This window comes from Lissotriton vulgaris, chromosome 10 (assembly GCF_964263255.1).
Source record: "Lissotriton vulgaris chromosome 10, aLisVul1.2, whole genome shotgun sequence".
Classification (NCBI taxonomy): Eukaryota; Metazoa; Chordata; class Amphibia; order Caudata; family Salamandridae; genus Lissotriton; species Lissotriton vulgaris.
Genome location: NC_141698.1, coordinates 614,634,452 through 614,706,540, shown reverse-complemented (window position 1 = coordinate 614,706,540; position 72,089 = coordinate 614,634,452).

Sequence of the window (72,089 nt, the reverse complement as noted above, 5' to 3'; positions counted from 1 at the left end):
TACCCAAAACCCTAAAACACTACCCCCAGCATGACCCTACACTACGCAAACACTACAACACTACCCAAAACCCTAAAACACTACACCCCAGCATGACCCTACACTACACAAACACTACAACACTACCCAAAACCCTAAAACACTACACCCCAGCATGACCCTACACTACGCAAACACTACAACACTACCCAAAACCCTAAAACACTACCCCCAGCATGACCCTACACTACGCAAACACTACAACACTACCCAAAACCCTAAAACACTACGCCCAGCATGACCCTACACTACGCAAACACTACAACACTACCCTAAACCCTAAAATACTACACCCCAGCATGACCCTACACTACGCAAACACTACAACACTACCCAAAACCCTAAAACACTACCCCCAGCATGACTCTACACTACGCAAACACTACAACACTACCCTGAACCCTAAAACACTACCCCCAGCATGACCCTACACTACGCAAACACTACAACACAACCCTAAACCCTAAAACACTACCCCCAGAATGACCCTACACTAAACAACCACCACAACTCTACACTACACTAACACAACACTACACTACACAACACTACACTACACTACACAATCACTAACCCACGAAAAAATTAACACAAACCCACTTACCTCTCTCGTCATCGTGGTTTTCACAACGCAAATGCATTTACCATACATGCCTTTAAAACGTAATTCTTTGTAAAGGCATGCGCGATAAATGCACATGCGTTTTGAAAAAATGCGGGATAATGGTATGCGAGCTCAATGACCTTGCGGGATAATGGTATGCGGACTGAAAGTCTGCGGGATAAAAAATGCGGGAAAATGGCTGCAAACCATGATTAGCAGCAGACTTCCCTGGTGAGCACTAGCTTTACTACAGTGATCTAATGAGCAACTAGAGTGCTAACATTCAGAATTTATGGCAAATGTGTAACACATCTGAATGCCTTCTTGATAGAACCAAAGTAAACAAGCATTGAAAATGCAATAGATCTCGCCCTCGTTTAAGTTAAAGCCATTCTGTTTGTAATGAGGTGGCTTTTTAGCTTTGCTTTTATTAGTGTTTTTAAAACTTTCATGTAAATAACATGCATATGTATGCATATATGTATATGTATGCATGCATTTATATTTATATAGATATGCAGATTACATATGTTTATATATGTATATTACCTACTGGCGATAGCCAGTGGGTATATATAGTTAGGATTTTTTCTCTATGGGATTTCTGAAAATTCTATGTCTAATAACTTTGGCGTTTGTGGACGGAATTGGCTGAAATTTTCAGGAAAATGGCACATTCTTTTTCTGAGCAGCCCCTGAAAATTTGGTGGGGTTTCGTCAAGGGGGGGCCGAGAACAAAGGGGGGTCCCAAAACGCGTTTTTCCCATTCATTTTTCCATAGGGCGGTTGGACTCACTTTTAGCTCGAACGGCTGAATAGATTTACATTAAACTTGGCAAAATTGTAGATATGGTTTGCCCGACGTGCCTTTGCTATGTCTCAATATATGTGCTCCAGTGGATTTTGAGAAATTAACGTTTAAAAAAATATATATATCTGTGACAGCGCTCCGGTTAGCGCCCCGGTTCGCGTACCTGACGCGTAACGGAACTTTGCGAAGCGAATCTGATTGGCTCTCCGGTGTCTGTCAACATTCTAAACAAACCGGAGCGGCCGCCATCTTGTCTCTCGGTACGATCGAGAGACAAGATGTGGTGAAAAACGAAGGGGGAAATGAAGGAAAGGGGGCAAGGTAGACCACTCCTGACCCCCTAGGATTGATGAGGGGGATATTAAAGTGCCTCGCGGGGCAAAAAATTTTGCGATTTTACGCCGTAGAGGCGCGTCCCGGTACGCGAACCGGGCAGCTCACCGGGCAGCTAACCGGGCAGCTAACCGGGCAGCTAACCGGCAGCGTAGCTGTCAACATTGTAAACAGTCCGGAGCGGCCGCCATCTTGTCTCTCGGTAGGTTCGAGAGACAAGATGTGGTGAAAAAAGAAGGCGGAAATGAAGGAAAGGGGGCAAGGTAAACCCCTCCTGACCCCCTAGGATTTATGAGGGGGATATTAAAGTCCCCCGCGATTTTTCGCGGTAGAGGCGCTTCCCGGTACGCGAACCGGGCAGCTAACCGGCAGCGTAACGGGAGTCCGCCATCTTGTGTTTTTGGAGCGTCCGGTTCGCGTACCGGGTAGCGTCCCGGTAAGCGTAACAAGGGGAAAACCAAGAGAAACAGTAAAAAAAAAATTAAGGGAATAGATTTCCAGCAAACTTGGCAAAATTGTAGGGACTGTTTGTTTGATGTGCCTTTGCAAGGCCTCAAGATATGTGCACGTGTGGATTTTGTCTAATTAAGGTTAAAAAAAATATATATATCTGTAAGCGTGCTCCGGCACGCTTACGTTACGGGTTTTGTTTGCGCTGCAGAACCGATACGTCACGGTTATGCGACGCGTCATGAGGCGTCTCACGTGGCTACGTGATACGTCACGTAATAAAGAATATATTTTACAGCTATAGATATTAGCTTTTAAAAAACCAATGAAATTCACTGAAAAAAACCATAGGTTATAGACCATATATAGTTAGGAATTTGCATTTACAAAACCTTGAAAATTCACTGAAAAAACCATAGGTTAGAGACCATATATAGTTAGCTGGACATTTTATTGACAAAAAACCAATGAAATTCCATATATAGTTAGTTGCACTAACTATATATCGCGCACCCGCAATCCACTGCTGATGATGTCACATATTACATCATTCATGACATGGTCAGTGACATCACTGATGACATCACTGATGACATCTCAAATGACATCACTGATGACATCACTGATGACATCTCAAATGACATCAGTGATGACATCATGACACACCAATACCAGTTACTACATACGCACTCACTGATTCCTACGTCTACACACACATTCACTCATTCACCCATACAATCACTCATACATACAGTCACTCATTATTACACTATCATATGCACTCATACACCTATGCAGACACTCACACACTGCCACTCATCCATGGAGTTACTCACACACCTAGTCAGTCCTGTAAAGAATCAATCACACTTCCATTTCCTCATCTATACAGTTAAACACAGAACACCATACTTCAGTGACATCACTGATGACATCACTGATGACATCTCAAATGACATCACTGATGACATCTCAAATGACATCACTGATGACATCATGACACACCAATACCAGTTACTACATACGCACTCACTGATTCCTACGTCTACACACACATTCACTCATTCACCCATACAATCACTCATACATACAGTCACTCATTATTACAACACTATCATATGCACTCATACACCTAGTCAGTCCTGTGAAGAATCAATCACACTTCGATTTCCTCATCTATACAGTTAAACACAGAACACCATACTTTTCACACATATACTAACACATACTTACTCTCTTATACAATCACTGATACAAGTACACATTGATATGCACAGAGTCACACACCTCCCAGCCAGCCACACACACACTCAGTCTTCCATACATCCACTCATTCTTCAATATGTAAAACATATTTAAACTTTACAAAAACACACAGACACTAGATGATATCATCAGTGATGTCATTTGAGATGTCATCAGTGATGTCATCAGTGATGTCATTTGAGATGTCATCAGTGATGTCATCAGTGATGTCACTGACCATGTCATGAATGATGTAATATGTGACATCATCAGCAGTGGATTGCGGGTGCGCGATATATAGTTAGTGCAACTAACTATATATGGAATTTCATTGGTTTTTTGTCAATAAAATGTCCAGCTAACTATATATGGTCTCTAACCTATGGTTTTTTCAGTGAATTTTCAAGGTTTTGTAAATGCAAATTCCTAACTATATATGGTCTATAACCTATGGTTTTTTTCAGTGAATATATATATATATATATATATATATATATCTCACACGTACAATCCGGCGTAATCCTTCCCAGATTGAACAAAAGGAATCACACAGGAGCCGTGGCCTCTAGTTCAGTGCAGATTTATTGCAGACACAAACGTCCTATGCGTTTCGGAGTGGAACACTCCTTCGTCACGGGCAAACTTTGTGCATTTCATCTTAGTTAATAAAGTAAATCAACATGTCACGTGATACAATAAACATAAACAAAATACCATTTCATATTATAAATCATATGAGTATTTTAGGTTTCTTTAGTTTTTTAAGGTTTTGTAAAGGGAAGATAAATGACTAGCATATCTTGAACATTGTTTTACATGTATAAAGGATACAAATTCATTGTTTACGAGTAGCGCGTTCGAGTGAAATACATTAACTTGCAACAGTTAAGGTCTCCTCTCATTCCTTTACTCCATTTCTTAAATCCCCATTGAATTGTTAATGTTCATAATGCTGGACGACACAGAGATGGTAAAATAAAATAAATTACCGCATTTGTAAATTTAATGTCAGCCGTCCTGGGATTTGAACCCGTCATGTTCAAAAGTGAAACAGTGGTGTCTGAACCAACAGTGCTGCGTGCGTATCTGTATCATTCCACCCCAAAAGGTGCAACTTGTGCTGGGCTGGTTTTGTCAGTGCTTCAATAAAACAGACTTGACAGCCTTTATGGTCAGACTGTATCCGTATTAAATTAAACATAAACGCCCCAGTGGGCATACATTTGTATATAACCATAAAATCATAGTTTACAAGTTATAGCTAGTAACCAGTAGATGCGATTTTAATACGCAAATGCTACTGATAAATCCTTCAATTCAAAAGCAAAACTTTATCAAACATAATCAGTCATTGTTTGATGCTAACCCTTCAATTCTGAAGAAAAGTTCATGCATATGTGCATATATAAATTTAGGCACTGAGGCTACGCACTGTCTACATCATTATTGTAGAATCTATCAAACACTGAGTTTTAATGGAACAAGAGGGTCCCAAGAGGACTCGTTCGCGCTGGTTAACACAGTTCAATAACGCCCTAGTGGGCTAGATCATGGTTAGGAGAATTTGCTGGAGTGCTGCCCATGTGGGCAAACTGTTCAAAGGGTAGCCAATTCATCGCCTCCTCCCCGAGCATCTGTTACCTTAAGGAAAGACAGAATGTCTATTAAAATCTTCATACCGCAACAGAGGTTACTGAAGAAGGCACACAAAATTTCTAAAAAACAGCAAGCAGAAAAAACAGCAGTTTTGCATGGACAATTTGAATCAAACATGCATTTTAGTATAAATGTACTGATAGCTCCTCATCCATATTCAACCCATGGGGCACCATGGTGTTGAATCTAATAATGAATTTGGATTCCAATTTCCTGAGTTCTAATAATCTGTTGCCACCTCTTGTATTAGGAAAAACACAATCAATGGCAGCAAATTTGATAAGGTTGGCATTACTGTTGTGATTCTCCTGAAAGTGCTGGGCTACTGGATATGTTTTATCATTTTTATTGATAGCCCTCAAATGCTCTAACACTCTTTTCTTTCCTGGATGGATGGTGCTCCCTATATAGTACTTAGAACATGGACATTTGAGAATGTACACCACATATTCCGTATTGCAATTTAGATGTTTTTGTATAACCCATGGTGCCTCATTATTGTTACATTTCACTGATTTAATGCTGCTACTGTACTTACAGGCTTTGCATTGGTTACATGTGAAAAAGCCTGTGACTGCATTCTCTTTTTTTGGATTGGGGATCATATTGTTGCACAATTGGTCTCTTAATGATTTGGGTTTTCGAAAAGTAAGAGATGGATAATCTCCTATACAGTCCTTCAAGTCTTTGTCAGTTTTGAGCACTTCCCAAAACTTTTTTAGGCTTCTTCTGACTTCCCATGCATGTATGCTGTAGGTGGTGATAAACCTTACAGTTTCCTTGGGCTTGACTGTTAATTCGGTTTCCGTAGGAAACAGAAGTTCCTGACGATTTAGGGCTTCTACTTTGTTAATGGCCTTTTTCACAGTTTTAGCACTGTAGCCACGTGCTAAGAAACGATCTTGCATAATTGATTTTTCAGTTTCAAATTTACTGATTGTGCTGCAATTTCTGCGAGCCCGTAATAGCTCCCCAAAAGGTATGCTTTGTATAAGGTTATGTGGATGGCAACTATCAGCATGGAGTAGACTGTTGCCAGCCGTAGATTTTCTGAATAAGGAACTCTCTATGGTGTTATTTCTTGTCTCAAGTTTAAGATCCAAAAATTCCATCGTATCTTTGCTAATTTGGTGTGTGAATTGGAGATTCATTTGGTTAGTATTTAGGGTCTCTACAAATTCAATGGCTTGTGTCTCAGTGCCACTCCACACACAAAAGATATCATCTATGTAGCGTAACCAGAGGACGGCATGGTTCTGAAATAGCTCGATCTTGTGGACCACCTGCACCTCCCACCAGCCCAGGTAAAGACCTGCAAAGCTGGGGGCGAAGCAGGTTCCCATTGCCGTCCCCTGGATCTGCCTGTAGATGTTCTTATCGAAAAGGAAAAAATTATTGCTCAAACACATCTCAATCATTTTGAGCAACATCTCTGTATGTTGTAGAAAGCTTGCTGGTCTGCTATGGAGAAAGTGTCTGCACGTTTCCAGGCCTAGAGTTTGCAGAATGCTTGTATAAAGACTGCAAACATCTAGTCCTAACATGAGATACTCTGGGGACCATTCCATGCCAGATATATGCTTAAGGAAGTCACTAGTGTCACGGACATAAGATGGGAGGGATTGTACCAGGGGTTGGAGAAAATAATCTACATATTTTGAAGTGTTCTCCAAAGCACTCCCACATGAAGAAACAATAGGCCTCCCTGGTGGCCGTTGGGCATTTTTGTGCAATTTTGGAAGCAGATATAGTACAGGTAGTTTAGGGTATTTGCATGCTAAATATGAAAATTCATCTAAGCTTATTATGCATTCATCCTTCCATTCAGTAATCTGTTTAGCCACCATAGACATTGCTTGATTATAAATTAATCTAGTGGTCTGACAGTACCTACTGGTATCGGATAGTTGTGAAAGTCCCTCTTGTCTATACATGTCAACAGGCCAAATGACCACATTTCCCCCTTTATCACTCTGCTTGATAACAAAATCATGATTAGATTCCAACATATTCAAAGCTTTGAGTTGATTAGGGTTCAAATTAGTTCTTTGGTATACTTTGTGGTTTTTCAGTTTTTTTAGTTCATTGACCATCCCTTTCTCAAAGCAATTTATTGCATCACAGTTAATTTGAGGCAAAAACACCGATTTAGGTTTAAAAGGAGTTTCAGCCGTCAGATCTACAGGAAAATCTGTATTGACTATTCCTGCCAGTTCCTGAGCCGCTTGAAAAGTCTCAATGTCCTTTATTTGAACATCCAATTGAATACTAGAACGTTCAGTGTCCTGTTTTTTAGGCTTATTAGAAAACCATTTCTTCAGTTTCAACTTTCTTATGTAGTGGAATAAGTCAATTCTACTTTCTGTATAGTTAAATCTAGATGTAGGGCAAAATGATAAGCCTAACATTAAAACATCTAATTCAACATTACTTAGTTTGTAATTAGAAAGATTTACCACGGTTCGCGTCTTCATGTTTTCTTGGCAAACCTGCCCCTTGTTCTTGTTCCCACGGGGCTGTATGATTGTATGGAATAGTTTTGCTTTCTGCCTCCTCTTCCTCCTCTTCCACGACCTCTTGCCGGGCTGTCGCTGATGGTCATTGTGTTTGACTTGTCTATTGTCAGCAACTCGTACTCCTTTAAAAATCGGGCTTTTAATACTTCTGCTTCATTTTCTTGCACATTATTAGTTGTTTCAGAATCACAGCGCATAATTTGTTCTGTTATTTCAGATAATCCACTGCTTGATGTCGCTGGTTCTTCTCCTCCTTCTGCTCCTTGTGTTGTTTTTGCAATTTGTTTGGCTTGGCTAGTCTGTTCGTTTCTCAATTTTTCAAATTTCTTGCCAAAGGTCAGAATCTGGCCGTTTTTATAGTCAATTTCGTCTCTCTCGAATTTAGATAATTTTTTCATTTTGATTTCTTCCTCTAGTTTTCCCAATCTCTTATTCATTTTCTCCATTTCAGTATTGAATTCTTCTTCACTCAATAGCTCTTTCAGCATCACAATTATTTCTTCGCTTTCTAGAGTTAGTTTTGTGCTCTCCTTTTCTGCAAATTTAATTAGTAGCTTCAACATGTTCATGGAGCAAATGTGGTTGTTTTCCATCCACTCCGATATCAGTTCTGGGTCAGGTTGCTGGAGTGTTGGGGTTATAAATATACGCAACCCCCGAGGTATGCGATTGCAATCCACGTAGTGTTGCAAAGCCGTCGCTTCCCACCATTTGGATTGCTCCTTCTTGAGCACTTTCCACAACGTATCCCATAGTTTTCTTTTGTCTTTTATCGCATTGGGGGCGGGAGTGATCTTCTGTCCGCCCTCATCAATGCGTGCCGTTTTATCAAAAAGTTGCATCGCTGCCGCTTTACGCTTGCTGTTTCTGGTGTCCGCCATTATTAATGATTTTGATTGATGAGGGCGGACAGAAGATCACTCCCGCCCCCAATGCGATAAAAGACAAAAGAAAACTATGGGATACATTGTGGAAAGTGCTCAAGAAGGAGCAATCCAAATGGTGGGAAGCGACGGCTTTGCAACACTACGCGGATTGCAATCGCATACCTCGGGGGTTGCGTATATTTATAACCCCAACACTCCAGCAACCTGACCCAGAACTGATATCGGAGTGGATGGAAAACAACCACATTTGCTCCATGAACATGTTGAAGCTACTAATTAAATTTGCAGAAAAGGAGAGCACAAAACTAACTCTAGAAAGCGAAGAAATAATTGTGATGCTGAAAGAGCTATTGAGTGAAGAAGAATTCAATACTGAAATGGAGAAAATGAATAAGAGATTGGGAAAACTAGAGGAAGAAATCAAAATAAAAAAATTATCTAAATTCGAGAGAGACGAAATTGACTATAAAAACGGCCAGATTCTGACCTTTTGCAAGAAATTTGAAAATTGAGAAACGAACAGACTAGCCAAGCCAAACAAATTGCAAAAACAACACAAGGAGCAGAAGGAGGAGAAGAACCAGCGACATCAAGCAGTGGATTATCTGAAATAACAGAACAAATTATGCGCTGTGATTCTGAAACAACTAATAATGTGCAAGAAAATGAAGCAGAAGTATTAAAAGCCCGATTTTTAAAGGAGTACGAATTGCTGACAATAGACAAGTCAAACACAATGACCATCAGCGACAGCCCGGCAAGAGGTCGTGGAAGAGGAGGAAGAGGAGGCAGAAAGCAAAACTATTCCATACAATCAGACAGCCCAGTGGGAACAAGAACAAGGGGCAGGTTTGCCAAGAAAACATGAAGACGCAAACCGTGGTAAATCTTTCTAATTACAAACTAAGTAATGTTGAATTAGAATTTTTAATGTTAGGCTTATCATTTTGCCCTACATCTAGATTTAACTATACAGAAAGTAGAATTGACTTATTCCACTACATAAGAAAGTTGAAACTGAAGAAATGGTTTTCTAATAAGCCTAAAAAACAGGACACTGAACGTTCTAGTATTCAATTGGATGTTCAAATAAAGGACATTGAGACTTTTCAAGCGGCTCAGGAACAGGCAGGAATAGTCAATACAGATTTTCCTGTAGATCTGACGGCTGAAACTCCTTTTAAACCTAAATCGGTGTTTTTGCCTCAAATTAACTGTGATGCAATAAATTGCTTTGAGAAAGGGATGGTCAATGAACTAAAAAAACTGAAAAACCACAAAGTATACCAAAGAACTAATTTAAACCCTAATTAACTCAAAGCTTTGAATATGTTGGAATCTAATCATGATTTTGTTATCAAGCAGAGTGATAAAGGGGGAAATGTGGTCATTTGGCCTGTTGACATGTATAGACAAGAGGGACTTTCACAATTATCCGATACCAGTAGGTACTGTCAGACCACTAGATTAATTTATAATCAAGCAATGTCTATGGTGGCTAAACAGATTACTGAATGGAAGGATGAATGCATAATAAGCTTAGATGAATTTTCCTATTTAGCATGCAAATACCCTAAACTACCTGTACTATATCTGCTTCCAAAATTGCACAAAAATGCCCAACGGCCACCAGGGAGGCCTATTGTTTCTTCATGTGGGAGTGCTTTGGAGAACACTTCAAAATATGTAGATTATTTTCTCCAACCCCTGGTACAATCCCTCCCATCTTATGTCCGTGACACTAGTGACTTCCTTAAGCATATATCTGGCATGGAATGGTCCCCAGAGTATCTCATGTTAGGACTAGATGTTTGCAGTCTTTATACAAGCATTCCGCAAACTCTAGGCCTGGAAACGTGCAGACACTTTCTCCATAGCAGACCAGCAAGCTTTCTACAACATACAGAGATGTTGCTCAAAATGATTGAGATGTGTTTGAGCAATAATTTTTTCCTTTTCGATAAGAACATCTACAGGCAGATCCAGGGGACGGCAATGGGAACCTGCTTCGCCCCCAGCTTTGCAGGTCTTTACCTGGGCTGGTGGGAGGAGCAGGTGGTCCACAAGATCGAGCTATTTCAGAACCATGCCGTCCTCTGGTTACGCTACATAGATGATATCTTTTGTGTGTGGAGTGGCACTGAGACACAAGCCATTGAATTTGTAGAGACCCTAAATACTAACCAAATGAATCTCCAATTCACACACCAAATTAGCAAAGATACCATGGAATTTTTGGATCTTAAACTTGAGACAAGAAATAACACCATAGAGAGTTCCTTATTCAGAAAATCTACGGCTGGCAACAGTCTACTCCATGCTGATAGTTGCCATCCACATAACCTTATACAAAGCATACCTTTTGGGGAGCTATTACGGGCTCGCAGAAATTGCAGCACAATCAGTAAATTTGAAACTGAAAAATCAATTATGCAAGATCGTTTCTTAGCACGTGGCTACAGTGCTAAAACTGTGAAAAAGGCCATTAACAAAGTAGAAGCCCTAAATCGTCAGGAACTTCTGTTTCCTACGGAAACCGAATTAACAGTCAAGCCCAAGGAAACTGTAAGGTTTATCACCACCTACAGCATACATGCATGGGAAGTCAGAAGGAGCCTAAAAAAGTTTTGGGAAGTGCTCAAAACTGACAAAGACTTGAAGGACTGTATAGGAGATTATCCATCTCTTACTTTTCGAAAACCCAAATCATTAAGAGACCAATTGTGCAACAATATGATCCCCAATCCAAAAAAAGAGAATGCAGTAAAAGGCTTTTTCACATGTAACCAATGCAAAGCCTGTAAGTACAGTAGCAGCATTAAATCAGTGAAATGTAACAATAATGAGGCACCATGGGTTATACAAAAACATCTAAATTGCAATACGGAATATGTGGTGTACATTCTCAAATGTCCATGTTCTAAGTACTATATAGGGAGCACCATCCATCCAGGAAAGAAAAGAGTGTTAGAGCATTTGAGGGCTATCAATAAAAATGATAAAACATATCCAGTAGCCCGGCACTTTCAGGAGAATCACAACAGTAATGCCAACCTTATCAAATTTGCTGCCATTGATTGTGTTTTTCCTAATACAAGAGGTGGCAACAGATTATTAGAACTCAGGAAATTGGAATCCAAATTCATTATTAGATTCAACACCATGGTGCCCCATGGGTTGAATATGGATGAGGAGCTATCAGTACATTTATACTAAAATGCATGTTTGATTCAAATTGTCCATGCAAAACTGCTGTTTTTTTCTGCTTGCTGTTTTTTAGAAATTTTGTGTGCCTTCTTCAGTAACCTCTGTTGCGGTATGAAGATTTTAATAGACATTCTGTCTTTCCTTAAGGTAACAGATGCTCGGGGAGGAGGCGATGAATTGGCTACCCTTTGAACAGTTTGCCCACATGGGCAGCACTCCAGCAAATTCTCCTAACCATGATCTAGCCCACTAGGGCGTTATTGAACTGTGTTAACCAGCGCGAACGAGTCCTCGTGGGACCCTCTTGTTCCATTAAAACTCGGTGTTTGATAGATTCTACAATAATGATGTAGACAGTGCGTAGCCTCAGTGCCTAAATTAATATATGCACATATGCATGGACTTTTCTTCAGAATTGAAGGGTTAGCATCAAACAATGACTGATTATGTTTGATAAAGTTTTGCTTTTGAATTGAAGGATTTATCAGTAGCATTTGCGTATTAAAATCGCATCTACTGGTTACTAGCTATAACTTGTAAACTATGATTTTATGGTTATATACAAATGTATGCCCACTGGGGCGTTTATGTTTAATTTAATACGGATACAGTCTGACCATAAAGGCTGTCAAGTCTGTTTTATTGAAGCACTGACAAAACCAGCCCAGCACAAGTTGCACCTTTTGGGGTGGAATGATACAGATACGCACGCAGCACTGTTGGTTCAGACACCACTGTTTCACTTTTGAACATGACGGGTTCAAATCCCAGGACGGCTGACATAAAATTTACAAATGCGGTAATTTATTTTATTTTACCATCTCTGTGTCGTCCAGCATAATGAACATTAACAATTCAATGGGGATTTAAGAAATGGAGTAAAGTAATGAGAGGAGACCTTAACTGTTGCAAGTTAATGTATTTCACTTGAACGCGCTACTCGTAAACAATGAATTTGTATCCTTTATACATGTAAAACAATGTTCAAGATATGCTAGTCATTTATCTTCCCTTTACAAAACCTTAAAAAACTAAAGAAACCTGAAATACTCATATGATTTATAATATGAAATAGTATTTTGTTTATGTTTATTGTATCACGTGACATGTTGATTTACTTTATTAACTAAGATGAAATGCACAAAGTTTGCCCGTGACGAAGGAGTGTTCCACTCCGAAACGCGTAGGACGTTTGTGTCTGCAATAAATCTGCACTGAAATAGAGGCCACGGCTCCTGTGTGATTCCTTTTGTTCAATCTGGGAAGGATTACGCCGGATTGTACGTGTGAGAAATTTGGGGGTGGCTACCCCAGCCGTGAGCCCGCCGGATCAGAGGCTTGGGAACAGCTACAAACTCTGTGATAATATATATATATATATATATATATATATATATATATATATCGATACACGCTCACTTTTTTAGAAGAAAGCAGACGGCACTCCAAGCTGATGGTATTACGTTGTGTTTATTGACATATATGCTTGCCATTGTGGATGTTATACATTCATAAAGGCATGTTCTTTTTCACATATATGCCCTTCTATATATATATATCGATACACGCTCACTTTTTTAGAAGAAAGCAGACGGCACTCCAAGCTGATGGTATTTCGTTGTGTTTATTGACAGACCCCCTACCCCATAAAAAGACAAACGCGTTTCGCCGTGAAACGGCTTCCTCAGTGTCAAAGTGCATAACAAAACACGCCATTTTATCTCCACCTCTTTATTGCCATAAAAAGAGGACTGTGCCAAAACCTAGTTAGAATTGTGGCAGACATCTTATAATGTGCAAATATACGTTATCTTACAGTAATATGCGGAGAATGGCGATAATAAAGTGCTCGTGCAATTAAAAACAACGGGAAAAACCCATGTGATTCTTTCGTGTCATGTATGACTTGTTCGGAAATTAGAAAAGTTTACATATGATCACAGAAATAAGTTCATATATATACACATAGACACGGTGCAAACATTTTTCAAGTAGTCTCAGACTTGTTACAGTGTCAGGAGTTAGCTTATAGTGCATATATTTTGCAAAAATTCACGTAACTCTCTATGTTCTATACAAGAAAAATTAGACATTTGTATGCAGTTTACATTCATGGACATACTATTTATGTGCACCGTGTTTGTTGGATCACTTTTTCTACGTTTTTCTACGTGTTCCGAGCAAGTCATTTTTCTTGTAGCCCTGAATGGGCGTATTTGCTTGTTTTTCTGCTCTTGCCCTGTATGGGCTTAGGCCTCCCTAATCCAAATATATCGATTATATAATCAATCAGACACAGCGTGTGAGGGAGAGTTTTACAGATGATGGTATCTCATTTATGTTTCAGATGTTACATGCTCACTAGTTTACAGTTAGCTCCACTATGGTGTTAATCCAGATGTACCCAAAGTTCTTCATCATTGTTTAAACCTTCCGGCTTCATGGTTTGGAGGTCGATGATATATCTCGACTCCATTGCCCTGAGAGTTCTGATTTTGTCCCCACCTCTCTCCTGCCTTTCCAATTGATCTATCAGGTAAAAGGACAGTCAGTCTCTGTTGCTGTTATGGTGGGTTTCGAAGTGGCGTGCCACCGGGTAATTTTTGTCCCTGTTGGTGATGGCACGCATGTGCTCCAAGATACGCTTTTTTGCTGGATTGATCGTACTTCCAACGTACCTCTTGGAGCACGGACAGACAAGACAATATATCACAAATTCCGAATTGCAATTCAGGAATTTGTTGATGGTTCTTATAGGCCGGGGGTCATTGGGTCTACCCTCATATTTGATCTTCTTCTGACTATATTTGCATGCTTTGCAATGCATGCAGGGGTAGAAACCCTGGATGGGCTTGGATCTGGATTGTTTTGGGGGGTCCCTGTAATGACTCCTAGTTAGGTGGTCACCTAAAGATTGACAACGCCTATAGGTAATCATTGGTCTAGGCGATATTCTGTTCTTTAGGACACTGTCAGTTTTCAGAATATGCCAATTGTTGTTAAAAATCTGGACCAACTCCCTTGATCTCATGTTGTAGGTCGTGATCATTCTTGTCACTGGTTCTGTCTGTATTCTTTTACTCAGGTTTTTGTTCACAAGGAGATCTTTTCTATTTTTAAGTTCCACTTTTTTGGAGGCCTCTAGTAGTGATGATTTTGAATACCCTCGCTCTTGGAATCTAGAGATTGCTGCTTCCTGTGCCTGTACGAAATCGCTGTGTTCTGAGCAATTACGTTTCAGGCGCAGGAGTTCACCATAGGGAATATTTTTAACCATAGATCTGGGGTGGTGACTAGCAGCGTGCAAGACGGCATTTCCTGCCGTCGGCTTGCGGTAGAGTTTGGTTTGAATAGTGCCCCTTGCCGCAAATACCTCGAGGTCTAGATAGTGGACTGATTTATCACTTATCTCACTGGTGAATCTCAAGTTGAGATTGTTGTCGTCTAGTGTTGCCACAAACCTCTCGGCCGAGGGTCTGTCACCCCGCCAGACGACAAACAAATCGTCAATATACCTGGTCCAGACCATAATGTGGTTTAGCCAGTGTTTGTTGGTCCCCCCCCAGGCCACGTGCTTCTCCCACCAGCCTACGAAAAGGTTCGCATAGCTGGGGGCGAAGCACGTGCCCATGGCGGTCCCCCTGATTTGACGATACAATGTACCTGAGAAGAGAGAGATATTATTATAGAGACAAAACTCAGTCATTTTCAATAGCATGCGATTGTGTTGATGAAATTGCATGCTTTTCTTTTTTAGGAACCAATCAATAGCTTGGAGTCCATCTTGGTGCCCAATGCAGGTGTACAAGTTGGCGATATCTAGAGTGACAAGGAGCATATCATTGTCCCAATCAATGTATGTCGTCAATAATCCTAAGGAAGTCCTGAGTGTCTCTTACAAAAGAGGGAAGATCTTTGACATAGGGAGATAGATAGTTATCAATAAATCTGGAGGTTGCTTCTAGGAGGCTTCCGATGGATGAGACGATTGGTCTCCCTGGTGGGTGCTTGATGTCTTTATGCACCTTTGGCAGGTGGTAAAAAGTAGGGATAATTGGATGTTCGCAATGCAGGTACTCATGTTCGCTTTTGCTCAGCATGCCTTCATCCAACCAATCTTTTAACAATCCATGGTATTCTGAGATGCATTTCTCAAAGCCAGTTCTGCTCATCACCTCATAGCATTCTTTGTCCTCTAGTTGTCTTAACGCTTCCAGTTTATATTGTTCCTTGTCAAAAATCACTATGTTTCCTCCCTTGTCTGAGCATTTAATCTCTATCGAATTGTCTTCCTTAAGTGATCTTATGGCTTGCCATTCCATGCTGGAGATATTGGAATTGTTTTTGGTAATTTCCACTTTTCTGGTGGTGAGTTTGTCTAGATCTTGTAGAATTGCATCGTTGAAGACATCAATGGCGTCATGTGTTGCATGCAGTAGGAATATAGATTTTCTTTTTAGGTTGCATGGGTCTCTCTTCTGTGTGATTTCTTCTCTCCTGAGTACTTCACCTGAGCTGGGCAAATCTTCTGTGCCAGCTAAGGAGTGCGTGATTTGAAGGAGAGGTAAGTCATCATCAATGAGATCGTTGGTCATTTCATTGATTGTTCCAGTGTTCATTGCCATTTCTGGTTGGGGGCGGTTAGCAAAGATTTTATCCAATTTTAGTTTCCGTACAAACTTGAAGATGTCAATTCTTGTTTCCACGGGATCAAATTTGGTTGTAGGGCAGAAAGTCAAACCTCTTTTCAGTACTTGTTCCTCATGGGTTTAAAGTTTTCTCTGAGAGAGGTTGATGATGGTATTTTCTTGTTTTATCGTCTCCCCCTCCTGCCCTTGCTCCGGGTAACCATTGGTGTTGTGTTTTGTGCGGCCCCTTCTGCCGCGCCTGGTTTTCCTCCTTTTTTTGTGGCTTTTTTCGCCATCTGGGACTGTGGACGTTGTCGCGTTTCTTGCATTACTTGAAATTCGTCTAAAAAAGGCTCAGTTGAGTTGGGTTCCACGTTTGGTCTTCCATTTGATCTGGTCGACTCATCTTCTGATGTTGAGACCTCTGATTCTGAGGTAACGTTGGTATTAGCTCGTTCGGAACCCTGAGCGAGCCTTTTTCTTGTAGCGTCGAATTTCTTCGCGAAGGTGAGTATTCTACCCATTAGATAATCTTGCTCGTCCCTCTGGAACTTCGTTTGCTTCCTTTTCTTGATTCCGTTTTCATATTCTTTGAGTCGTTTCTGCATGTTAACACGTAGATCGTCAGTGGTCTTCGTGTCTTTTTCTTTTGCAATTAGATCTTCCAATCTTTGCATCTCAGAGAGGGCTTTGTCCCTATCACTCCATGCGTATTTTATGAGCAGTAGTAGCATGCCCTTACTCGAATCAGTTGTATATGCTGCCCAATCTTTTAACAATTGCGGATCCGGGTTTTCGTACGATGGAACGGTGAAAATACGCAAACCTCTGGGGACTGTGTTGCAGTCCACGTATTTTTGGAGTGATGTGGCCTCCCACCATTTCCTTATCTCTCGTTCTTGGATTTTCTCTAATTGGTGAAATAGAGTCTGTAAGTTGCTCATGGATGTTTGTGGCAAGGCCAAAGTCTCTGTTCTTTTTTTCACTGTATTAAGGATTTTAAACACATCATCCGCCTCTCTTTCCCTCTCCGCAATTAAGGACATGTTTTCAAGGGAGTCCGTGGCACCAGCGTTGACCGCTGTGACGATCTCAGCGATTACTTAAAACGGGGTAACAAAAGGTTGTGTGGGGGTCTGTCAGGTTAGCTTATGACGGGACAGAGGTAAAGTTATTGTAAAGCGTATTGCCGGGTACTTGTGCATGCAGCGCTTACCCTCTCCAGACGTCCACAGTAGCCGACGGCGTTCCGTGGTCTCACGGGTTGGGCAGGCTGCAAACAGGGTTCCTCCGTAACTCCTTATATTTCCCGGTTCCGGGATGCGGATCCCATCATGGATTCTTCTTTTACCTCGGGGCAAACGTCCAAATTAGCTTGCTGCACTGAACGGTCACCGCCGTCGCTCCGCCTACGTCCCGGGTGCTGGCGTCTCGCGGTGTTGAGCCGCGTAATACCGATACACGCTCACTTTTTTAGAAGAAAGCAGACGGCACTCCAAGCTGATGGTATTTCGTTGTGTTTATTGACAGACCCCCTACCCCATAAAAAGACAAACGCGTTTCGCCGTGAAACGGCTTCCTCAGTGTCAAAGTGCATAACAAAACACGCCATTTTATCTCCGCCTCTTCATTGCCATAAAAAGAGGACTGTGCCAAAACCTAGTTAGAATTGTGGCAGACATCTTATAATGTGCAAATATACGTTATCTTTCAGTAATATGCGGAGAATGGCGATAATAAAGTGCTCGTGCCCATTACGGGCAGGATTAGTATGCTTTGATTTATCACAGCCTTAATTGTATATACAATTGTTTTGGAACGCCGGGTATATGTTTATATCCATTTTGTTGCCCATCCATGGGCATTATTGAACTTTCTTTCATTGATTTGAATGTTTAATAATGGCGCTCCATTTGTAATGACTCTTTTTGTAATTTTGAGTCAGTCGTTGATTGCGATAATATGCACGTATGGTTAAAACTGTGTCTAAGATGGCGCTTCGGCAAACATAGATGAAGGTTCTTTACCGAAACACGTCTGTTGATGAAGTGTCTGTTTGTTGGTGAAAAATAAATTACCCAAACGACCCCCGTGAGTGCTTTTTTACCGTAGGATGGAAATCCTGAGTCACGGAATTTGGAGCAAGTTTTATTCAGCAGGAATATATATCTATATATATATCTATATATATATATATATATATATATATATATATATATATATATATATATATATATATATATATATATATATATATATATGTATGTATATATATATATATATTTATGGTTTTACTGTTTTTTTCTGGTATCTGTGGAGCCGAGGAGCCGTTGAGAGCTATTTGTGCGTGATTTTAGCGTGAATGGTAATACTGCAGATAATCGTATGATTTTTAGACAATCATGTTTATTGAACCAATTTTGTAAATATGAGATGCATAAGGTTGACTGTTCGATTAATATACAGATTATTATAAGTAAACAACATGTTATAAGATGGCCGCCACCAGTTAATTTAAAGCACTAGGGTGTTGTGTTTAAAAAATGGCAACCAACGCCACAAGATGAGCGTGACCAAGCCGTAATGGCGAAACGCGTCGTGGAACTTTTGTCATCTGCCGAATAAATTCTTTGAAATTGCAGCTCTGGGTGTCCTGTTCTCATCATAATTTTGATGTGTTGTGGAGTGGATATATACAGCCAGCTGGTGGCTGCAACAGGACCGCTCGTGCCAGCACTACTCCAGACCAGCGGTGGTGGGAATATATATATATATATATATATAGATATATATATATATATATTGAAGACACAGTCCTGATGTATCCAATATATATATATATATATTTATATATAATTTACATATATATATATATATATATATATATATATATATATATATATATATATATATATATATATATATATATATATATATATGCATATATATATATATATATATATATATATATATATATATATATATATATATAATCCCCCTTTGTCACAACTCTTAATAGAAATTTCTGAAGTTTGTTTCAAGCTAAGCAATGCTTGATATTTGTCTTGGCCTAGATTGCATGGTGTTCTTGGACATATTTGATGGCTGAAGTTAGTTTCTGATGAACTACCTATTCAAATATCATTAACTCTGGTAGTATTTGGTGTGTTGTAGGTGTACCACTAGACTTTAAACCCAGACCTGAGTGGATCTGTGTGGGTGTAGGGTCTTGCTGAGCAAAGAATGACTTCAGACAGATTTTCCTAAAGAATACCATCAAATATACAAAAAGCTCAAACTTATTAATCCAGAGTGGCGGTCAAATGTCAGACCTCTGGATAGTAAAGAGTAAGTGGCTGGAGTAAGACTGGAGGTACTCAAGTTGAATATGGGGATTTCCTTCTCTCTCTCCAATATTGGGCATTGGGGGTTATTAGGTATTGATTGTGGTTGATCTGTTGATTTCCCCAGTACCTGGGTTGATATTGTTGCCGCCAATTGTCCCTCCACTGCTGTATTATGGGTGGATGCCCGGGTCTGCATCAAACGATCGCTGAGTCACTTTCAAACTTTTACATGAATGGTGGGTTGCTGAATTCGTGAGTATTATGCCCCGATCCCAACCACCTTTGTACACCTTCACCATGACCAGCTGTTGCATGTATAACAGCATGTTTTTGCACTCCAGCAAACCAAAATTGAAGGATAATTTCATATTTCCTTTATTCCAAATAGGGTATAACTGCATGTGGGTGCACAAAAATAATAACAAGTTTTATTTTTGACCTATAGAAATATCGAGCTGTAAATATCGGAGGGACAGAATATCCACATCAAGAATATCAATGACCAGAATATCAACCTGAAGGAAGGAATTATTTTTTTTTTAATATCAAAAATTAGTAGTATTGTTTGCAAAAATATCTTTGTTCATAATATCAATGTTTATATTAGTGTTATGTCTTTGTTCAACCTTGAAACTGGCATGAACTATCGCTTTCTGAATACTAATCAGCACTATCTATTTAGCATTGAGGTACGTGTGGGATTATATACCTAACATCTCCTATACTGTTTGGTAAACAAGGAATAATTTAGAACATTCTATGTTGCCCGGTCCCTATATACAGATATACACCGAGCTCTTATCGCACATACCCTTGTAATAAGATCATTTAATATCTTTCCTGCTTTTGTTTTTGGCACTATACCCATATTGCAAACCTATATTGGAATAATTACATGCAGACTTTACATCAATCTCTGTACCATTGTACAACTTTCGAAAATATTCTTCCCATGAACACCCCATAATGTAAAATAAAGGTAATTCAGGCCACCGTGGTGATCTTTGTATCCCATTGGATAGTTCTTAACTATTTATTTTACTCATGGTCCTTTTCTCTGTTTAAGCTCCATTATAGACAGGGCGCGTTTTCATCAGACCTTAACTTGCACCATGCAAAAAGTGCCCACTCTATATGTGCTCCCTAAAGTACATGAAAACGCTGAAAAACCACCTGGGCGTCCTATTATTGCTGCATGCGGTTCTATTCTTGAGCCTCCTGCAAAATATATAGACACCTTCTTGAAGCCATTTGTGAGTGCCACACAGGCATATGTGAGAGACACTATAGATTTTATCCATAAGATTGAACACTCGGTGTTCGATAGAGGCCACCAGTTAGTGGTCTCCTTTGACATTGAGAGTTTATACACCAATATTCCACAGGATGAGGCGCTGCTGGTAATGGAAATGGTCTTGAACAAAGAGCCATGCCCCATCAGGTCCCTACCAATTTTCTTTTGGAATTGGCTAGAATTTGTTTAAAAAACAGCTTATTTTCTTATAAAAGTGAGCTGTTTTTACAAATAAAAGGCGTAGCAATTAGGTGTTGCTTCGCGAACCTGGTGATGGACCAGTTTAAAAGAAAATATATCTTCGATGAGGCGGCCCCATTTCAACATCATTTGTTGAGGTGGGTACATTTCATCAACAATATATTTCTTATATGGAATGGAAATGAAGATGAGCTCGAGCCGTTCCATTCATGGCTGAACTTGTGTACCCCAGATCTGAATTTCACTAAAACATTTAGTAATGTCAGAATTAACTTCTTGGATTAAAGTAACAGGGACCCCCTGATTCCAAATGGAGTTCCTAGGACAGGACAAATAGAAATGTAGTAAAAAATATTCCTAAACAACCACTAACCTGTCGAGAATCAGATTAAACATAAATCATTGATAAGTCAAAGCCTCAATATACTGACAAACAACACATTTTATATAAAAAAATATATATATATTTATTAGAACTTTTCACAATACACATCATACAGTAAAAAACAAAGTTTAAAATATGGTAGCAGCAAAACATGTGATATGACCACCTCAATTGTTTAAAAACATTTCATACAAGGTATCGAATGGCATAGCACAGTGGTAATCAAGATGTTCTAACAATGAATTTATTGTCGTAATCAATCTCTACGCGCGTTTTGGCGATGGACCGCCTTCTTCAGGAGAACTACTTGATGTTCTTCAATAAAAGCAATATACATTTCAAACTTCTAAAATACAAAATGCAGTATATTGAGGCTAAATTTACAATAGGTGTGAAAAAGGTATACAAAGGACCAGATTCTCGACAGGTTAGTGGTTGCCTTGGAATATTTTTTACTACATTAGAATTAACTTCTTGGACATATGGATTTTTGATAACAATGGTAAACTAGAGGTTAGTCTTTACACCAAACCAACTGATAGGAATACCCTCCTTGAATTTACGAGTGGACACCCGAGGAGCCTCAAAGAAAATTTGCCCTATGGGCAATTATTTTTGGATTTGTCGTAATTGTTCTAATAAGGGCGATTATTTTGATAATGCTGAAATCTTACTTAAGAAACTCTGTGCGAGAGGTTACCCGAGGAAATTAGTGAGGTCCGCCCTTAAAAGAGCTTGGTATACCCCACGCGAAACCTTGCTCACTCCCAAAATCAAAGAGGATGCAACACAAATGACATGTGTCTTGACCTTTAACTTAAAATCTAATAAAGTTAAGCAGATAATCTCGAGAAATTTGAGATTGATTGAACATCTGAACCTCCCAAGACCACTGTTTTCCTTTAAGAAAGGTAGGAATTTGAAACAACATCTTGTCAGAGCCAACAGGGAACCACCGGTTAAAAAAGACACCAGAACTCTGCTGGGTTTGCTGGCAGTGGTTGGACACTTTCAATGTACCAATTGTACTGTTTGTTCAAGCACTTCCGATTGCAAATCAGTTGTAATTAACACCAAGACCCACACTATGCAGTGTTTTTCTAAGTGCAACACCAAAAATGTGGTGCATGGGATGAACTATGGGCATTAATCTAGTTATATACATTACTAGGAGTGGTGAACTTGAAATATGGATGGCTTTCCTGCCACAAAATATATAAAAGGTAGGGTTGTACTCCTGTACATAGTACACTATGGATATTGACATTCAGTATATAATTGTTGTGTATCATTATGAAAATGGTTGAGATGTGGAGATAATCATGCTGAATTCAATTTTGATTACTGTCCACGAGATAGATTTGATTGCAAGTTTTTATTCTATTTCTTATAGGGATTACTGTTGATCATTTAGATATTGTATAGAGTGAGGCATGACTTAAGAATGCAAATCCGGATGTGAACATGCAGTGCTGTAGAACATCTTTATGATCATTCGGTTCTGGAATACCCTGGAGTTCCCAACACTTTAGAATGGCGGTTAGAATACATATGTTGGACGCAGCGATGTGGATACCTGATGAGGACTTGAGTGTTTGGTTGGAGTCCTGGGTAATTCAGTTTGGAGCAACAGTTATTTGGACCCCTAGATGACCAAATATAATATATTTTGTGAGCTTGACCTTAGAAGAATGAGTTGAGTCCGTAGCGGCTAAGTTAATTGCTTGAAAGCGCTACGTTGTATTTATATGAGTATTGTGATCCATAACCGATAGAGATAAATCTTGTAGATTAGCCCCTGTATGACTACATCTACAATAGTTATCCCTGACTCTGTTTTTTTCGCGGTGTGTCCTGAACATTAGTGTTAGTTTCATGTAGGGAGAGACCCTGGTCCTTTTGGTGTGTCAGGTCTTTTTCCCAAGGGGATTATTGCCCAAGTCGAACTAGACTCAGGGGTTTTAAGTCTGTTTTCTATGTTCACTACTAGTGTCCATGACGCAACACCGCGTACGCGTAAGTTCCGGCCGCGGTAGAGGCGTCTTGAGTGTTTTGAGCAGAATGGAGGATTAAGGAGTGATTTACCATTGACAGGAATCTGAGGCGCATGTAAGCGGATGGCGCTGATGGCGTATGGTGGATGGCACTGAGGCACGTTAGTGACATTACGCGTTACAGGCTTGCTGATCGCCCGGAAGATTTTTCAGAGTGGTTGTTGTTTCTTTATAGGAAACGAGAGCCCTGCCTACTTTTAGAGTGAGCGTGTATGGTTTTGCTGACCAGGTGGACCGACGCGATACTACAGGTATGTGTGATGGTCGCCACTTGATTTAATTGATCTACATAGCCATAGGATGGAGCCTTGTTTGTGCATTTCACTATAGGACTCCTGTATTTCTATATTATTTCAGGAGTCGAGTGGCCCTATGGCCGGGTATTTGTGGGCATTTGTGCCTCCGTTATTACCCTGCTGTTCATGAGTTGGAGAGTATTTCTCTCCCTTAAGGTATTGGAGTGTTAACCATCCATTGATTTTGGATTTAATTTTGACTTGGGTGACTTTCCCCTGGTGTGGTGTTCTTTGGCGCACTAGTTATTTATAACCTAGTCTTTGCCGGCACTAACTGACATTTGAGTGAGTGAATGTGAACTTGGTTGCCTGTCTGGCTTCTACCCACTTGGTTTCACCTATGAATACCTGACCTTCTAGGCACTGCATGGTCACTGATGGGATAGTGTAGATATGTTAGAATTCGATGTATAGTTAAGTCTTTTTCCTATTATAATTATAGATATGTTGATACCCTTGTCCTGATGAAGCCTAAAGGAATCACTGGATGAAACGCGACCACAACTGTGTCAATATACTTACGAGGAATCCCATTAGTTTGATCTCTGCTCAAAAAGGAAAGCTCCTATAGAATAATTTGATTAGAGGTGTAATTCCTCTAGCGCAAAGGGGATGACCTCAGAGTGTACCACTCGGACTAAGGAGTGTACATTCTGATTGTTTTGCTCTTATTAGGGTAGTCTGTGTATTTTTTGTACATGTTGTATATATTGTGTATATGTATTGTATCATATATATGAATGTGATTTATATATTTTGTACATATTATGTCTTCACGTGAGGAAACTCTGATTTGATTTGATTGTGCTCAGCCCCATTTGACACGTATATGAGTTAGAATTATGGATTAGTAGACCTTTTCTTAAAAAATATTTGAAACATCAAGGTAATAAATGGTGCCTTGAATGAGAATAAATGTTGGATTGGTCCCTCTGAACCTTCTTTTTCTTTATATACATCCTTAACTGCTAGAGCGTCATTATTCATTGTGGTCATCTACGACATAGAGTTAGGTAACTTGGTCATCTCTACCTTGCCACAATGGTAATTTAGATTCTGGTCTAGCATGGGATACCAACTGCTTTGCATAATCACTATATGTTCACTTATGGTGCATAAATAAGGACATTTTTCTTAGCCTTAAATATAACACAGAGAGTATTACAAAGTTATTATTTATCCCATTCTGTCTATTTTCTTTTGATTCACGTTTTTTTGGGTAAGGGCACTTTGGGATTATTCTGAATAAGTACTCTCATCTTTATATCTCACCATACATGCTTTTGTATGGCATACTATTAGTAAGCACCTCTATTGATCCCACCATACTAAACTTATATAATTAGGGCGATCTTTTTATAGACATCATTATTTGATAATGAATTACTGGCAAAGTAAAAGATAATGTGCATATATATTATTTCTCTCTTCCATCATGTGTTCCATTCAGTAAATGTTGTGACGACCCCTGATGAAGTCATCCAGCCGAAACGCGCGTAGTGTGTTAAGCCACCGCCAGCCTTCTCATTCATTGTGATTGTTCTGGATCTCGCCATTTTTTCATACTGTATAATGTCCACATATACATGTAATGTACAAGGTTAAAAGCAAATTTATAAATGTGAAATGAAACGCTTTTCTTGGACACAATAATGCTGCACAATGTTTGATAATGTATTAATGGTTTTAATAATATACATTTATTACTAAGATATAACTTTTAATAAATGGAATAAAAATTTGAAAATATTTCCTATATCAAAATACATAGGTGTAATGCCTAAGATTTGTAAGCATTGCACATTGTCTTGCATATTGTAATTGTTGCTTTGCCCATATATATTCTCTATTGTGTACACTTGCCTAGGTTTTTTTCTCCTTTATTGTTACCTAATCCCTACGTCTAGCAAGTATATCTTGGATGTCGGGCCCCTTCTTTCAAAACTTATAGACAACACTTATAGGCAACACTGGAAAAATAAAATATGTAGGACTAAAGTTTTCACAGACAACTGAAGATACTCTTAAATTAAATTTTGATTAAATTACCAAGACACTAAATGATAATATTATCCAATGGCATCAACTATTTCTCTGCTGGTGGAGGGGGATAAATTCTAGCAAAATGATGCTCACTTCTATGATATTATATATTATCTCTATGATTCCGATTCACATTCCTGATTACTATTTTAAAAGAATAGACTCCCTTTTATCAAAATTTCTTTGAATAGCTTTATCAATTTTAAAAACAGATAAATTTGAAGATGGCTGTAAATTTAAAAAATATCATCATGCTTTCGCTTTAAAACACTCTGCTCAATAGCTCTCTCTGGACCTCCTTTATGGATATTATTAGAGAAACCGCTTATTTCTACCTTTGGTTTGAAAGAAATTCCTGCTTTCACAACAAATATCTCACAAGGTATTATCACTGCTTGTAACATTTTGGCACCTCTATTGCCATCTACCTATCCTTTGGTTGCTACATTCCAACAACAGTCAATTTGATATGATCGACCCATATGAGATAACAGTTGTTCTGTATATTTAATATTTGTATACTTTTCAATGCTAATCAGATCCTATCCTTTTCTGATCTCCAAATCTAAGAGCTCAATTACCAGCAGCAGACTTCAGACACATGTTTTGGGACTGCCCCACACTTACAGGGTTCAGGAACAGGGTGCATCGGCCACTCACAGCGGTCACCGGTCTCACAACCATGTCCACATGGGAGGCCTGTGCGCTCGGGATCTTCCGCAGGCGGAAAACCGAGAAAACACAATACAGATTCATGTCCCTCACCCTCCTCTTGGCAAAAAGGGGAATAGCCATGTACTGGAGGTCCCCAACAGGACCCCCGGAAGCAGCCGGAAGCAGCCTGGATGGACGCCATGACCAAGTGGGGTAAGGCGGAGGAGGAGACGCTTCGAGAGGAAGAATTGCAGGGAATCCGCAAACACCCCATTTCCCTGGACTGGGCACAATTGATGTATGATTTTGCACAGACGACGAACCCCCCGGAGACACCCATAGTCATACCACCTATGACCCCACAAGCCGACCCGACCCCAGGCACCTCTGAAGCATCACAATAACACCAATCACCCTGGGCCCGCACGAGGTGGTATCCCCACCGAAAGGCTACCCCCCTGTCGTAGTAAGGACCACCACAGGGACCGGAGCCAGATGGTCCCCTCCACCCCGCGCAAACGACCAGACATCCACATTTAACTCACATGAACAGTCAGGGATATGAGCAATCCCATATAAACACAGCTGCACACTTCCCACTCCCCTAAGATCCCTCCCTTCCCTGGTTCGTTCTAACGGTTACATACAGTTTGCTAGTTTACACTGGAGGGAGGCCCCCACCAGGGAATAGTTGGGAAAGCATTTCTAAAACAATGATACAACAACATTAAGGGACACACGTTTAGACACCCCCGCCAGGTGCACCCGCAGAGACAGATAATACCCAGAGCCAGGACGCAGGGTCAGTGTTGCACTACGAAGGGGATGTGGCTCTTCCATATGAAGTGCACAACATGGACGGTGCAGCGACATGTAATGTGTACACGCAGACCAATCACCCCAATAACAGTTGAACAGTACAATACATCTGAATGGCATTGTGACTTGGGAATTATTTGTTCAAGTACCCTTTGTAACATTTCATTACTGCACGGATCTAACAATGTTGTAACGAATGCTAAAGCCCAAAAAAATATTCCAAAAAAAAGAAATCTAAGGGCTCAATTACGAGTTTGGCAGTCTCAGCGCCCTAATGCTGAGATGGCAGTCCCAAGAACACTGCAGCACTTACAATGGCAATCTTATTGACGGGAATATTTTTCCATATGTGTCGATGCAGGTGTGTATTTTTTGACTGCAGTGTATACATATGCATGACACGTGAAAAAATACCTACTACCAGTATTTTCTCATTGCTGAAGTGTGGCCCATATTGTGCCCAGACCAGTCAATGGGTAAATAGTGCAAAAAGGTCTTACCTGGATTTTGGCCAACAGGGTTGTTTTCTTGGGGATCAACTCCTGTGAAGGCAGGCCCTGGAGGAAAGGATCCACGTGGGAGACTGGGGGGAAGAAAAAGAAATGGATGAGTAAGCACCCCAAATCCTTCAATTCTGCCGACTTGAAGTAGGCAGTCTGCTCACTATTTTTTTGCTCGTTGTAAAGACAGCTTGTAATTCAGGTGGCAGTGAACTTCTCTGCACCGCACACTGACAGCTGCCTTTCCAGCTTCCGCCATCGAAGCGGTCTGCGAATGGCTGTCTCGGTGGTGGTGGTGCTCTGGCGGTCTTTTGTTCTGCAAACTGCCAACATCGTATTACGGCAGGCGGACCGCTAATTGTGTGGCAGTGTTTCTGATGTTAACACAACAGCAGTCCTAGGACTGCCAAACTTGCATTCAGATCCTCAATTCTCCTTACCATCTACCTCTAGAACACAATATGAACTTCTTCGTATTTCCCTCACTCCTACATTTCCAAATTACCATACAACAGTAGAGGGTGCGAAGTTAACTAAGTAATAATCTTGTAATAATTATTTATTTATTATTATTACTTTTTTAATTGATTATTAATTTTGTAAATTGTGTAATTGTTATTTCTTTCTGTTATATTTTAGGTGTGGGTTGTTGGGTTTGTAGGGATATAGAGTGGAAAGTTAATTACATAATAACTAATTAATAAATTGCTAAATTAATCATGTAGACATATATGTCTACATAATTTTGTAGACATACATGTGGGAAGTAGTAATTGATTAATAAGCAATTATTAATTGATTATTAATTATTTAATAGATAATTATGTACATTGTGTAGTTATTATATATTTTAAGTTATGTTTTAGGTGCAGCCTGTTGGGTTTGTAGGCGTTTAGGGTAAGGAATTAATTAACTAAATATTATTTTTTAAGTAATTATACACATTAGTTAACATGTGTGATCTATTAATAATTATGTTATATAATAATTGTATGCTGTTATGTGTTTTTAGGGGGATAGGGTGTGAAGTTCCTTTAGTAACGATAAATTAACAAATAATCATTAATTTATTAATAATTATTGTATTTATTGCTTAATATGTTAATTGTGTTATAATTGTTTTGTTATCTTTTACATTTGGGCTTCTAGGTATGTGGTAGTATAGTGTGGGAATTTAATTAAATAATCAATTAATAACATTTTTTATTTGACAATAATGATTTTAAAAAGCAAAATTCTTTAAAAGTATTTATTGTTTTGTTGTGTATATATAATTTTATATTAATAGATTTTTAGATTAATACATGTGTTAAAATATGGCATGTGTTTGGAGTGAACTACTTTCCCTAATGCGGCATAGACTGGAGTGGGAATAGTAACTTTTACCCCTCTTGAGTCCAACGCTTTCCCTACTGTTGCACTGAAGAGTGGGAATAGAAAATTGTACCTCTTCACAAGCCAATGCTTTTTCTACTGTGCACAGACAGGATTGGGAATAGTACATTTTACCCCTCATGAGTCCAATGCTTTCCCTACTGTTGCGCCAACTAGAGTGGGAATAGTAAATCTTACCCTTCCTGAGTCCAATGCTTTCACCTACTGTTGCACAGACTGGAGTGGGGATAGTACATTTTACCCCTCCTGAATCCAATGCTTTGCCTACTGCTGCACTCACTGGAGTGGGAATATTAGATTTTACCCCTCCTGAGTCCAATGCTTTGCCTGCTATTGCACAGGCTGGAGTGGGATTGGTATGTTTTTTTTATGTAATCGTTTTGTTAATATTGTTTACATATACTATTAAAATGTGTCTGTGTATTTAATTTTATACTTTTTATATCTAGAAATGTATGATATTGTAAGATAGTTGTTGAAGAGCTTATTTTTTCTATAGTTTTTATTTTTATTTTTTATATGTGTGTATAAATAAATATATTTCTATCAAAAAGGAGGGAAGAGGATTCAAGGTCCATTCAGTTCCCCTAGTTAGATACTGAATTAATCAAAAGGGAATGGACACTGGTGTCTACTAAACCTTCGGTTAGTCTTTGAGAACCCTCATAGACAGCCTGATTTAGTCAATGCGGTGTATCTTTTATCCGCCCCGTCAGGCGTCATGGCATATTCATAGGGTAGTCAAATAACGTGCGGTATGCCTGCCTCACCCGAGGCTACCTCTGGTCCAGGTAGAAGTGTCCAGAAATACGCAAATCAAATGACCCATCCATATATATATAGATATATGGTGATCTAGTTGCCCGATTACATATATATCGAATTTTTTAACAACAGTGCCAATCTTTTCATTAAAAATTCTTTTTTGGTGACACACTGTTTTTTATATTTTTCCCTTTCCTAATATTTCCCTATATTTTTCCCTTTTCTAATATTTCTGGACACTTCTACCTGGACCAGAGGTAGCCTCGGGTGAGGCAGGCATACCGCAAGTTATTTGACTACCCTATGAATATGCCATGACGCCTGATGGGGCGGATAAAAGATACACCGCATCGACTAAATCAGGCTGTCTATGAGGGTTCTCAAAGACTAACCGAAGGTTTAGTAGACACCAGTGTCCATTCCCTTTTGATTAATTCAGTATAAATAAATATATGCATTAGCTTATTATATTAATAAATTAAAACAATAGAATAACATAATATAAATTAAAATGAATATGTTTTATTATAGTTTGACATTATATTGTGCACATAAACACAAATGCGTGTGTATTTGAATAAGTATATTTTATGCATATCTTTAAATATTATTTAAACATGGGGGCGCTAGGTGGCGCCGGACCAAGATGGTCGCGCTGTAGCGAGGCTCTCGCCTGGTCGAGCCGTTAACAATCCGTCATCTCCTCCTAACCGGCTCTGAACACTCTTTTCTCACCGGGAAAGGCTTCCTTTCACTGAGCGGAACTCTCCGATACCAGGAACTTCCCGATCGGTCCACCGCAACGGAAGAAAACTGCAACGGACCCTGCGGGCGCAACTTTGCGCTCATCTGCGGGCTTGCTCCCCCGCGACGGAGGTCTGCGTGACATCGGGGATTCTGGGCCTGGCGGTGCCTGCAACGTCGGCGCTGGGGGGGGGCGGACGGCCCTGACGATCCATCAAAGGCAGCCCTGAGCGGAGGTGAGAAGACACTCCCCCCCCCCACCCAGATAAGGATTCCTGCCGAGGGCCGCACCTTCCTCCGCCCTCCCTTCACTCACGCTGTGTCGGGACGGGGCGCGCCATTCAACTCGCGGCTGCTGCCGTTGTGACCCTGCCGTGTGTCCAGGCGCCCCTCCCGCACAGCTCAACAACTGACACCTGCTGAACCTGAACGGCCCTCTTGGCCTGCGGACCCCCCATTGGCCTCCAATGCGGACCGAGGCGGGCGCCCCAGCAATCTTTTTGGCGCGAAATCTGCACAGTTAGCATACTCTTCTCCCGCAGCAGAGGCTCCACTGCTGTGCTTTCTGGGGGCTAGAGGGGGACAACACTGGACACCATTGACGCCCTGAGCACCTTCTCATAGCGCATTACGATCGTGGGGTGCTGTGTGGGGCCCACCCGCCGTCACCCGACAGCCGCCATTTTGTGGATCTGAGCAGTGGGGGACCTCGACACGCCTGCTTAACTCCTGCTCTGATACAGGCTTCTGCCATCTAGCTGCCTGCCTGAACACTGCTGGCGACCTTGCCCCCTGGACAGCAGCGCGATCGCGGCGTTTGGACCACAGGGGCGCGCCATGGGCCGGGGCGACGCCAAACAATCGAAGATTCCGTTCGAGGCCCGAAAGTCGACCAAGATGACTCCTGGGCCAGGCGACAGCCCCACTACATCCGCTCCTCCGGACGAGGACTGGAAGTCCCTACTCCTGGGCATGCAGCAAAGCCTCACCAGTATCGACGCAAAAATTGACAATATGAACGCTCGCATGGATGGTATCATGACGAAATTAGATCACCATGACACGCGTCTTAAGGAGGCAGAGGATAGGATCTCCGGGCTGGAGGATGGGGCTACCACCGCCCGTCGCCAGATCTCCCAAATGGACAGACTCCTCAAAGTTATTGCTGACAAGAATGAGGACTTGGAAGCTAGGTCCAGACGGAACAACGTCCGCATCTTAGGCCTGGCGGAGTCTACAAATACTGGGAAAATGGAGCCCTTTGTGGAGGCCTTAGTGGTGGAGCTCTTTGGGAAAGACTCCTTTTCCGCGCATCTCATAGTGGAGCGAGCACACAGGTCCTTGGCAGCTAAACCACCCCCTGGAGCTCCCCCCCGACCCATCATTGCCCGGTTCCTTAATTACAGGGACCGCGACACAGTGCTCCGCCGTGCCCGCGAGCTCGGGACTGTGACCTATGGAAACGCCGCTTTGTCCTTCTTCCCAGACTTTACCCCTGCAGTGCAGGAGGCCCGGAGAAAGTTTGTCGCTGTTAAAAAGAAACTGCAATCACTGGACATCTCTTACGCCATGCTCTACCCTGCAAAACTGAAGATTTCTCACCACGGCCAGCAGCACATATTTGCGACACCACAGCAGGTTGAAGATTTCTTGAAACAGCGCACCAGAGACCGAGCTGAGCACGACACGGAGGGTGGCAGATCCCGCTCGCGCTCGCCATTGGAGCAACAAGACTGACTCCCTGGAAGAGTATGCTGACACTAGCTGGCTGCCTGTGCTCTCCCTGGGCGGCCCCAGGACCTTCATTCCCGGTGAGGTACATTTACTGACTTTCTCATTTCCGGTTTGAATCTTAGACTGAGCTCGACAACCTACCTCCATCCCAAGTTGGGTGATCCGGCTGTCAGCTGGCGCCTTTTGGGTGTGACTTGTGGGGTAGGGGGTAGGTCGGGCGCCCCTGGCAATGCTTCCCCAATGGGTGATCCCCGATATCACCTCCCCTTTCTTGGGGGGAATGAGACTTTGATTTGTTGTGTTTTTTTGCTATGTTTCTCTGGGTTGTTGGGTGGGGCGGGAGGTATGCAGTACCCGGCGGGTTGGGGTGGCCGGTGTGGGTGGGACGGGGATCTGGTATTTTACAGTCGTACCACCTGTTACTTGATGAACATTCAGGTTCGTTTGATTTGTGTGGAACTGACGATTGATGTTTGTATGCGCGATTTGACCTCCTGTGGGTGCTCTGCACCTTTGCACAGCGGGCACAACTGTTTGCGTATCTTGACAGGGGTGAGGTAGAGGGGACACAGTCTAATCAACCATTACGCTTGATGTCATGGAATGTCCGGGGGCTCAATAATCCGCGAAAGAAGAGACTGGTACTGGGGTATCTAGTGTAGCGATTGTGGTGCCCGGGGGTCGAGGAAGGATTTTACTATCAAGATCTAGGAGATGGTATGCCTGCGGGGACATGAGGAGAAGGAATCGAGCGAACTACAATGACCAGCATTCCAAGGGGCAAGCAGGAAGTGCCACGAGACCAAAAGGCATATTAGCACCTCCCACCCAGACGGACGGTGCTTGTCAATGTGATTCCCAAGTCGACCGGAGTGGCGGATGGTGTTCCCCGCCGGATCCCAGCGAGAAGCAAGAAGTTTCCTGTTGAAGAACCCGTGATTCCCCCAGCGCCTTGCTGACTGACTGAGCTCTGTGGCTAAGTACTCTTGTAACGAAAGTGGGCTCACTTTCGTTTTTCTTCCTTCGTATTCTTAGTTTATAGTTAGTTAGTTTAGGGCGGAACTGGGACATAAGTTTGTTTGTGATCTGTCAGGCAACGTACTGCAGAAGTCGCGCTGCGCTGATTACCTGTGCTGGAGCTCCCCAGGAGAAGGATTCTGGGAGCTGTAGTCCAAAGTCTTTATGTTTGGTTCATAGACTATATTGCCATTGAGAGACAGAGACCTTTTTCCTGTGAAGTTGTTTAGCAGTCTCTTGGCTTCACTTTGTGGCAAAGCTCTGAAGGCGGTTTGTGCTTTTCAACAAATCGCGACCATTTCCTTTCTTTGTGATTACTGCCTGCTGCAGTTCTGAACAATTGGCTGAACTACTATTAATCAAGCAGGATTGCTTGGAGGTCTTTTCTTACACGGCCTGGGTGGTGCATGATTCTGGTAAGTGAGGTGCCTAGGTCTTGTTTCAGATACACCCCGAAACACCTGAACTATAGTATTAACGGTGTTCATTACTCTCCCCTCTCAGATAGGCCCTTCCATGCTGTCTTCCGCATCTTGGTGACCAGACTCCCGGGGGATCTCAAAGAATCATCGCTACCCATTTATTATTTTATCCACTTCCCCTTTCCCGGCTAGGTACGAGGGCACACAGTGTGTATTGCTTCCACTGTGGGTTTCGTGGTTGGCTGGGAGAAGAGAGCTTAGCATCAGAAGTCGTTTCTGCCGGACACCCTGCATCAGGTTAGTGGCGTGTGTGAGCCTGCGCTGCTGCCTGTCCCTGACAGATTGACAAGCCCAAGTTTACACACCGGCCCGAACGATGAATGTTGAGGCTGTCTTGACTTCCCTGGTGGAAGGCATGGCCGCTTTGCAGCAGGAAGTAGCCACTTCTAGAGTCGAAAATCAGACCCTGTACAAAGAAGTTGGTACTTTAAGAAGGGAAGTCGCAGGACTAGCCCAAAAAGGAGCGGGAGGTAGTCCCTATATTAAACCAGCTACATTACCTCCCCCTGGTGCAAAAAGATCTGTGGAAGCAGAAGGGGGTGGGTTCACTGTTCCCCCTCAATTAGCCACCTCTAGTGCCTCATCGGCTGATGCTGCTCATACTGTACATGTGGTACAGACCGTAGGCGTTCCGTTAGCTGCCCCTGAACGCTTTTATGGAGACCCCCGCAAATTTGAAACATTCTTGAATCAGTGCAGGTTACATTTTTTATGTAAACCCGGGGTTTTCCAAGATGATTCGGCAAAGACAGCATTCATGATGTCTTATATGGGGGGTAATGCTGCCAGTTGGAATATCCCATTGTTGGAGAAGAATGACCCAGTGTTGCACGATTTTTCTGCTTTTTGTGTGGAGTTGCGCAAGCTTTTTGATCGTAAATCCCACATGCTGACCCTGGATAGAGAACTACTCACCATACGTCAAGGTTCTCAGGACTTACTGTCTTATATCACCTCATTCAACCGGTTGGTGGTAGAGACTGATTGGCCCGCTGCAAAACGCATCTCATTGTTTTATCAAGGCCTTCGCGGAGAACTAAAGGACGTTCTGGCACAAGTGGTACAGTTGCCCAATACCTGTGAAGAGTTCATCGATTTAACAGTACAATTGGATCACCGGCTCCTAGAGAGAAGAGGGGATAGATCAAGAGGCGACTCTCGCCCTTTTTACCCTCGCTTTAGGGGTCCTACCGAAGACCGTGTTAAACCCTCCGAAGGTCCTGAACCCATGCAGATCGGTGGTATCCGTGGTCCACTGACACTGGAGGAGAAGGAGAAAAGACGTCGGTTGAAGCTATGCCTTTATTGTGGAAAAGGGGGCCACTTCATAAAGGACTGTCGAGCCAGGAATACGGTCTCAGCCAGAAACCCCGTTTCAAAGGTGCAAGCCCTAGTAGAGTCCGAGCAACCGACGGAAAACTGAAGAACCCAAACCAGGAAGAGGTCTCTGACTTGGGTTGTTTGCCGCAAATGATCTCCCCCTGTCTTGCGAATACTTTGCATCCTGCAGTGGCGCATATGAACCTCCAAATCATCCTCTGGGTCACCCCCCAGAAATCCTTAAACATTGACGCCTTAGTGGATTCCGGGGCCACCGGAAACTACATCGATCAGGAATACGCCCTGAAAATAGGGATTGCTTGCGAGAAAAAAGAAAAACCAGAGTTGGTGAAAGCTGTGGATGGTACAGTCTTATCATCGGGTCCAGTGGCCTATCATACCTGTTCTATGCTCATGCAAACTGGAAAAGATCATCAGGAGTATATCCAGTTTGATCTCATTGATGCCCCCCAATTCCGGCTCATCTTGGGGATGCCATGGTTAACTCTCCACGATCCCAAGATTTGTTGGGCAGCACGCACTATTACCTTGTCGTCTGCTTACTGTCAAGAGCATTGTACTCCGGTTTCTACTGTTCCCTGCATTCCAGAACTCTCGTCTTCTCTCTGTCTGGCGGCTTCATGCTCCCCAGAAAAATACTGTTGTGCCACCATACTTCCCTCGGAGTATCAGGCGTTCTCCCCTGTGTTTGATAAACAACAAGCTACTCAATTGCCTCCACACAGGGCATACGACTGTAGAATCGATCTCATACCAGGAGCCGATATTCCCTGTAGCAGGGTCTATGCCATGACCGAGAAAGAGACAGAATATCTGAAAACGTACATAGAAGAGAACCTCGCATCGGGATTCATCAGGCATTCTACATCTCCTGCCTCATCCCCTATGTTTTTCATTCCGAAGAAGGACTGCGCAGAACTCAGACCCTGTATTGACTATAGAGCCATTAACCGAGTGACCATCAAAAACCGGTATCCTCTCCCCTTAATACCTGTGCTCATGGACCAGCTCAAAGGAGCCAAATACTTCACTAAACTCGATCTTCGTGGAGCATATCATTTGGTGCGGGTAAAAAGAGGGGATGAGTGGAAGACGGCGTTTCGAACGAAGCTGGGCCTGTTCGAATACAGGGTAATGCCCTTCGGGTTATGCAACGCCCCCGCAGCGTTTCAGTTTTTTATGGATGAGGTTCTGCGGGGATGCCTGGAAACCTACTGCATTGTGTACATCGACGACATCCTGGTGTATTCCTCCACTCTTTCGGAACATGTCGGACATGTGAAGTCCGTATTGGACCGTTTACAAAGGAACTCTCTATATGCTAAGTTGGAGAAATGTTTATTCCACGTCCAAGAAGTGTCTTTCCTTGGGTATGTCATTAATGAGAAGGGTTTTCAAATGGACTCGAACAAAGTGGAAGCGATACTCACATGGACTACACCGAAGTCTGTGAAAGCTGTGCAAAGCTTTCTCGGTTTTGCAAACTACTATCGTAGGTTTATCAAGGATTTTTCCAAAATCATTCATCCGATTTCTAGTCTGTTACGGAAAAATATGCCTTTTGTGTGGAGTAAGGAGGCTGAGATATCATTTCAATACCTGAAGAAGCAGTTTACTCAAGCTCCCATTCTTCGTCACCCTGACCCGCAATTGCCATTCATCCTGGAGACCGACGCGTCCCAATATGCTGTGGGAGGAGTGCTTTCCCAAAGACACCCTAGTACAGGCCAAGTACATCCTGTTGCCTTCTTCTCCAAGAAGCTCACGCCCTGTGAGGTGAATTATGCCATAACGGATAAAGAACTCTTGGCCATCAAGAGGGCATGTGAGGAATGGCGTCACTATCTACTTGGAGCGATCCATACTGTGGAGATCTACACGGATCACCGGAATTTGTTATTCCTGAAGACAGCGAAGGCCCTCACTCCCAGACAATTACGGTGGTCTCTTTTCTTTTCCGACTACGATTTCGTAATCAAATTCAAACCTGGAACCCAAAACGGAAAGGCAGACGCTCTCTCACGTTTGGAAGAAGAAGGACAGAGGAAGACTGAAGAGGTAGAAACACCTTTAATCCTTCAGGAGACAACAGCCATTGTAGGGGCAGTAGCTCTCCTGTCCTCAGAAGACTTTCTTGAAGACGTTAAAATAGCCCTTGCAGATATGAACATACCTGAGTGGATACAAGAAGATCCGGAACATCGTACTATGAAGGATGATCTCGCCTATCAGGATACTGCGTTATTCATTCCCACTGAAGCCCTAAGGCAACAAGTATTGAATTGGTCTCATGATTCTGTCCTAGGAGGACATATGGGAATGTACAAAACAATTGCCACCGTGGAACGTTCCTTCTGGTGGCCCCAGTTGAGAGAAGAAGTCCGGTTTTATGTGAGGAATTGTGCCATCTGTACGCAAGGAAAATCTGTGCATGCTCGCCCGGTGGGTCTACTGAGACCTTTGCCCATACCTCCGCAACCTTGGCATACTCTCTCCATGGATTTTATCGTTGAGATGCCCCCATGTAATGGAAAGACAGTGATATTGGTTGTCGTTGATCACTTAACGAAAATGGGCCATTTCATACCCCTGAAGGAGGTACCCACGTCAGCGGAATTGGCAGAAGTGTTCCTTCAACATATTGTCAGGGCTCATGGTCTTCCCTGTGTATTGATCACCGACAGGGGTTCCCAGTTCACTTCCCGGTTCTGGAAGGCATTATGTACCACCTTGAACATCGATGCCCGTCTGTCATCCAGCTACCACCCTCAGACGGATGGCAAGACAGAACGCCTGAACCAAACCCTGGAGCAATATCTTCGTTGTTTCTCGTTGAGGAATGATACGGAATGGACTGTGCTACTCTGGATGGCCGAATTCGCATATAATAATGCTGTGCACTCCACACTGGGTTGTTCACCTTTTTTTTGTCTTCATGGGTTTCATCCACATATACTTCCCTTCGAGTGGCCTGTCCATTCCCCTGTTCCTAGCATCCACGAACACCACGCCCATCTCAGAGCGGTGTTGTTGGACGCACGAAACAGCCTGGCTGATGCTCAGTCCGCGCAGAAACGCTTCGCTGACAGGAAAAGGAGAGTAGAACCATCATATGGAGTGGGAGACAAGGTCTGGCTCTCCACCAAGAATCTCCACATTAAAGGGCATACCAAACTGACGCCTAAATATGTGGGGCCCTACAGCATAGTGGAAGTGATTAACCCGGTTGCAGTGAGACTCCTACTCCCGGTGGGTTGGAAGATTCATCCAGTGTTTCATGTCTCCCTCCTGGTACCTTGCCCTCCCACTATGAGAGTACCTGTAGCCCCACTCCCGATTGATGTGGATGGTCAGGAGGAATTTGAGGTACAGTCCATTCTAGATTCCCGTATGGTGAGGGGTAGAATCCAGTACTTGGTGGAATGGAAAGGTTATGGCCCTGAGGATCGGTCCTGGGAGCCCCTGGGGAACCTGCACTGTCCAGAGCTAGTTGACCGTTTCCATGCCCTGCATCCGGGTAAGCCGGGTCGACCGCCGAGTCGGCAGTCCTCGAGAGGGGGTTCTGTAGCGATTGTGGTGCCCGGGGGTCGAGGAAGGATTTTACTATCAAGATCTAGGAGATGGTATGCCTGCGGGGACATGAGGAGAAGGAATCGAGCGAACTACAATGACCAGCATTCCAAGGGGCAAGCAGGAAGTGCCACGAGACCAAAAGGCATATTAGCACCTCCCACCCAGACGGACGGTGCTTGTCAATGTGATTCCCAAGTCGACCGGAGTGGCGGATGGTGTTCCCCGCCGGATCCCAGCGAGAAGCAAGAAGTTTCCTGTTGAAGAACCCGTGATTCCCCCAGCGCCTTGCTGACTGACTGAGCTCTGTGGCTAAGTACTCTTGTAACGAAAGTGGGCTCACTTTCGTTTTTCTTCCTTCGTATTCTTAGTTTATAGTTAGTTAGTTTAGGGCGGAACTGGGACATAAGTTTGTTTGTGATCTGTCAGGCAACGTACTGCAGAAGTCGCGCTGCGCTGATTACCTGTGCTGGAGCTCCCCAGGAGAAGGATTCTGGGAGCTGTAGTCCAAAGTCTTTATGTTTGGTTCATAGACTATATTGCCATTGAGAGACAGAGACCTTTTTCCTGTGAAGTTGTTTAGCAGTCTCTTGGCTTCACTTTGTGGCAAAGCTCTGAAGGCGGTTTGTGCTTTTCAACAAATCGCGACCATTTCCTTTCTTTGTGATTACTGCCTGCTGCAGTTCTGAACAATTGGCTGAACTACTATTAATCAAGCAGGATTGCTTGGAGGTCTTTTCTTACACGGCCTGGGTGGTGCATGATTCTGGTAAGTGAGGTGCCTAGGTCTTGTTTCAGATACACCCCGAAACACCTGAACTATAGTATTAACGGTGTTCATTACTCTCCCCTCTCAGATAGGCCCTTCCATGCTGTCTTCCGCATCTTGGTGACCAGACTCCCGGGGGATCTCAAAGAATCATCGCTACCCATTTATTATTTTATCCACTTCCCCTTTCCCGGCTAGGTACGAGGGCACACAGTGTGTATTGCTTCCACTGTGGGTTTCGTGGTTGGCTGGGAGAAGAGAGCTTAGCATCAGAAGTCGTTTCTGCCGGACACCCTGCATCAGGTTAGTGGCGTGTGTGAGCCTGCGCTGCTGCCTGTCCCTGACATCTAGCGAGGCATGGTGTCTCTATTGCAATGTTGCAGGAAACACACTTAATGTCGGGAACGTCTCCGCTGTTTGCTGCCCGATGGGCCTCCAGTAGAGTGTTCTCTTCATACTCCAATTATGCTAGAGGGGTGACCATTTTGGTGAGACGAGGGGTGCGTTTTACGCTTGAGGGTTCTGAGGCTGACTCGGCGGGCAGGTACTGCATGGCATGGGGTAGGCTATCCTCACATAGGGTGCTCTTTGTCTGCTACTATGGCCCCAACGTAGATGACCCGTCCTCCCTTCTCACAGTGTGGGGTAAGGCTCAGTCAATGGGGATTGCGCATATCATTTTTGGAGGGGATTTCAATACCGTGCTTCGCCCCAATGCTGACAGGTCCCACCCTCAATCACTACACTACACAAATACTCAGCACGCATTGTCGCATATAGTTGAGGAGTGCCGTTTGACTGATGCCTGGAGGCACTTACACCCAACACAGAGGCAAGGCACACATTACTCTTCTGTCCACTCCTCCTGGGCACGCCTAGGCTACATTTTTTGCTCTGCAGGGCTCTCCTCCTGGATAGTTGATGCGTCCCACCTGGCTCGCACCCTCTCCGATCACACCCCGGTATGTGTTTCATTGTGTATTCCACAGGACGCGTCTCCCTATCTCAGTTGGAGCCTTAACCCGGCCCATCTTACAGACTCCGCCTTCAAGGCAGAGCTAGAGCAAGATATCCAGGACTTTTTTGACCGCAATATAAACTCAGTTTCCAGCATTACCACAGTTTGGGAGGCTTTTAAAGTGACGGTCAGGGGGTGGTGTATTGCCAAAGGGGGGGGAGTCCTTCGGTCCCTCAGGGATGAGTTGCGGAAACTTGAACGAGAACTGAAACATCTCGAAAGAGAGGCGGAGAGTGACCCACCCAACTATGCAGCTAGGGCTACCCTCCGTGACAAACTGAATGACTACACAGAACTGGCTGACAAGGAATGCAAATTCCTAGGTAAGCCGCACGCAGCGCGCATCTACGGCGAGGGGGATAGGCCTGGTAAAGCACTTGCCTCTGCGATAAACCCCCCTAGATACCACAACTATATAACGACGCTGTTGGATGAACACGGGGTACCTCAGCGAGCACTGCCGGCACAGCTTCATATCCTAGCTAACCACTATGCCGGCACAGCTTCATATCCTAGCTAACCACTATTCCAGGCTCTACACTTCCCAACGGGCTAACCCCACTCCCCTGAACACTTACCTTGACGACACTGCACTTGCGTGGTTAGGTCCCTCCCAACAAAAATTCCTCCACCATATACTTGAACTAGAAGAGATTACGGACGCAATTATGTCCATGAGGTCCGGAAAATCGCCCGGGCATCTTGCCGACCACTATGCGGGAAGCTCTTATTACATCGCTCCTGAAGCCCGGCAAAGCCCCTGAGTCTTGCGACTCGTACAGACCCCTCTCCCTTCTGAACACAGATGTAAAAATACTAGCGGAAGTGCTTGCATCGCGTCTTAACTTACTGATGGAGCGGCTGGTTTTACCTGACCAAGCGGGCTTCGTTCCTAACCACGCCACCTCCCATAACCTGCGCACCCTCCAGGCTGTCATCCAGGATATTACGCCCAAATGTGAGGCTGCAGTCGTTTTTTTAGACGCTACCAAGGCGTTTGATTCCCTGGAATGGGACTACCTGTTGGCTCTGTTGGAGCGGATGGGGTTCCCTTTCAGCTTCCTTGACTGGATACGACTACTCTACCGTCAACCAGTTGCCTCGGTGTTGCTGAATGGTTCCCGCTCTCCCCCCTTCGGGATTCACCGAGGCACAAGACAGGGATGTCCACTATCTCCGGTCTTGTTTGCGCTCGCTATAGAACCCTTGGCAGCCAAGCTGAGGCAGCACCACAACCACAGGTCCCTTATATACCCAGATAGACAGCTGCTCGTTGCACTCTATGCCGACGACATGACTCTCTATGTCCATAAGCCCAGGGAGAATCTTAACCCCCTCCTCTGAGAGATTACTAAATTTGGTGGTTTCTCGGGCATTCAAATCAACTGGTCGAAATCTGCCCTCTTTCCGCTCACAGACATTACAACACAGTTCCCCCTAGATTACCCTATCATCTGGGAGTCGGATAAAATCAAATACCTGGGTATTAATGTAACGAGGCACCGGGACACTGTTATTAGGTACGGTCCTTGATACGTTGACAGATAAGGTTTCCAGGTGGATACATCTTCCATTGTCGATGGCGGGCCGTATCTCCCTGTTTTAAATGGTAGTGCTACCCAAATTATTGTATTTGTTCACTAATATTCCGTATAACCCTGGCCCTCACTTCTTTCGTGCTCTCACTTCCCAAATGTCCCGATTGATCTGGGGCGGCAAGCAGCCGCGAATCAGCATGCGCACCCTTATGCTCCCTTACAACCAAGGAGGCTTTGATGTCCCGAATTTTCGGAGATATTATGACTGTGCGCAGGCTCACTTTGCGGCATACTGGCTCCACCCCCCTCCATTTATGGCCCATCTGGCGGTTGAAGATGGCTATATGAGGCCGACGCCGCTGTCGGGCTATCTCTACACCGAGTCCAAAATCTCAGACCGCGACCCCAGCACAGTGGATTGCACAATACTCGCCTGGAGACGCCTGGCTGACGCTCTAGGCACACCCTTTCTATACTCGCCCCTGATGCCGCTCGCTCACGATCCCAGACTCCGGGTGGCTTGCGAGGAAATAGGATGCAAGATGCTTACGCGCCTGGCGCTACACACATGGGGGGATCTATACCTTCAGGGCACTTTTCGGACGTCTTCACAGTTCTTTGGCGATGAATCTCCGTCTGTTATGGACACCTTTCTCTATGTGCGCTTGCGGCAAAACGTGAAGGCAGTCACCCCTAACTTTCCAGATGAGCCTGAGACAGTACAGCCCCTTCATTCCCTCCTCCAGACCGAGGCTCCGAAACACGTTGTCTCTTTACTATATAAACACACACAGGCGGCGGGGTCCCCACCTGCGTTGAGAGCGAGACAGGACTGGGACGCCGACCTACAGACCCCAATGACTGACGAACAATGGACGGAGAGCTGTGCTCATGCCGAGGCCGTAACGGGCAATGCACGCCTTCGGCTCATACACTTCAAATTTTTGCATAGGCTTTACTACACACCAGCTAAACTGCACCGTTTCCACCTTCGGGAAGATGACAGGTGTGCCCGCTGTGGGGCCGAGGGTGCGGATTTTTTCCACCTTGCGTGGTCGTGCCACGGTGTGGCTGCTTATTGGGAGGAGGTGTTTGCGGCCGTGTCAGACATGATCGGGGTGTCCGTGTCCCCCTGCCCGAAGATAGCGTTATTGGGGCAAGCTGGCCTTCCTCTGCAAGCTCACCGTAAATTCTTTGCTCTGAGCTTCCTTATAGGGAAGCGCCATGTGCCATGCCGCTGGGGGCGGGGTCGTGCACCCAAATTCAAGGACTGGCTCGCGACGATGACTACCTGGCAAGACCACTTGCATAATTATGCCGAACTCCTTCCCCTCAAGTCAAGGCCTAAGGACATATGGGGCCCGTTTACAGCGTACCTTCTGCGACTCCAAGCCCTTGCGCAACCAGACACTGACACACTGGGAGATGGGGAGGCTTCTGGGACACCCCGCCTGGTTCCACACTCCTAATACATAACACCGATGCGCTGCGCTTTGGTCTCTAGTGTTGATTGCGGTGGATGCTCTGCTGCCCGCATCCCTGCGGGCGGCATTGCCCCTACTGCGCAACATTGTCCCCAGCTCGCCCTCGTAACATACTGCATTTCTGCCACCTCTGCTTCACCCGGAGTTGGCGCTCTACATGTTTGGATACTGCGTCAGGCACTGCCCTTCTATAGACTGCTTCTACATCCCCCCTCCCTCGGGCGATAACCCACTGTCGGACTTGTGACCTAGATCCATCGTGAGGGAGAGACGGATAAGCTGCGTTGGCCACACTAGATTGTCGAACCACATACCAGCAATGTTGTTGACTGTTTTTCTTTGGGGGAGGGAGAGGGAGAAAATACAATGAAAAATGAAAACCTCATGCATTCTCTGTTCTTTATTCGCTGTCAACTCAGTTATTCTAGAATGCTGCCACACACAGCTCCCTATAGTTCTAAACGCGGCCGGCCCTGAGGGGTTGTAGGCGGCTTGCTGTGTCAGATGTCATGCTCTTCGTTGCCATGCTACTTGTTGGACTCTGAGATTGCTGCCGGCCTGCACCCGCAGGATGTAGGCGTTTACAGCTGTGTACTTCATAACTGCCTCAATAAAGGTTTTCACACAAAAAAATATATATTATTCAAACATATTTAAATAACATTCTAAGATTGCTATAAGTTGAAATAATTAATATTTCCTATTTTTAACTATATATATATATATATATATAAACTTTTTTCAACTTACTTTTACATATGTAGAACGTATAATTTCATATTTACTTTTATTTCAATAGGTTTATCATTTGATACGTATGGTATTTTTATGTTTGTTACTCTTGCTCTGTTTCTTAACGCTGCTTATGTTAATTATTGAGTGTTGTTTGTTCTTCATAAACTCAAACTTTAAAAAAAGGATAGTTAGACAGTGGCTAGCTTCAAGCTTGACTTTTCATCTTGTCACTGATTTAGATTCATAATTAGTCCTGTGTATCTGTCTAAGCCTCTTTGAATTCTGTGAATGATTTTGTAGGTATGTTACTAATGAACATATCTATTTTGCCTGAGCTTAAGCCACCCTGCCCATGTTTTCTGACTATTAACCCCCCTATATTAGAGACATATGCAATATTTTGCGGTTTCAAGCAAAAAACATGGACTTCAACGATAAAAGTGGTAATACAGAGGAAGGTTGTTGCCGTAGAAGAAATAACCATCTAGAAACAATATTAAAAAGTCTCCTTAATACATTCACAAATTAGACCACATTTCTAAGGATGATAGAGTGCAGTTTAATTGAATAATAATGATAAAAGCATTAAGCTTCTTGCCTTTACTTCAAACAATGGCGAGGAGTAGACCTGGCGTAGCTATTTTCTAGTTAAAAAAACATTATATTTAACAAAAAAGTATACAAGATATTTTTTTAAATATAATGTTATGATAACAATATACTCTCTGGAGGAGCTTTTGAACAAATACGCTTATTTTGCTTTGAAAATATTAAGTATAACATCAAGCCTGTCATGCAAATAATTCTTAGACTTACAATCACCAATATATTTTTTTTAAAACCTGTATTGGCAAAAAGCCAAGAGGCATTATGTTGATAATACAGGTGTTGAAGCATTGGCTTTGCCAAATATTGTTTGTAAAGCATAGTTAAAAGAAAATGAAACGAAAAAAATTCTAAATACTGGAGGAAAAGTAAGCACACAATTTGAGGTATTTCAAAACTGCACATTGGAAATTGCCAACATTTAAAAAACATCCAGTTGCAGCCCAGAGGTTTCACCTTTATAAGGTGAAAGTCAGTATTTGGCTTTGTTTATCCTTCTTTGCAAATCATTGTTTAAAAAAAGTAAAGAAAAACCATTTCGAAACACTGAATGAAAAGTAAGCTCATACCTTAAGGTTTTACAAAACTGTGCATTGAATTTAATATTTTCAACCTATATATATATCCTGTTTTATTTTGTAAATACTTTTCACTCAGGAAACTCTAATCATAATGTAAAAATCAAAAGAAAATATCACAATGTAAGGCATGTCAACCCCTAATTTACGACATGACTCAAAACAGAAATTTGCTCCAGCCATTGATCATCTGCAGTAGCTCATAAGCCAGATTTATGGGCCTTCGGGACAAAAGACAACTTCTGTTCAGCTATGCTAAGTACACCTTTTGCCTCAAATAGTAGCTGAGTGAGTGCAGCACCCAATCCCCTACTACAGTGCATAAAAGCTCTTGTGTGCCATAGCATGTGTATTCATGCAATATGTGGAATGCAGGAGTTAAAACAAAAACAACTCTTAAAGTAAACTTTTCAGTCATACTCTAGCAAAAATATACCTACCTGTTGCTGTGCTTTTATAATAATAAATAATAATAAATGAGTTTGTAAAGCGCCTGGTGACGCCTTCCCGGCGTGTCCCTGCGCTGTGGAGAGAGTAGCTGGATGAAGGAGGCCAAAATCATAGGGTGTACAGGTGGGTTTTTAAGCTTTTCCTAAAACTGGTTTCAGTTTCCGCTACAGACAAGTTTGGAGGCGTGGGAAGCAATATTCACAGCTTGGGTTATTTGGTGGGGGTAAGCAACACATGAGGGAGCGTGCTAGAAAACACTTGAACCCTGAAAATAAAAAAAATAACTGTCTGAATTTGAGCAGTAGAAGAATACAAGTTAGCCAATCAAAAGGACGTACATATAAAGGTGAAGAAAAGCTATCAAATAAGAAGTAGACAAATGATAATGACAATAAAGACACAAAAAAAATGAAAGTAATATGTGGGTTCTAAGCCCACTTTAAGTTGTAGGCATGGTGTAGCAGCAGCTTCCACTGACAGATAGCAAAAAGCTCAACGGGAAGCAAGACCTGGTTAGTAGAAGACGTGTAAAGGGTGTTATATTAATATAATTTTTATTTGAGATTTGAGATTTGTAAAGCGCTCAAATACCCATTGGTGTCTCGGCGCTACCCAGGGGTGTCTCGGTGCTACGAGACACCCCTGGGAATATTACAATTCGTCAGCAGCATATTTGTTAGAAAGGCTATTTCAAAAGGCTTCATTTAAACATAAGATTTGTCTTGGTCTGACTGATTTCATTCTTTAGGTGAGTGTGAAATCAGTGTCAGACCCGTTTTGCATGTCAAATCATGTTCGTAAAAAGGAAATTAAGAGCTACACGTATGAAGCATTTTCTGCGAATTGGGCAGTTTCCAACCGTTTCCTACATAAACCTTGACAGATGATGCACAGCAGCCCTTTCAGCCCCAAGTAGGCCATGCTGCTGCAATAGCTTTGCTACTCTCCAATCAATTGGGCAGGGCTGGAGAGCAGAGAACATGCTAGGGAAGCAAGGACTGTGGGCACTAGTCACAAGAGTTATGGTACTCCACAACATCTGATCCAGGCCAAATAGAAAGAGATCATGACCCACTCTTGTCCTCGTTGAAAGAATACACCACATCATCAGGTAGGGCTTCCCCATTGATCGTGTGCTGCTGGGAAGACCAAGCAAACCTAGTCTGCAAAAAGATTCCGTGTTATAGAATGATATGTTCCCAGCTGTACAGAAAAAGTGTTATGTTGATCAGTTTGTAGTTCTGTGACATTATAAAGGCAAATCATGGACACAGAAATATTTGTCCCGTCTATGTTTTTTAAGGTGCCATCTGGTCTTTAACCTCAGTGGTTAGCTAGGTCTGGTGGCTTAGTGCACTAATAGGTCCACTGTAGGACCTGTGTTTGACCTCATGGTCACAGGTTCAAATCCCAGTGGGTCCACTCAGTCTTTCATCCTCCTGAGCGCGATAAAATTAGTACCATTAACTAACAATATGCACATTTGGAAAGCGCAAACCATCATCCATTAGGGTCTCTAGGCGCCGTCGGGAAGATTAAGCAAGCTATTGCCCAGAGTCACATGGTGCTGGGCTAATCTGTCGCCGGTCCCGGGGATCGAACCGTGATCCCCAGATTCGGGACTCAGTCACTCTAGCTGCCGCGCCACACCGACGCCTGTTTTTCAGCGCTAAGATGCCCATAGGTGAACTTGCGCTATAACAAATACACATGTTTTGTAAACAATCTCAGGCAGCCGTTTTCAATGTATCCTTACATAAACCCTGAATAGGCGTATTTCTGTGTTCTCCATTTATGATATTTTCTAAATCCTGGCTGACCGTTTTCCAAATCTTTCATAATGTATTGCCATGACTACGTCGTTTCATTTAATTGAAAAATATATGTGCTGGATGTGATGTTTAATTTCCCATTCGATAAAAAGCATAATTGCTCCTTGCTTGAAAAGGTTGGTCTCCATTTTAGCACATCTATTAAGTACGGTTTACGTGCTTTTACTTAGTTCAGTACATTCATCATCATGTGTTCCATAGTTTAGATTTGTCCAATCAAAAGAGGCCAGATCCTTTCTAGAGCGGTACAGTACCCCACTCTTTAATGTCCTATCAAGTTAACTTTACATCATTGAATTAACACCTACAACATGAAGCCCCCATGCTGAGTGTTTCTAAAAATATTTATTTTTGTCATACTGTGAAACTGTACATTTATACCCAAATGTTCTCTTTTTTACTATGAAGCACATACAACGCTTTAGCAACCACCATGGTGTTCCCTAGGTCGCTAAACTCCTCAGCCGTGCGGGTGTCACTGTGAGGCAAACAGCTATTTAGAACCGCCGCGGCCTGTCATCTGCTCCACTTCATCGCGCCGTGGCTGACAGCTTGGAACGTTTGGAAAGTTTTTCGGGTTGCCGATAAGGACTACTAGCCGGCATTCTGAGTATTACAGATTCTGCAACAATTATCTTATCTCAAGTACTCGAGGTGCGTTCGGCACACATGCACACAACACTCTCGCGCACACTTTGGCTGGGCCGCCAGAGCGCTACATCACACTCTGTGGATGAATCATTCCAGTGAGTCCCCGCATAACACGCGAGCCTCCTTGGCGGCGCCCTGCTCCCAAATGCGTTGAGCCACAGACACATTGCAGGTCAACATGTTGTCAGGCCTACGTGTTATGGACAGATATCACAGAAAATGCACCGAATACGTGGAATTACGCTGCAGCAGTAAACATAAAGGTCATTTAGAGCAACCGTACTAACAAATGAACAGTCAAGCATTTACTACTGAACTGCAAAGATCAAATTTCACACTATAATCACAGGACAGTGAATATTTTCATGAAAAAAACACTGTTTAATTGCTCACAGGATGCATTTTATTATGATTTACACTGGAGGAATTTTTCTAAATAATTACAAACACTCTGCAATTTGCTTTTACCGAACTGCACATGTTTAAACCTTTGCCTCTTGATTTTAGCTAAATAACTACCCTCCCCCAAAAAGCATATGAAAAATGGCAGGCGTTAGCCATATGTACAGACATGAGGGAAAATTAAATAAATAATTATTTTTCCCTCATTGTCGTCTGTCAAAATCTCCCCCACCTCCCGGACCCACCGCTCTTACCTGCATCGGCCACGGTGCATAATATACTATTTATTACCACCGCCCACTTGGAGCTTTTCCGCTGCAAGGAATCTGTTTCAGTGGAACATTGGGGAAAAGCTATCCAGCCTCGCGGAGCTCTGTTTGGCTACAGCTTCCAGTCTTGCCCCAGTGGAGAAATCTAAGCTTCCAAAAAGTGGCGTAGTCTGAAGGTGGGTACCAATAATCACTCTTGATTATTTACAATGAATTTCAATCAATCAATCAATTTATCAATAATATGTATAGAGCGCACTACTCACCCATGAGGGTGTCAAGGTGCTGAGCGGGGGTGGGGTGCAGCTAATGCTCGAACAGCCAAGTCTTGAGAAGTCTCCTGAAGGTCAGCAGGTTCTAGGTCTGTTGTAGCTGTGTGGGGAGGGTGTTCCATGTCTTGGCCGCAAGGTAAGAGAAGGATCTGCAGCCGGCGGAGGACGTGTGGATGCGTGGGACGGTGGCGAGAGTGAGGTCAGCGGAGCGAAGCTGGCGTTTCGGGGTGAGACGCTTGTTGAGTTAATTTGAATGGTATATTTGACTCTTAGCAAATGTAAACTGGAATTCAAAACGCAATCAAGACTTAAAGAGTTGTCTTTCTAATTTTGATGCTACTTTTTCTGGCTCTCGCTTGTATTCTTGAAGTGGTGATTTTGGTTCCCAATGCCTAATACCTGATACTTCATACCAACTAGAGAGTTCTTAATCAAGTTCTGTTGATTTTCGAACTGTTATCACAGCAAATAAATTCTACAACCATATTGTTAAATCACTGACCAGGTTACATTCCTGGTGTACAGGATCCAAAACAACATCAGTTATATGAGTGCCATCCTGATTTGTCCTTTTGGAATGATGTTTGGAATATTTGCATGCCAATGTTTTGCTGTTCCGCCTCATTATCATTATTGAATGTTTTTCTAGGTTCGTTATCAACTGATATTGATATTGTATCTTCTTCTGCTAGATTGTTGGACCTGTTTATTGCTCTTACCTTTAAAGTTATTTTATCATGCTGGAAAGATAATTCTAAGCTTTCTGTTCATACATGGTGGAACGTTATTTGTGATGAACACAGGATTGCTATTGCTTCATCCTATTCTGTTCCCCTAAAAATCAAATCTGATCTCCTCTGGCTTCCTTTTACTACTTATCTTTCTTCTAACTCTCCTACTTGATTGATTTGTATTATTCCCACATATTTAATCTTTTTCTGTTCTATTTCCTTTTCCTTTCTTATCTCTTTTCTTTGTTCTTTTCTCTTTTCTCTCCTACTTGTCTTTTCTTTCTTTCTCTTTCTCTATATTTTACTTCCCACTTATTACAATATGTATATGTTCCATATTAATCTGTTCTTTTTCCAAATTTTTATGATATTTGTATTGTTCTCTTTTTCGAAAATCATTAATAAAAATTTCTTAAACAAAAAAAAACAAAAAAAAACACATAGGTTCACCTAAATAGAGAAGTAATATAATTGAAAAACAGCAGCTTTAATAAGTTGTAATATAGGTCCCCAATCTCAAATAGGCAAGCTCCATCAAAAAGAAATCAGAAGGTATGTGCAAAACTGCCACCCTTGCACCCACTCCTGAAAAGACTGTACAAAAAACAGACAATGCAATCAATGAGATTATCAGATTGACATTATTGTAGATACCCGTATTGTGGACCTGCTATTAGCATGGTGCAAAGAATGGCTGCAAAAAACTCGCTTCTTCACCAACACAGTAGACGTCTGCAGAGAGATGGGGCAGCAAGAGGTTGAACACACACCTCATATAACTGATGTTTAAGCATACCCACTTCTTTGGAGCATGACCAACATAGAGGAGAGGAAATTTGGGAGAACTTATTAATGCTAACAGGGGCAATAATAGCTCTATGATAAATGAAAAATAAAGATTGAGTAATACGAGCAGCAATAGATACTTTAAACAGCTTGGACCATAAACGATCCCACATCGAGACGGAAAGGGAAATAGCAAGGTCAGTCTCAGAAGCAGTCTCAGTATGGGATTTAGGGCGATCCTTAACATTTGATAACAAAATTGTATAAACAAGAGCAGCCTTAGACTGTTGAGTAGTAAATAAAGGAAAAAGTGGCGTGGCATGAGAGAAGGAGGGGAGTACATCAGGCAATGAAACTAATGAAAAGGATTGTTTGATCAAGAAAGCAGAGTGGTATAATTTAAAATTGGGGAACCGAACACCACCTTCATTTTTAGGGCGAATCAATTTATGTAAGGCTATTCGAGTTTTTTTTTCATTCCACAATAATTTAGAAAAAATAGAGTTTATTCGGGAAAAATATGAATTAGGGATCTTAAAAGGGAGCATAGAAACAGCGTAAAGAACATGGGGAGTATTCATCATTTTAACCGTATTTAATCTACCCCACCAGGAGAGAAATAAGGGGGACCATATTTGAAGGAGGGATTGAATTTTCTTTAAAAGGGAATCGAAAGTAAATTTTAGGGTGTCCCCCAAAGATGATGAAAACCATATACCAAGATATTTAAGTTTAGAAGAACACCACACAAATTCACTGTTACTAAACTTGTATTGATAACAAACCGAATTTAGAGGAAGAACTTCCGTTTCAGTTAGGTTGAGCTTATATCCCGATATAGATGAATACAACCGCACCTCATCCAAAAAGTGTGGAAGGGACGAAGTAGGGTCGGCCATATATACCAGTACATCATCCGCATAAGCAGACAATTTAATCTCTGTAGATGGGAGTTTAAAGCCAGCAATTCCAGGATTGGAACGAATCCATTCTAAAAAAGGCTCAAGACACAGAATAAATAATAAAGGGGACAGAGGGCATCCTTGACGCATGCCTCTAGATAAAGAAAAAAACGTAAAGAACTGGTTATTAACAAAAATACTGGCTCAGGGAGAAGAATAAAGGAGTTTAACCAAGGATATAAAAGAAGGACCAAAGCCAATCCATTCTAGGGTGTGAAACATGAACTGCCAGTTAATTCTGTCAAAGGCTTTTTCAGCATATAGGGACAAAGCTGCCATCGGAACTTTGAGGTTTTTACGATGAGCAATAACATTGGAATACATGCGAGCATTATCAGCAGCAAGTCTACGTTTCACAAACCCCACTTGGTCCGTTTTAATCAAACAGGGAATAATGGAGTCAAGACGTAAAGCCAGAATTTTAGCAAAAATGTTGCAGTCATAATTAATTGATGATATAGGGCAGAAGTTGTTACACTGTGAATGATCTTTGTCAGGCTTGGGAATCAATCAATCAATCAATCAAAGCATTTGTATAGCGCGCTACTCACCCGGAGGGTCTCAACGCGCTTGGGGTAGGGGGGTCCGCTACTACTCGAACAGCCAGTTCTTGAGTTGCTTCCTGAAGGCGAGGTGGTCTTGGGTCAGGCGGAGGTGGATGGGGAGGGAGTTCCACGTCTTGGCAGCCAGGTAGGAGAAGAATCTTCCTCCCGTTGTGGCTCTTTGGATGCGGGGGATGGCGGCGAGGGTGTGGCTGGTCGATCGAAGCTGGCGGGTGGGAGTGTAGAAGGTCAGGTGGTCGTTGAGGTATCAAGGCCTTGGTTGTGGAGAGCTTTGTGTGCTTGGGTGAGGAGTCGGAACGTGATTCTCTTGCTGATGGGGATCCAGTGCAGGTTTCTCAGGTGTGCGGAGATGTGGCTGTGTCGGGGAATGTCCAGGATGAGGCGTGCTGAGGCGTTCTGAATGCGCTGGAGTCTTTTCTGGAGTTTTGCAGTGGTTCCGGCGTAGAGGGAGTTGCCGTAGTCCAGTCGGCTGGTGACGAGGGCCTGGGTGACAGTCTTCCTGGTTTCGGTGGGGATCCACCGGAAGATCTTACGTAGCATGCGTAGGATGTTGAAGCATGACGAGGAGACGGCGTTGACTTGTCTGGTCATGGAGAGGGAGGAGTCCAGGATGAAGCCCAGGATGCGTGCGTGGTCAGTTGGTTTGGGTGTGCTGCCCAGGGCAGGGGGCCACCAGGAGTCGACCCAGGCGAAGGGCGAAGAACCCAGGATGAGGAGTTCCGTCTTATCTGAGTTCAGTTTCAGGCGGCTGTTCATCATCCACTCCGCTACGTCTTTCATCCCTTCGTGTAGGTTGGTTCTGGCTGTGGCGGGGTCGTTGGTGAGGGAGAGGATCAGCTGGGTGTCGTCGGCGTAGGAGATTATGTTGAGGTTGTGTTGGCGTGCGATGGCCGCAAGGGGGCTCATGTAGATGTTGAACAGCGTGGGGCTGAGTGATGATCCTTGTGGTACGGCGCAGATGACTTCGGTGGCCTCTGATCTGAACGCGGGGAGGCTGACTCTCTGTGTTCTTCCGGCGAGGAAGGAGATGATCCATTCCAGTGCCTTTTCCTGGATTCCGATGTTGTTGAGGCGCTGCACTAGGGTGCGGTGGCAGACCGTTTCGAACACCGCGGAGAGGTCCAGGAGGATGAGGGCCGCTGTTTCCCCGTTGTCGAGCAGGGTTCGGATGTCGTCGGTGGCTGCGATGAGGGCGGTTTCAGTGCTGTGGTTGGCCCGGAAGCCGGACTGCGAGTGGTCGAGGGATCCATTCGTCTCGAGGAAGGCGGCCAGCTGTCTGTTGACGGTCTTCTCAATGACTTTGGCAGGAAAAGGAAGGAGCGAGATGGGGCGGTAGTTTTTGAGGTCGGTGGGGTCTGCTGATGGTTTCTTCAGTAGGGCGCTGAGTTCGGCGTGCTTCCAGCTCCCTGGGAAGGTGGCGGTGTGGAAGGAGGCATTGATGATGTCCCGTAGATGGGGTGCGATGACGGAGTCGGCCTTGTTGAAGACGTGGTGAGGGCAGGGGTCGGTTGGTGATCCGGAGTGGATGGAGTTCATCGTGCGGATGGTGTCTTCGGCGTTGATCGGGGTCCAGGTGCGGAGGGTGGTGATGGGGGGCGTTGGTAGGGTCGTAGGGTGCGTCGGCTGTGTGCTGAAACTGTTGTGTATGTCTGCGATCTTGCTGTGGAAGAACGAGGCGAGCGAGTTGCAGAGGTCTTGCGAGGGAGTGATGTCATTGTTTCCGGCGCTAGGGTTCGAGAGCTCTTTGACGATGTTGAAGAGTTCCTTGCTGTTGTGGGCGTTGTTGTCCAGTCGTTCCTTAAATGCAGTTTTCTTGGTGGCGTGGATCAGGTGGTGATGTTTTCGAGTGGCGAGCTTGAGGGTGGTCATGTTGTCTGTAGTCGGGTCTCTGCGCCAGGCTTTCTCGAGGGCCCGGCAGTTCTTCTTGGAGCTTTTGAGTCCGTCGGTGAACCAGGAATTATGATAATGATCGCATCCAAAAAGGATCCCGATTCCTTAGCATCTGAAATAAAGGAATTAAATAGTTGTAGGAGTTTTGGTGCAAAAAAGGTATGAAAAGAAGAGTAAAATTCAACAGATAGGCCATCAGGGCCTGGTACCTTTGATTTTCTAAGAGAATGAATGGCCCGAGTGACTTCCTTGAGAGTAATGTCCTTCTCCAGATGAGCAAAGTCATCTGTAAGGGATGGGGAGGGGGAAGGTCGTCAAAAAAGGATGATAAGTTTGCATCAGAAGGGTACGTGTCATCAGTGTACAAGGATTGGTAATAATTATGAAACATTTCAGCAATGTCTTCATCAGATAAGACTTGTTTATTAATAGATTCAATAAAAATAGGGCCTACAGTTTTACGTTATGATTTGATTTTTAAATAATTTGCCAACATTTTCCCCACTTTATTCTGGCCACCATGGAATTCGGATTTGATTTTAATGAGGGTGTTACAAGCTTCATTAGTGATATTTTTGTTTAGGTCTGTTTTAGCTAGGATTAAGTCCTGAAGGGCAGTAGGAGACTTGGAGGAAAAATAAGAGTGTTCAAGCAATTTAATTTTCTGACGTTGGTCTTCATATTTCTTTCTGTTGAGTTTCTTTTTCTTAAATACATAAGAAATTGTAAAAGCTCAAAAAGCAGCCTTAAAAGCATCCCAATTATTAGGAATGGAGGTATCAGACGAGTTATTAAAGGAGAAGAACTCATTAAAAAACCCTCAACTTCCTTCATAAAAACAGTTTCAGACAAAAGAAAGGAATTACATTTCCAACGACTAAATTTGGAAGAAATGAGGGAGAGGTCCAGGGTAGTATAAACAGGAGCATGATCAGAAATAAATATGGAACCAATCACAGATTTTTGAATGGACGGGAGTAGGGATTTACTAACCATAATGTAGTCAATCCTCGAGCGGGTGTGATGTACATTAGAAAAAAAAAGTATATTCTAACAAATCAGGATTACACATTTTCCATGAATCATATAAAGGACGGGAGGCAATGGCAGATTGAAAGCTCCTATGAGATTTATCAGGTTGAAATTTACTGGAGGATAATCTATCAGAAAAAGGGTCTAACCATTGGTTAAAATCACCAGCAATAACAAAATCTGGGCAATCAATGGACGAAATAAGGACCTTGATATCTTTCCAAAATTTAGGATCAGGGCGAACCGGGCCATAGATATTTAGCAATACCAAAGTCTTATTCTGGATGACAACCTTAGCCAATGCCCACCGCCCTTCATCGTCATTCTGAGAGGAAATAATTTGAACATTTAATGCTTTATGAAATAGAATAGCCACCCCCCCCCCTTTTTACTAACAGCTGGAGAAAACACAACTTGGCCCACCCAATGTCTTTTCAGCTTCATAGATTCAACATCAGAACAATGCGTTTTTTGAAGAAAAACAACCTGTGAATGAAGTTTTGATAAATGAGACAATACCTTGTGACGCTTGACCTGGTGACCAAGACCTCGTACATTCCACGAGACAAAGTTACACATGGTGGAAGGAGGGAAGGATGGGCAACACATGGAATAGACACACGTCAAGGAGATAACTACAATAGGGGAAACAGCAAATAAATAAGTTACAAAAGGAGAGAGCTCCCAACACACTCATAATACTTAAAAACAAAAATACTGCGCCTAGAAACAGAGGAAAAAACATCATGGATAACGAATATGTAAGGAGAGACCGTTCAGGAATAGAAAAACATGGAAGAAAGAAGAACGAGCAAGAAAGCCAGATAAAGACAAAGACAGAGATAGAAAAGGGAGAAAGTATGCAAAGGAGGAAAAATAGAAAAGAGTAGACAGATCAAGGCATAGGAGCCTGATCGGAAAACAACCAATACAATAGGGGCACAGATACACCAAGGAGGGGACACAACCCCACGGGCTGCCAAAGAAAGGACATATACACAAAAAAGGGTGGAAAAGGGGAACCTCAAGAAAAGAAACATGAACAGGGAAGAAAAGAAGAAAACGTCAAAAGGAACCAAAGAGAAGAAAACATTGTATCTCTTCATAACAAGCAGACCTAAAATGGCGGCCATAATTTCACTCAGCAAGTCGAAGAGGAAGGCTTAAAGTTAGGAAGTGCCATGTAGCCTTTGAGTATCATCACAGCTTATGCCACATTATTAAGCATATGGGATATAAACAGTCAGTAATGAGTCTGAGGCATCGTAGGGGAAGCGGTGAAGCGCACACAGGTGTAAACACAGACGCGGGCTCAGCGGCCAAAATGGCGGCCGCCCGCGTCTCAGAAGGAAGAGAAATTACCGCGATTCACCAAAGTCGCAGCACGGCAAGAAATCGTCCCAAAACGGTCTCCTCATGCTCCCCGCACCTTCTGCCAACACTGCAGCGCCCGAAGCCTTTCAGACAGACGACGAGAGAGGTTCTCACGGCATCCACAGGTCCAGTCCGCAGCGGAGCTCAAGGAGATGTCGTCCTCACCCCTCGGCACGTAAGCCACGTCCCCCACGTATGTGTTTTTTAAAATATCATTTTAACAATGAACTATGGTTGTGTAGTCTTGCTTGAGCTGAGGGTTATCGACCCAATACTGCATCAGTCAAAATTCAGTCAAGGGAAGCTTGAAAATTCTTATCCACGTGCAACCAATTACAATGGGTGTTCAGCCACGTAGCTGGACAGCAGATATCCTAGGTAATTTAGAAACTTGGTATTGATCAATTCTTGAATAAGGTCTACCACCAGATATCCAGTAGAATTTATTTAGTTTACTTGTTGTTCATAAAGGCGTTGGCTACCACTCTATGAAAACTATATTTTCAACAGCAATGCATTCAATTTATGTACATGTAGTCAATGTTTGACACTAAGTGTTCATACATCACCTATAGATGCCATCATGTTATAAATGGGTTGGTACACATCTTGTTAGAAATGGGGGTCTCCAATTGGCAGAGGTAATTAGCTTTGTCCAAGTAGGGACCCCTGCTTCTAGTCAGGATAACATACTTTTAGATAACTCCTGCTAACTCCCTCTGTAGCTTGTCATGAGCAGACAGGCTTATCCCAAAGGCAATGTGTAAAGTATTTGTACTCAAAATGCACAGTAACATAGTGATAACACCACAAATGGACACCACCCCAGTTTAGAAAAACAAAGTATCTTTATTTAAACTCAACAAGACCAAAACTACTTCAATCCAATATACAGGTATTAAAATAGCACTTAAAAGCTGTTACTTCCAAAATAAAGCTTGTAGATGCCAAATAGCTTCACCTGGGGCTATTCGACTTCGTGACAGTGATAAATCCAAAGTACAGCACGGACTGAGAGGTGTGCGGCGGCGGGCCCAGAGTCACACGGACCCCCAACCAAACAGTACCTTTAGATAACGAAGTTAATGACAATGCATGGTGTTGTGGAGGTGATGCATCAATGTCGAGGTCGAGGCTGGCTCTCTGGCTGCCACTGGGGAGGTGAGGCGTTTTGTCCACAAAGAGGCTACATGTTAAGTCCAGGACAGGGGAAGTCAGTTGCGTTGGTGGTGAGGCGTCGGTTCCAGTGACGGTGCGAAGTCGGCGAGTTTGTGGAGTCACCCTCGGTGGTTATCGGCGCCGCGTTTATAGGATGAAGGTGCTGGCAATGACAGAGTCCGTGCGAGTGCTGCCATCAAGAAATGCAGATAACTGCAGGCGTCAGCAGGTGTCTATGGGTGTCGGAGCTGAGCTGCGGTGCAGGCCGGTCGGTGCTTAGTGCACTTCACAAATGGTGCACCTGGCCTCTGTGCATGTAGTGGCATCACAGCAGCATCGCTGACGGCGTCGGAGACAGGTCTTCTTGCTACTTTCAAGGTGCTTCCAGCTCCCACGACAGGAACAACCTCCAGAGGTCCAAAAGTGGAATAGGCACCTCCTGGCAGGTTAGAACTCTTAGCAACAGAGTTCAGGGGAGCTGGAGGTGAAGTCTTTGCGTCCCTGAGACTTCAGAAGAGGAGGCCAGCACACACAGGCCCTTGCAGATTCTTGTTCAAGCAGGTTCACAGCAAAGCTCCAGTCTTTGTCCTTTCCTTGGCAGAAGCGGCCACTGTAGGACAACCCCACACTGCACACAACAAAGGGGCAGTACACCTCTTCACAGCTCTACAGCTCTTCTCCGTGACAAAGGTACCTCTTGAGCCCAGAAGTCATCTAAAGTTCTGGGGTTAAAGGTCCACTACTTAAACCCCATTTTGTCTTTGTTCTTCTTTGTGGAAGGCTTCTGAGCCCAGTCGAAACCTGTTCTGTCCTCACTGGGGCAGTATGACCACGGGGGGTGGAGATAGCATTCTGCAAGGGAGACAGGCACTATTTAGGTGCGAGGAAAACTCCTCCAACTACTCTAAATGCATCCAAGGTCTATTCATCTCAATTCTGAGTCATTCAGGAAAGGCCAGGCACAACTCACCCCCCACCCACCCCCAGTGGCTGTCTACAGTGAATGCACATCCCCAGCCCCTGTCACTTCATAACCAGACAGTCAATCCCCAAACAGAGAGAGGCACACAAAATGGTTAAAAAAGAAAATGCCTACTTTCTAAATGAATTAGGATATCCTGGCTGATGAGGGGTGAAACCCCGGCACCGGTCCTAGGATGCTTTGATTCCGGTCAAGGGAGGACCTGGCTTGGCAGTTCGGACTGGACTGTTCGCATGAGGCACAGGGTCAATACAGATCTGCATATGTCAGGTCTAAACTAGGGTGGCATGGTGAGCAAAAGAATGATGGATATAATCCAGATATCTTGAATGGGGATGAATGTTTTGATTTGTTCTGCATTCTGTCCATCAACTGTGTGTCTTTTACTTTCTAAACACACAATTTAAAAGATGCGTTATTAAATTCGGACTTCAGAGAGCCTAAACTTTATTTCTCTATCTTATTGCAATGGGAAGTTATACTTGTAAGGTGTTAGAAAGTATCTTCAACATTATCCTATGGGGCAGATAGTCTTTCAATGGTGAAAAACGAAACCCACCGTATTCCCCTATCAGGACATTTCACACACACCAATGCATGTCCTACCTTTCACATACACTGCACCCTGTCCATGGGGGTACCTTGGGCCTACCATAGGGATGCCTTACATGTAAGAAAAGAGAAGGTTAGGGCCTGCACTTGCCAGGTCGACATGGCAGTTTACAACTGCACATAGACACTGCAGTGGCAGGTTTGAGATATCTTTTCAAGACTTCTCATGTGGGTGGCACAATCAGTGTTGCAGGCCCACTAGTAGCGTTTGATTTACAGACCCTGGCACACTCGGTGCACTTTACTAGGGACTTACCAGTAAATCAAATATGCCAATCAGGGAGACCCAATTGTAATAACAATTTACACGGGGAGCGCTTGCACTTAGACACTAATCAGCAGTGGCAAAGTGCCCAAAGCATCTAAGCCAGCAAACACAAAATCCAGCACAGCATAAAAAATACAGGAGGTAGAGGCAAAAAGTCAGGGGAAATCACGTCAATGAAGCCAAGTCTAACACACCTCTAAGCATATACAGTTAACAATTTTTTTTTAAATCAAGCAGTGCGCAGGTTAAAGCATTCAGATTGAGAAGAATTACCTTTTCTTTTTTCTAATTTAAATATATTTTATTGTAACATTGACAATACTTGGAAATTCATTGGAAGAGTAAATTAGCAACATAGAAAGCTGAGAGAGTTTGTATGCAAAACATTTTTAAAAAATCAGCATAAAATATACTAAACATAAAGGATCTCTGCTTTGTTCTTAAAAAGCTGAACATCTTCCCTTCTGTGACGCTTGTATGTCACAATATTGAGCAATAAAAATGTTTTCCTACAAATATATATTGCAAAGTAATTGACTCCCAAAATATTTGAAGGGAGAGATACATAGGTAAGTATGAATTAAATATTTTTAACCTTGGCCGCCAAAGCAAAACAGTGAAAACTGCCTTGATTCTGTAGGTTTTGAATAAAAAAAAAATAAACTGATTCAGGCATGGACTTTGTTCTACAGATGAAATATATGAGAACACACTTACAGATCTTAAAAGAAACCAGACGTTAGGTACCCTACACATTAGCAATTTGGCAGAACTATTTAAAGATAGTTCCCTACAACTAGAATCCCACAAGTTTGGCATAAAATGCACATTATTCCACATGGCCAGACCCGCATAAATTTCAGAGGCAGCATTGATGTGCAGTTTATTTGGCCAGACCAAAGCAAAATTAGAGACAGACTTGAACCTCTTTCATTAAGAAACATTTCAGATGTCTAAACTTTGCCTAACAGGATTGAGCAAAATATTGAAAAATATTGAAAAAACTGTAACAAAAGTGATCTAACTCAACTGCAACAAACAGTTACCCAATTCATCCCAATAGTAGAACATAAAAACTGTCACAGACAGACTTCTTTGGATAATGTAATCTGGCAGGCCAAGTAGGAGCGTGTTACCATACTGGTGTCTTTTGGTTAGTGCAGAGACAATCTTTTGGATTTTGCTTTTTGATTTACTAGATCCTGCTTTAGACCTAGTGGTTTCAAGTTCATTCAAGAATGATTTAGATCCAACAAGAGATCAACAAACCAACCATAAAACAATACAAAATAAAATACAAAATACATAGTATTTTCCATTAAAGTTTCTCCTAAAAACTCTCAAAATAATTAAATTAAATTGATGAAAACATGCATATTCATTAGGAGCAGACAGTAAGAAATGCTAAAATTCATTGATAATTAAATTGTATCTGCAATAAAAGGGTGTTAAAACTCATTCTGAGGTAGAGCAAGGTATGGGCAAGCAAAGGCAACATGATTTAAATCCTGATTGTCACTATTGTAGAGTTGACATTTCCCTGGTCAGCCTATTTACCAGTATAAGATCTAAGACGAAGGAAACCTAACCTAGTAGTGTTGTCCCTCTTAAACTATGATCAAGAGACAGGTACAAATAATCCTGCTTCTTACCAAAAGTTACTTTGTAGAAAAAAAGATTCCTACATGTTCAGGCCACAACAGTGTTTAATATCTAATGTAAAACTTAGTCTCAGGATAACCTGTTTTAAATATAGATGTGTCTGCCCATGGGACCATGAATCCAGGTGAGATGAGGTAGAACCCATTTTTTAGTGCAAATTGCAGATTCCATGTAAAACAGTTGTACTTATGCGAAACTCTTAAAACCTCCTATCTTAATAGTTCTCTGAGCGATCATTCATCCGCATGAAATAGGCTAAATGTCCATCTTATCAGTTTAGCAATTGTAATAGCAAATGTACTAGTTCTAAGTATAAGGTCTGTACATGAATTGCAGTGTTAACTGAAGAAAACTTCCTTAGGAGTTTTCCCTCATAGAAATTAAGATGAGACCACTTTGCTATAGGTGTGTGTTAGAAATTGGGTTCTCTAGATGGCAGAGGTAGTCACCTTACCTTGTCGAAGTAGGGACCCTCTCTTCTAGTCAGGGTAGGGGGATTAAACTTCTAAAATAACCCCTGCTCACCCCCTTGGTAGCTTGGCTGGAGCAGTCAGGCTTAATACAGAGGCAATGTGTTAAGCATTTGCACATAACACACAGTAATACAGTGAGAACACTGCAAAAGTACACCACACCAGTTTTAGAAAAATAGGAAGTACTTATCTGTGTAAAACAAGACTAAATTGATAAACATCCAACTCACAGTAATCAAAATACAAATATTGCAAAACTCGACTTAAAATACAGTCCTTTTAAGTTCGTAGTTCTTTTTGGTGCTATCACGGTGTTGTGAACAAACAAATCCAACGGTTCAGGCCGAATGCGGCGTTGTGGACCAGCTACAGTGTCGGGAAGACCTGCAAACAGTACCTTGGAAATGCAGGGCATCTTGGATCTTGCCATGAGCTCTGAAGAGGCAGCAGTGGCGGTCAGTAGGTCAGTGCAGGAGTCGTTGGGCCCATGAAGTCACACGTGTTGCAGAATGACATCCGTGAGGTTGAAATTAGCAGCGGCGAAGTCGGCAGGCTTTGGGGATGTGGTTTGAAGTGGAGTGGTGCGGCGTGCAGCACCCTCAGGTCACGGTGCAGGCAGTGGCTCGGTGAAGGTGTCCAGCAGCATCAGTGAAACTAGAGCTTCGGTGTGAAGCAGGGCATTGCTCGTTACGTGCTGGCAGATCACAGTGCAAGCCGTGGCAGCAGCGTTGCTGATGCGCTGTCATCAGTAGACGATCTGGAGATTATGGCGCTAGCATCGGTTGGACAAGGCTGTGGTGTGAGATGGAGTCGTGCATCGAGTAATTTACAACTGCTGCCCCCAGGCCACGATGCAGGCAGCAGTGTCGTTGTCAGCTTGGAACATTGTCATCAGGGATACCAGGGTAAGGATGTGAAGCGAGATGGAATGAAGTTCAGTGCCCTCAGGTTACGGTGCAAGCAGCGCCTCAGTGGTGGCGTCGGGCGTTGGTGAGATCAGGGTTGCAGTGCAAAATGGGGTGGTACAAACTTGGGCAGTGCTCTATGCAGGTCAGGAAGTCACAGAGCCAGCAGCATCATAGACAGTGGTGGTCACTTTTTCTTCTGTTGCAGCACAAAACTCAGAGTTCCCAGTGATGGTTGCAGATGATCTTGAAGTCTTTGAAGTTCCTGGGAGTTTTTGAACAGGGGGCAAGATCTACATAAAGCCCTTGGAGAAACTCAGGAAAATACATTGCAGAATCTCCAGTCCCCTCCTTTCACTGCTCAAGACAGAAGCAGCCACTTCAGGCCAACACAGCAAAGCAAACAGCAAAGTGATAGTTCCTGCTAAAAGCTTCTCCAGATTTTCTTCTTGGCAGGTTCCTTAGTCCAAACAAGTTCTAAAGTTCTGGAGTCAGGGCCCACAATTTTTGCTACTTTTGCCTTTGAACATTTAGGCAGCAAGTCACTCTTGGTCACTAGAAACAAGTTCTGTCCTCTCTAATCCATTTTCACTACAGCAAGTGGAGACAGCATTGTGCAGAGCAGACACAGCCTATTCAGGAGCTGGTGAAAACTCCTCCCACCACTCTGAATGCAGAAAGGTCTATTAAGCCTGGCTATGAGTCATCCAGGAAAGGCAGGCCACCCCTCAACTCCACTCCCCCTTGTGACTGTCTAGAGTGAATGCACATTCCCAGCTCCTGTCACTCCAAAGCCAGACAGTGAATACATAAACAGGAACAGGTACACAGGATGGTTAAACAAGAAAATGCCCACTTTCTAAAAGGGCATTTCCAACCACAAAATTTAAAAACCACCTTTACTAAAATACGTCCTATTAAATTCTGAGCTCAGGGAGCCTAACTCTACTTCTTTATCTTTTCCCAATTGAAAGTTACGCTTGTAAAATGTTACAAGGCAGCTCCAATGTTCATCTGTGGGGAAGACAGCCTTTCAATAGTGAAAAACGAAATGCACAGTATTTCACTATCAGGACATGTAAAGCACTCTACTACATGTCCTACCTTTTACATACACTGCACCCTGCCCATGTGGCTACCTTGGGCCTACCTTAGGGGTGACTCATATGTAGGGCAAGGGAAGCTTAGGGTCTGGCAAGTGGGTGTACTTGCCAGGTCAACATGGCAGTAAAACCTGTGCAGATACTGCAGTGACAGGTCTGAGACACCTTTGATATCCTACTTGTGTGGGTGGCACAACCAGTGTTGCAGGCCCACTAGTAGCATTTGATTTACAGGCCCTGGGCACACCTGTGCAGATTACTAGGGACTTAGTAGTAAATCAAATAAGGCAATCACAGAAACATCAATCGTAACACCATTTACATGGAGAGCATAGGCACTTCAGCACTGCTTAGCAGTAAAATAAATGAAATATTAAAAATAATTAACTAAAACATACTTAAAAATACTTAGATAGCCTTAAAATGATAAAATATTTAATTTAAGCTAAAAAAACATACAATTTTATTTTTTAAAGCACACATATATATATATATATATATATATATATATATATATATATATATATATATATATATATATATATATATATATATATATATATATATATTAACATGATATTAATAAAAAACATACAATATTTTTACCGTAGGATAGCGGGAAGGTAACATTTACTATTACCACTCCAGTGAGTGCAACAGTAGGGAAAGCGTTGGATAGCGTAGGGGTAAAAATTACTATTCCCACTCCAGGGAGTGCAACAGTAGGAAAACCGTTGGATAGCGTAGGGGTAAAAATTACTATTCCCACTCCAGTGAGTGCAACAGTAGGGAAAGCGTTGGATAGCGTATGGGTAAAAATTACTATTCCCAATCCAGAGAGTGCAACAGTAGGGAAAGCGTTGGATAGCGTAGGGGTAAAAATTACTATTCCTACTCCAGTGAGTGCAACAGTAGGGAAAGCATTGGATAGCATAGGGGTAAAAATTACTATTCCCACTTCAGTGAGTGCAACAGTAGGGAAAGCATTGGATAGCGGGAGGGTAAAAATGACTATTCTCACTCCAGAGAGTGCAAAAGTAGAGAAAGCGTTGTATAGCGTAGGGGTAAAATTAACTATTCACACTCCAGAGAGTGCAACAGTATGGAAAGCGTTGGATAGCATAGGGTTAAAAATTACTATTCCCACTCTAGTGAGTTTAACAATAGGGAAAGTAAATATTTAATATATTAATACAAATAAATGAAATATCAATACCCCCAAAAAAAGTATTAAAAGTAAATACCAATTTAATATATTATAATAATTAAGCAATTAAAAAAAAACAAATAAATATTAATTATTAAAATTCATTAACTATTAATACACATTAATTAGCAAATAACAATTAATTATTTAACAATTACAAATTCATTACCAATTAATTCAAAATAAATACCAATACATAAATAAAAATATTTAATTAATTTCAATTAAGTAACTTCCCACCCTATTCCCCTATAAACCCACAACCCGCTACAGAAAATACATTATTAAAATTCACATAATTATCAATTAATCAATTAATAAAAATGAATTACCAATTAAACATTAATTAATTACCATTTACAAATTTATTAATTACAAATTAAAAATAAATTAACAATGCATTCAAAATAAATACCAATAAATAAATTAAGATATTTAATTAATTACAATTAAATTACTTCCCACCCTATTCCCCTATAAACCCACAACACGCTATATAACTAAAACGCAAAATTAAATTAAAAATAATTAATAATTTCTAAAAATTAGTATTTTATTTAATATAATTAAATGACTTCCCACCATATTCCCCTGTAAACCCACAACCGGCTACAGAATTAAATTACGCAAAAATTAAATAACATAAAATTCATTACTTAAAATAAATAACAAAAAAAAATACACTTTTCACACATATACTAACATACAAAACACTTTGAAAAACTTCGATATTATTAAAAATTCGATATATTTTAATTACCTATATTATATACTTCGATATTTTGACTTTCTATATTTATAAAAATCGATATTACATTACTTACCTTAAATTCGATATTTTTGATGACTATATTCTGTCCATTCGATATTTTGTCCTTTCTATATTTTGAAGTCGATATTTATGTAAGTCGATATTTTTTACTCGATATTTTGTGTAGTTACCATACATAGTTATTATGCAGGAGATTGTAGTCCTGCTGATTTTCCAAGAATCCTTATGAATAATGAATGAGGCTAGTTAGCACGGAAAACCCCACATCCTGTAAGCAGTGCCGTAACAAGGTAAAAGGTCAGGCCCTAGAACCGTTATGTAGTTTAATGGCAGGGAAAATATAGATGAAAGGTTTGGTTGGCACCTTAGCCTATATTGGGGTGCCTATATGAAACATAACAGTAAGAAACTCTACACCTAATGTCCTCCTTTGTGTACAAGACATTCACTTTGTGGACTACTCCTGGACACATTTCCACATCTGATTTGAGTAATATTTTGGACTTTGGACTCTAGACAATTTGGCATCTACAACTATGGTTTCATCCAGCATAACTGACTTCTTCACTTTTGGTTTTCCCTGTTTCGTTTGGCGCAATTTTTTATTTTAACCTTGTTCACTACAATAAATACACTAGTCACAAAGTCATTGCCTCCTGGAGCATCTCTCATATTTAGCAATGCATATATACACTTCAATGAAATTTGCAATGCCAGAAAAGCTACTTTTGTAAGCATGGATGTTTAACTCATGATCGCAACCATATCAGACCAACACATACATACAAGTGCCTGGTTGTATAACCTCTTTATTCCATTGTTCAAATCATAGACTGATATAATGTCAGAAACATGCATATCAGACATCACTCAAATATACTGTGTCAGTGATGGCAGTTTCAGTTGCAGACATTAACAACATGGAAGGAGGGGACACAGTAGACAATTTCCTAAACAATAGGTGAAGTAAAATTGGGTCTACAACATCAGTTGGAGCCATATTGCCTACCTCACAAAAGAAATCCACAATCATTTAAACCAATAAACAGACACATGGCGGCACAACCGTTTCTAATCATAGGGTCATTCCAATCCAGTTTTGCTGCATCTGGTGGAATGTCACAAACAAATTTCAGAGATGTGTCACAAGCACTGTGGCCTTCAATGAGGAGACACATCAACATCTACATACAGTTCATACACAATGAGGATTTATCCAATATGAAGGCAAAATACCATGGTTTGGGCGCAACACAACATTGTGTTGGTGCACATCATTGAACACATATTGCATTAGGACCACCACAGCACAAGGAACAAGCACAATGGATTCTTCATCACTTTCATCCTATCACTGTGCAAGCTGTCTTGGTACAGGTTTTTTACACCCAAAGTCTGTGACAAACATTCCCAGGAACAATCCATGTCCACTTTGTACGTCAAAACAGCATCATATACCTGCTAATGTCACAACTCTGAAATGTCTAAATAAAGATGCCACGATGACCGAAACAAAAAGGTTAGCCATGAAACTATACATATAGCACAATTCACAGGAGCCCAAAAGCCCACTCCACCGGTTGGTGTGTTCTTCCATGGGCCTCATTGAAGTGGACTTCCCCTGGTGCTGCTGATTCCTCAACAGTGCCAACAACCATGGATGGTTGGGATACGCTGAGTCTCTTAGATGGGAGACAGACAGAAGTGCAACATTACATTGCACACTTTCTGATTATACTGCCTAACATTTCTCATACAAAATTAGGACAGATCAAACTTACTAACAAGCCAGGACCTCTCTGGTAGCAGTTGTGACATCAACGTGGGTATGATTTTGTTCTGTAGTACGAAGTAATCGTGTGCAGATCCTGGGAACTGGGCAAAGACATTTGAGATGTACAAATCTGGTAAACAGACAACTTGAAGAAAGTGATTCCAACAGATGTCGGAAGCATCCCCTGGCGTTCCACTCTTGTGTGACTGGAATAATCCAGATCAATTAATATAAACAAAAGTTCATAAGAGTCTTTATGTGGAAATAGTCTTATTTATAATCATAAGTTCATATTTCATTCCATATTGGTCATTTCCATAATTCGTAATATGCAATTAAAACAACATATTTTTCAGTCCAATGCATTTCGGGCTGAATCGCCCTTCATCTGGGACCAGAAGGTGTTGTTTTTTCTAACTGGCTTGTCGGATCACTAGTCAAAATTAATCGACGCGCGGCGTCTCTTGTGGTTTAGCTCGTCCATGAATGAATCCGTGAAGTGTTTGGAGGAAGTAGATCAGCCTCCAATTGATGGCATACATCCTGTTTTGTTTGTCTGTTTAAAAGAAACTTCTTGATTATGTGCCCTGATATTATTAGACCTGTCAGCGGCATTCGACACTGTCAGCCATACCCTGCTTTTGGACAGATTGGCCGCGTTTGGGATACAAGACATAGCCTATAAATGGCTTAAATCCTTTCTTTCTGGAAGATCTCAAAGGATTCAACTGGAGGATTGTACATCAAACTTGGGTACCCTGAAGTGCGGAGTCCCCCAGGGATCTGCCCTGTCCCCACTCCTTTTTAATCTAAACCTGCAGCCTTTAATTGATTCTTTGGTTAGCATGGGCTGTAAAACTTTTAACTATGCGGATGACACCCAGCTGTTACTCAGTATCGATAACACTGCATCCGCACAGACCCATGCTAAAAAAATACTTAGTCATACGGTGAACTGGATGACAGCAAATTCGTTGAAAAACTGAGGTCCTGGTGGTCTCATCTGAAGCGTCTCCTTGGGGTGATTTGTTTTGGCCGCAAGATCTTGGCCTGACCCCTAAACCCTGTTCCAACGTAAAAAGTCTTGGCATTAAGATCGACCATGAGCTGTCAATGGTCAGCCAGATCTCCTCAGTGGTTGGGACCTGTACTAACCTAATTAGACAGTTACGTAAGTTAGTCCCTCTGCTTTCCCCCTCCACGCTCCGTACAATTGTCTCTGCCACAATCATCTCAAGACTAGATTACGGGAATGCCCTGTATTTGGGTCTCCCGAAAACACTGATAAATAGACTGCAAGTAGTCTTGAACGATGCAGCTAGGCTGATCTTTAGGCTACCTAGACGCACTCATGCATCGCCGCTGTTATGTAAGCTACATTGGCTCCCCATAAAACAACGGGTGGAGTTTAAAAGTTTGTGCATTTCCCATAAGGCAATCTATGGTCAAGCACTGGCTTACATTAAAGAATGCCTTGTAGTCTATAAACCCACATGATCACTAAGGTCCTCGAACACTCAACTGCTGTCTTGTCCTTGCTATAAACTAGCTACGAAGGGTGGCAGATCTTTCTCAGTGGTGGTCCCACAGGTTTGGAACAAACTCCCTGAATCTCTTCGTAAGGAATCTAACTTGCTGCAGTTCAGGAAATCTCTAAAAACACTCCTGAGATGCCCTAAGCTCTACTTAGTGCCATGGTTCCATGCATCTGTTCCTCCGTTAGCTTAGCTTACTTCTGTCAAAAGCGCCTTGAGACCTGACGGTGATTTGGCGCTATACAAGCTGTAGTAAACATAAACATAAACATAAACATGCCATTCTTCCATGGTCTGAAGGTCTGGAAATGGACGGTACACTGGAGCTGTCATCTCCGCCCTCTCCTAGGGTACCTATTTAAAGAGTGAATACAAGTTAGAACATTGGTCACAGTGTCCAGAGTTACAGATGTATATACATATATATATATATATAAATTAAGCTAAAAGTCATGTGCCAAAACAACTGCCTGAGAAAGCATTACACTTTTTACATGAATATTGTCTACTTGTCTACTGTATGATATACCCCAATAATCCCCATAGTGGCCTTCACATGTGTCTATAACACATACGTGGGCATCATCCATTCAGGTGTTATAAATTTGCACAATTATGATGATTTCATGAAATTTCAGGTCAAAAACCTCCAACGACAGTATACAGTGCACTGCTCACATTTTGCCTTTATGCACAGTGATGCACTACACAGATAATTTGTGTACTGTAAATTACATGGGAATGGAGTATTTCAAATTTAAGCAGGTGAGCTCTCATTTGTAGTGGTGGTGACACACTTAACAGTCATCAATACTGTAGTTCCAACCGCTAAAATGGCAGATGCCTGACCTCAAATATAGAAAAATTTGAACTACTGCCACCAGTAAAAATCAACAGGACAGTGGGTGGTTTCATTCACGGTGGACACAGCAATAGGCTAACATTGGTGATTGTGATGGTTGTGGCCCATTGGCTGTGTGCGGCTACGCTGAAGGTAGCATATTTTTGTACAAAAACATGTACGCCACAGGTTGAAAGATAACTCACTTGCCTCCTGGCACTGTTGCTATCAACACCTCTTCCATTTTAGCTGCTGTTTGCCACCTCTGGGAGTAATCATGCCAGGCCAAGCAGGTGAGAGGGCCCCTGCCTTCTCTAAGAGGAGCTAAAGAAACATGTAGACGAGGTCCTTCTCCTATGTGGCCAGCTCAATGGCTCAACAGAGGAGCAGGTAACTAACTTGAATACATTTTTTACTCTGTTCGACTCCATTCTTTCCATTCCCACGGGCTACAATGTACCCTTGAGTATCAGAGTGAATTATGATTACTGTTGTTAATATTTTGTATATCTACTCAGGACAATCATGTAGTGAATTGTGTATCTACTGTACATAGCATTACCATTGTGACGTCTGTTGTGTGTTAATCCCTAGATCAGGGGTCTTGAAACTAGGGAGCGGGCCCCCCTACTGGGCCTTAACTGATCCCAGGTGAGGCACCATGCTCTGGTCAAAAGAAGCATAATCTTGATAGCTTTATTTTGCTTTCAACTGAAAACAAATGATCAGCAGTTAGCCACTCTGTAATCACTAACATAATGTGTCATTTATATCTGGCATGGAGTATGTGTCAAAAGGGAAAGGACTCCAAATATTCCTCAAACCTCCATGCCCCCCATTTCAGACAATCACACTGTATTACTTTACACTTTAGTAAGGCCTAGCTAATCAGAATAGTTTGTTTGGCAATCAAGTATTCGATTGTTTTTTTAAAAGCTTTAACATAACTGTCATGTTTAAATATTGCACATTTAATAGTTGCAAAAAATTCTGAGGGGGCCCCAATTTTATTTTATTTTATTCTGGGGAGCTCGGCTTCAAAAAGTTTGAGGACCACTGCCTTAGATTCTACTTTTGGAGAACTCACATATCTATGCATTTACACTTTTCATGGTACTGATGATATATTGGCTAATCAGAAGATGGCAAATGTGCATCCAAATGTGTAGGGTTTTATGCATGAGCTGTATATGTATACTGTAAGATGCAGATGAGGATGTGATTAGTTATGTGTACAGTCCCACAATTCACTCACCCTAGATAAGGGCTCGCCAAACTGTTGTTTGGGAGCTATGTATACCACACAGATACCTTCAGAATTCCACTCTACCTTAAGGTCACTTATTCAATGGCCAGAAGATGTACATTTTTGTTTGGGAGTGTTTGAAATGTGAGGTTCATGTGGGATCAGTATGCAAAATCTGCAGAGAGCAAGGCCTGACAATGAGTTGTGACCAGTCTGGTACACAGTTACTGTAGTAATACATATTATGTACATAGTAATCTCCCTGCAGTGCTGCATATCCTTGTATATTACAAAAAGGAGTATTCTCAACCACTACTAGCCCAGATTAGTTTTACATGGATTACATTTGAAATTGTGACTGATGTACCCCACTGACCTGTAACTTCTTTCAGTTGACCCACAACCTTGTGTTTCATTTACTTCTGACAGGCCCCTTACTCCCACAGGTCTGGTGACACTTACCCATAAGTCATGCTTGCATTCTACATGCCTACAGCACAGGTGAGATGTTAACAATGCAGAGAGTTGGTTATTGAAGAGTTTTTGGTATGTGAATCATCAGCTTTGTTACAATTAACCAATCCAACAAGAC